This window comes from Dipteris shenzhenensis, chromosome 10 (genome assembly GCF_047967505.1).
Source record: "Dipteris shenzhenensis isolate YYH24624 ecotype China chromosome 10, Dip_SZ_1.0, whole genome shotgun sequence".
In the NCBI taxonomy this organism is placed as follows: domain Eukaryota; kingdom Viridiplantae; phylum Streptophyta; class Polypodiopsida; order Gleicheniales; family Dipteridaceae; genus Dipteris; species Dipteris shenzhenensis.
The window spans coordinates 6,067,798-6,139,886 of NC_141605.1; the positions used below are offsets into that span (position 1 = coordinate 6,067,798).

General features: G+C 41.9%; 1 protein-coding gene and 1 pseudogene across 2 annotated transcripts; both read right to left on the reverse strand.

Moving 5' to 3' along the window:
* Window positions 1-14,052: 14,052 nt before the first annotated feature.
* On the reverse strand, window positions 14,053-44,865 carry LOC147897322 (ferrochelatase-2, chloroplastic-like). Of its 2 annotated transcripts, none has more exons than XM_087380374.1 (11): window positions 44,606-44,865; window positions 44,257-44,371; window positions 43,721-43,982; window positions 43,391-43,534; window positions 38,618-38,719; window positions 30,529-30,632; window positions 30,324-30,450; window positions 15,601-15,753; window positions 15,382-15,482; window positions 15,073-15,274; window positions 14,053-14,799 (listed from the first exon to the last, which is right to left on the reverse strand). In XM_087380374.1, the coding sequence occupies exons 1-11, from the start codon at window positions 44,628-44,630 to the stop codon at window positions 14,575-14,577; spliced, it is 1,560 nt and encodes a 519-aa protein (XP_087236500.1). In that variant the 5' UTR covers window positions 44,631-44,865; the 3' UTR covers window positions 14,053-14,574. The 2 variants fall into 2 exon arrangements, with proteins under 2 accessions (XP_087236500.1, XP_087236501.1); XM_087380375.1 differs by lacking the exon at window positions 44,606-44,865 and adding an exon at window positions 44,488-44,575.
* Window positions 44,866-70,162: 25,297 nt separating this feature from the next.
* LOC147897323 (putative polyamine transporter At1g31830 pseudogene) overlaps window positions 70,163-72,089 on the reverse strand; it is a 2,327-nt pseudogene continuing 400 nt past the window's right edge.

Genomic DNA, 72,089 nt, shown 5'->3' on the forward strand with positions numbered 1-72,089 from the left:
TGCCCACATCCGCTGCCCTGCCCCTCGCAAATTTGCTAGGGCATCAAGCCTCGCCTTTGTCTCCATAGGCAGTCTGCTCCAACAACCAAAAGACCCTGCAGTAGTCTAATCTCACTCTGGGACCGCACGGGTGGACGGAGCCATCATCTATACTACATCAGTATTGAAGGAAAATTTTGTTCCTCTCCAGTTTGCTGTGTACTCTCTATTCTTTGTTCAATTTATGTTCCGCTGCTATGTGTAATTTAACAGTCATCATAACCAACACCTTCTAGGATATCTTCTAGATTGCTAGCAACATGGACATTTTTGTTGGCCTCCTCAACCTCAGGGATGAGCATTTTTTGAGCAAAATCTTCCGAGCGTCTGAGCAAAGAAAAAAGAAAATCTTTCAACTATGTAAAAATATGGCAAAATTGGATCAAAACAGAACATAGTTTCACTTAGAAATATGCAAAGTATTATTGGGTAATGCCTATTTTTGTACACAAATCCTTACATGAATCTTTGGGAATGGTAAGTAGCATAATGGGGTGGCTTTTGAAGAAAAATTTTGAGTGCCATGTACTCACATGGCAAACGAATTGAAGTCAATGAACAAAACGAGACTATTAAGAGGCTCTAAAGGGGCCTAGACTATTAGGATGATGGATCCTATAGTTAAAGTCCTTGTATGCATGGGAGTGTGTGCTCTAAGGGCTAGGCCACATGTGAGTTTCACATGTTGTGTAAGCTCTATATTGAGCTCGAGGAGAAATACCCTAGATGTGCCACTATCTAGGCTAAAGGATCCTAAGTGCTTTGAAAGGAACACTAAGTGGAGGGTCGCAAAGTGGACTCTAAAGGAGTTGAAATACTGGCCAAAGACCAGATTTTCAAAGGTATATGGGAAGACAGTTGATTGCACAATGCGAAGGATGAATGAGGGTGGTCTTCCCTCCTTGATTAATGACAAATTCGCTCGACGATGGCTAAACATAGGCAAGGGGTGGGGAGGAAATAGAAGCAAAGGGGGGAGCAAGCAGTTAGGAGGTAGGGCTGCGAGCAAATAGATGGCAAGGGAAGGAAAAGGGAAAGTGGCACACAGGAACAATGGAGGAGCAACACATGGCGTGAAGAAGCAAGGAGGGCAATAGAAGAGGATGAGTAGAAGACATGCCCCTCATATTGTGCCACATCTCCTTTGTGCTTATTCAACTTAAGCTCATTCTGCTCCCCCCCCCCCTTCTGCACCAATAAAAAAATAAAACTATTGTTGATGTCAAACTAGAATTTGTTTGATTAGGCACACGTCTTAAATTCAAAAGTTCCATTGAAACATAAGATACATTGTCAATGCTTTGGAGGTTCAAGTAAAGAATGTGTACAAAATTTAATTCATGACATTGGATTGCCCACATGGCATACAAAAATGAGACATTTGGAAAAGACGCAAAGAGATAGCCCTCAAGCTGCATAAGAAAGAGGCCTTCTAAGCGAAGGTCTAGCTAAAATTAAATATGCATCAAGTCTTTTTGACATGTGAGCATTGTGTGCATGCATGCGCATTGGTTTCTTCTTCTTCTTTTTGTTTTGGGTGGAGGGGAGAGAGAGAGAGAGAGAGAGAGAGAGAGAGAGAGAGAGAGGTTGGATTTAGGTTTTTTGAATTTGGTTAAGTTCTATATACCCACTTGTCTCAACAGCCAAGCAAGCATCTTTTTATTAGCAGCAAACATCTATTTGAAAATGAAATGCTCACAAAATTCAATAACAATTTGAAATTAATGAGTTCGGTGTCCCCATACTAGGACCCACGTCCCCTGTAGAGATTTCTGGTCCTTACATGTGTAAATTAAAATATGGCTTGTTTGAAGGTAGAAACTTTTAGACCTCATATGAAGTTGGTCATCCCGATATGACCGCATGTCCCCTATGAAGATTCTTGGTCCATTATTTTGTATATTATAATATGGCTTGTTTGTAGTCGAAAACTTTGAACTCATGACTTGGTTACTTCCAAAATTAAAATTATGCAATAGTACAAGTAACTCTGTTGTAATATGTATGTATATGATAATGTGTTGAAGCTCCCTTTCCACTCTCTTGTTCCTATTCCTCTAGCATTCAGACTCAATGTTCAAAGGCCCTTGTTATAGCTATGATTTCATTAGCCACTCCAAGGCTTTTATTAGTTCTTGCTCGAGCCAGGAATTCATGATTGCTAATCATCCTCCCTGATGCTTGCATTAAGCTTTAGGATTATAGCTACCTATATCCCCACGTGATATGATCAATCTGATTAGTAAAAGGTTATATTGATTCAAACCATAGTCTTTTATTTCCATTATTACCTCTTGTCAATTCCCTCGAGCTCCTAGAGGGACTTTTTAAAATAGCAAAGGGAGTTGTTCTCACCTACCAAAAATAGAAGTAATAAAATATTATCTAGCCCCTAATGACATGCAGAACAAAATACTTCTCATGGGACTCTGGGAGATGAATTTAATCCATACCTATAGCCCAATGAACAATTTAGAAATCGGTAGGATTCCAAAATATTTTATATAGATATACCTTTGTAAGACTAGAATAATTCCAATCATACAAATTTAGATTTTTTGTTGTTCTAAAGATCAAAAGTCTACACAGAAAAGAAAAGAGAAAATGAAAGAGAAGAACAAAGAGGTAAACAAAAACTTTTATGCAAAACAAAAGGAAGACATACTTAGCAACCAAAGCAACACTTATGTCATCATCAGTGCCCAAGCATAAGCAGCTATACTGGGTTTCTAAAGACTCGCACGGAATCTCTTGAGCAAACCCAATGCTTACTAAAATACGTCAAATGAACAAAAGAGAAAGAAAACAAGAAATAAAGAAGAAAGGAAGCAGGTGACTAAGCAAAAAAAAACAAGCAAGTCAAGAAACAAAATCTTTCAAAACTTTAGAAAATCTCTCTCTCTCTCTCTCTCTCTCTCTCTCTCTCTCTCTCTCTCTCTCTCTCTCTCTCTCTCTCTCTCTCTCTCTCTCTCTCTCTCTCTCTCTCTCTTTTTCACTCTCACTCTCACTCTCACTCTTATTTAAAACCAAAAAACTAAATGGCCCTTTACACTTATGTATCGTTTCTTACAAGGAGGCAAAAATACATTAGAAAGCACAAGCATACTCAAACAAACTCTCTATTGAAACTAAAAGAAAAATGGGCTATTCATCTCTCCGCTTTTTGTTTTCAGCTTATGTTCAATCATTCTCAACATACCTAAGGCCGATACACCACATATAAAAGACTCCATATCTAAGATTGTGCGTACTTTTTTCATTATTTTCCTTGGATTATACCTCTTATGTAATAGTAAAGTGATCAAATTACTACATTAAGTGATAAAAGACTCCTTAGTTGTACAAAGGCAGAAAAATCTATGGAATTGGGAAGAAATGACTCCATATTTTCCCAAATCAGAAATGTTTGAGTCAATGTGAGGCATTTTTATAATGTGTAAACCACTATATTCAGGTTGTTCACGTTTATCGCATATATCAACCTCTAATCCTATGGTAGATTGAGAAAGTCTAAGATCTAAGAAAACACAAGAATCCCCTCTTGAAGTGTAGTTCAATTCACAAGAGTCACAAGGATAGATTCCTTCTCCAAAAGCACTAGCATCTTTGTACATAAAGTCTTGAAAGTTAGGAACATCTGGTACAAATAAATCATCTATAAAATGCCTAACTTGGCTAAGCTTATGTAAAATGATAGGGCGAGTATTAATAGAAATAAGACGTTGCATAAACTCAAATTCATAAGTGAAAAGATAAAAGTTTGCTAAAAAGACGACACAATTAGTGCCCATGGGATTCTTATAATTTGTTGAAACAAAGAATCACCTATTGTGATGTAAAGATTATCTAAAAGAATATCTATCCAAGAGCAAACATCTTCCACACTTACTACCTTTGTGTATCTTTTCTTTTTAGAACCTATGTCATGATCTGTATTTTTTAGCCACAAAAAGTCAAAGCATAAGGTTGTTTTCTCAACTTTTAGCACTTTGCATCTATCTTTGTCAAATCTCAGCTTGAAAACTTCAGCCACTAGCTTTTTTATTCTAAACTTCAGGTCTTCCAGGTCGATCTTTGTGTAAAGCGTGGTAAAATCATAGGTTTGAAGGAGAATAGGAGACTCTTTTTCTTGAATGCTTTGAGAGGAATTAAAAAATTTTACAATAGGAATCACGCCTACATAATCATTTAAAATCCAACTTGAGTGTGAGGGGACATCTTCCTCTTTTAATAAGTCCCTCCAAATTTCATGGACACTAGGCAACATGGCTTTGAAGCAGTAGCTTATCCATTTAGAGACATCCGTCAAAGTAGTCTCACAAGCAGCTGCAATAAGTCTTGGCTTTTTTGGAGTTTTGTGAAACTTCCAAGCAGCACAAAGAAAGGGTATACTTGGATTGCAAACAAACCCAGAAGACTTGCAAAAACTCTAATGTTTTCAAATCCTTTTGAGAAACTAAGGCAGGGGCGTAAGTTTTGGCAGACGAGTTCACTTCCACAAAAAGTCAAAGCATAAGGTTGTTTTCTCAACTTTTAGCACTTTGCATCTACCTTTGTCAAATCTCAGCTTGAAAACTTTAGCCACTAGCTTTTTTATTCTAAACTTCAGGTCTTCCAGCTCGATCTTTGTGTAAAGTGTGGTAAAATCATAGGTTTGAAGGAGAATAGGAGACTCCTTTTCCTGAATGCTTTGAGAAGAATTAAAAAATTTTACAACAGGAATCACTCCTACAGAATCATTTAAAATTCAGCTTGAGTGCGAGGGGACATCTTTCTCTTTAAATAAGTCCCTCCAAATTTCATGGACACTAGGCAACATGGCTTTGAAGCAGTAGCTTAGCCATTTAGAGACATCCGTCAAAGTAGTCTCACAAGCAGCTGCAATAAATCTTGGCTTTTTTGGAGTTTTGTGAAACTTCCAAGTAGCACAAAGAAAGGGTATACTTGGATTGCAAACAAACCCAGAAGACTTGCAAAAACTCTGATGTTTTGAGATCAAATTCTTTTGAGAAACTAAGGCAGGGGCATAAGTTTTGGCAGACGAGTTCACTTTCACAAAAAGTCCAAGCATAAGGTTGTTTTCTCAACTTTTAGCACTTTGCATCTATCTTTGTCAAATCTCAGCTTGAAAACTTCAGCCACTAGCTTTTTTATTCTAAACTTCAAGTCTTCCAGCTCGATCTTTGTGTCAAGTGTGGTAAATGTAAGAAAATAGTACGCAGCGGAAGATAACAACAAAACGCAAGTACACGATGGAAAGCTGGAGAGAATACAAAAATTCTGATATACCAAACTGCTGATACAACTGATGGTTGGCTGTCCACCCGTGCGCTCTACAGACTGAGCTTCGATGGTGATCTAGACAGATGCTGGATGGAGGACTATGAGCGTGAAGAACTGGTGATCTGATGATAGGGGGTGGCCACTTATATAGTGTAAGTGGTTGACGGTCGGCCCTGTAATAGGCAGTCGGCCTAATAGACAGTCGGCCTGGAAGACCAGCCGACCCTTCAGAAAACATGCCGGCGGGCAGATGAAGAATCGCGCATAGGTCATACCGTCACCGGGGGGCTTTGCCCCCAGACCCCCACCGGGGGCCTGCGCCCCCCGGACCCCCTGCTATCGGGGGGGCTATCGCCCCCCCGAACCCCCCCTTTTTGCAGACGGGTATCTACTCTTGGCTCCTAAGCCGTCTCATAACCATCTGGTCTACTCTAAGACCCCTTCCAGTGTCTAAACTGGGGATCCCTCCCAATATCCGATACCCATCATGGCTTCTCCTCATATGGGGGCCTTACAACATTGGGTACACAGAATATTGGTGGGTTACATGAGAGGTGGACATTTGAGCTAACTCTAACACCCCCCCTCAATGTCCGAAGATGAACTACGTGTTCGGACCAATGCCGAGTCGATGTAGATGCCGCAACAATAAATCACTCCCAAGAGCCTTCGTGAAGATGTCTGCGCAATTGTCCTCTGTGGGACAATACTCCAGCTCTATGACTCCATCCTCGATGAGCTCTCGTACGTAGTGATACTGGATCTCTATGTGCTTTGTACGAGCATGGAACACAGGATTCTTTGCAATGGCCATGCAACTCTGATTGTCGCATTTTAGAACCGTCGCATCTTCGATTGGAACTCCTATGTCTTGCAGGATCCTCCTTAGCCAAACTGCTTCACAAGCAGCAATGCATGCTGCCTTGTACTCAGCTTCTTCCGTCGAAGATAGTGCCACTGTTGGTTGCTTCTTGCTAATCCAAGAGAACACTCCTGAACCAAGTGAGAAACAATATCCAGAAACTGACTTTCTAGAATCACAATCTCCCGCCCAATCTGAGTCACAGTAACCCGCCAAGGTCTTCCCTGCTCTGTAGGTAATGCCATACTCTAGTGTGCCTTTCACGTACTTTAGCACACGCATCCCTGCTTTCCAATGGTTCTCTCGAGGTTGATTTGAGAACCTACTAAGTACACCAACTGCAAAGCTGATATCAGGTCTAGTGTTGCACAGAAAAATGAGACTCCCCACAAGTTTCCTAATCTCCTTGATGTCGACAAGTGGTGATGCATCCTCCACTGAGAGCTTACCATTCACCTCCATGGGAGAGACCACGTCCTTACACTCGGTCATATCGAATGCCTTCAAGATCTCGCGAGCATATCTCTGCTGAGAGATGAAAATCCTGCCAGGTTTTTGCCAAACCTCAATGCCGAGGCAAAAGTGCATGAGCCCCAAATCTGTCATCTCAAACTCGGAACTCAACGACTCCCTCAACTGTTGCAGCATCTTCTCATGATCTCTTGTGATGATCAAGTCATCCACGTAAAGGACTATTACCACATACTTGCCATCCTGCTTACAAACATACAGGTTAGCATCAGAAGCACTTTTTGAGAAACCAATAGATATGAGAAAGCTATCAATCCGTTGGTACCATGCCCTTGGGGCCTGTTTCAGCCCGTACAATGCCTTCTTTAGTCTGCAAACCTTGTTCTCTGAATTGGGCACCTCAAATCCTGGTGGCTGGAACACATATACCTCCTCCTTGAGATGTCCATTCAAGAACGCAGATTTCACATCCATTTGAAACACCGGCCACTGCTTATGAGCAGCCAAGGCAAGTACCACCCGAATAGTTGTCATCCTTGCTGTAGGAGCAAAGGAATCCTCAAAATCAAAGCCTTCAACTTGAGAGTATCCTTGTGCAACAAGCCTAGCCTTGTACTTTTCCAAAGATCCATCAGATTTGTACTTGGCCTTCCATACCCATTTGGTACCAATGATCTTCCTTTTTACTGGACGATCAACCAAGTCCCAAGTCTAATTCTTCATGATGCTGTCATACTCCTCTTGCATGGCAGCTTTCCAATTTGGATCGTCCATTGCCTCATCCAAATTCGTAGGCTCTTGAACTTTCATAATCTCAGCCATCAAGGCCATATTGACTATGTGTTCAGAAGCCCTTTTCTGCTCCTCTATCCTCTTTGATCGTCGAAGTCCATCTGCAGATGACTCCGCCAAGTCTGGAACCGGATTCTTCTCATCAAAGAGCTGCCTTGCCCACTTTGGAAGTGGCTTACCTTGTGGAGCCAAGGCATGTTGTGGTGTTGGTGGAGTCTGTTCCTCGAAGTACTCCTCCTCATTCTGCAACTCTGCTTTAGATACGGGCACAAGGTGAGTTACTTTTACGGCTGATGATAAAGTGGAAGGGCATACCTCCTCCTCCACTGTATGTGGCTGCTCCCAAAACACCACATCACGACTGACCACGATCTTCTTTGCCTCTGGATCATATAGCCGGTACGCCTTTGACTCCTGGCTATAGCCCATGAAGATACACTTTCTGCTCTTTGGATCTAATTTCTTTCTGGTGCTATCTGGAACATGAACAAAGCACTCACATCCAAATGTTCTGAAATGAGAAGCGGAAGGCTTTTTACCTGAGTAAGCCTCCAAAGGTGTTTTGCCCATCAAGGCCTTTGTGAAGCTTCGATTGAGGATGTAGACTGCTGTATTGACTGCCTCAGCCCAAAAATGTGCAGTCGTGAGTTGGCGCTTAATGCCATTCTCGTGCAAGTATGTGTCGAACTCTTTTGACAGGAACTCTCCTCCTCGATCCGTGCGAAGCTTCTTTACCTTCAGCTCGCTTTCGTTTTCCACCATCTTTTGCCACTGTTTGAATTTTCCAAGAGCTTCAGCCTTATCTCGTAGAAAATACACCCACATGTATCTACTGTAGTCGTCGACGATAAGCATATAGTAGTTACATCCCCCCAAAGCTTGAGTCGGAGCTTTCCCACTGAGATCAGCATGAACCAATTGTAGAGGAGCCTTTGCCCGATAGCCGCTCTCATGTGGAAAAGCCTTCCTTTGTTGCTTGCCCATCATACAAGCTTCACAAGGTTCCTGCACCTTTGAGAGTGCAGGCAAGTGTGCAACCATCCCTGTTTTCTGCATTTCCAAAAGAATAGGATAACTAAGATGACCAAATCTTTCATGCCATACCTTACTGATGCCCACTCCTGAAGAGACTGTTAGTGCCGTCAGCTCGTAGAGATTGTTCTTCCTTACTGCCTTGCCGACCACCTTGCCCGCTGCATTAAGGATTTCTGCTCCGGTCCTCTTGAAACGCACCTCCAAGTTGCGATCAGTTATCGCAGCAACCGAAAGCAAGTTCTTCTTTAGCTGAGGAACTAGTAATACATCAGAAAGCTCTTTAGTTTCACCCTCTTGAATGGAAAGAGAGATAGTACCTGTACCTTCCACAGGGCATTTTGCATTATTACCGACCGTCACGTTCATGGGCTCTTGTAGAGGCTTGAAAGAGCTATACCAGTCCTTCTTTCTGGTCATGTGACGGGACGCTCCACTATCAAGGAGCCACGAATCATTCGTTGTTGAAACTTCTGTTGAGGAGCATAATTCTTCAATTGCAACCCATAGCTCCAACTCAGTTTCAACTGTGTTGGCAGATTCCTTGCCTTTCGAAGAAGACTGTGTAGTGCCATTCTTTTCGTCCTGCTGCTTCTTTCTGCAATCCTTGATCATGTGACCGCTTTTGTTGCAGTAGTGGCACTTACCTGAAAACTTCTTCTTCTTACCATTCTTCTTCTCTCCACCCTTCCCTTTGGATGTGGTTGAGAATGCTGCATCACTTCCGCCATCGCGGGTCTTCATTCGCATCTCCTCCTCTAGAAGCATCGCGCTGAACTCTTCAAAAGTGAGGGGTGGATTTCTTACCTGCGTGTTGAGTGTCGTGACCAATGCATCGTACTTTTGTGGAAGGATCCGAATGCACCTTCTGGCCAACTCTTCGCTAGTCTTTGTAATCCCAACCGCCGCCATCTGATCACGTAGATTCTTGATCCGTGTGATGAATGTCTCAGCTGATTCTCCATCAGAGCACCTCTCTGCAGCAAGCATATTCTCCAGATTTTGAATTCTGGTCTGATTCCGCGTTTCATACTGACCTTTCAGTATGTTCCAAGCCTCACTTGCCTTGTCTGTATGCTGAATCAGAGTCAAAACAGAATCACTTGAACTGGTAACAAGAGCGCAGAGTGCATCTGCGTTCCTTCGTTTCCATGCCCGAAGAAGATCTGCATTCGGTGGCGTTATGACGTTGGGGTTGTTTGGATTCGGTGATCCAACCGGTTCTGGATCCAATCTTAGAACAGTATCCAGAAGCTCATATGAATCCAAGATCGCGCTGATCTTGAATTTCCACAAAGTATAATTCGTCCCATCAAGCTTGCCTTCATTGAAGGCAGGTGGACGAATTCGCAATGGGGTTGGTGCAGCCATCACTCCTAGTAGCCTTTGCTAACAAAGCTCGTTGAACTTGCAATAAAGTCGTTACTCAGATAGCCTGAGCTCTGATACCATGTAAGAAAATAGTACGCAGCGGAAGATAACAACAAAACGCAAGTACACGATGGAAAGCTGGAGAGAATACAAAAATTCTGATATACCAAACTGCTGATACAACTGATGGTTGGCTGTCCACCCGTGCGCTCTACAGACTGAGCTTCGATGGTGATCTAGACAGATGCTGGACGAAGGACTATGAGCGTGAAGAACTGGTGATCTGATGATAGGGGGTGGCCACTTATATAGTGTAAGTGGTTGACGGTCGGCCCTGTAATAGGCAGTCGGCCTAATAGACAGTCGGCCTGGAAGACCAGCCGACCCTTCAGAAAACATGCCGGCGGGCAGATGAAGGATCGCGCAGCCGACCCTTCAGAAAACATGCCCCCGGACCTTGCCGCTGGGGGCTTTGCCCCCAGACCCCCACCGAGGGCCTGCGCCCCCCGGACCCCCTGCTATCGGGGGGGCTATCGCCCCCCCGAACCCCCCCTTTTTGCAGACAGGTATCTACTCTTGGCTCCTAAGCCGTCTCATAACCATCTGGTCTACTCTAAGACCCCTTCCAGTGTCTAAACTGGGGATCCCTCCCAATATCCGATACCCATCATGGCTTCTCCTCATATGGGGGCCTTACAACATTGGGTACACAGAATATTGGTGGGTTACATGAGAGGTGGACATTTGAGCTAACTCTAACAGTAAAATCATAGGTTTGAAGGAGAATAGGAGACTCTTTTTCCTGAATGCTGAGAGGAATTAAAAAATTTTGCAACAGGATTCACTCCTACAGAATCATTTAAAATCCAGCTTGAGTGCGAGGGGACATCTTCCTCTTTTAATAAGTCCCTCCAAATTTCATGGACACTAGGCAACATGGCTTTGAAGCAGTAGCTTAGCCATTTAGAGACATCCATCAAAGTAGTCTCACAAGCAGCTGCAATAAATCTTGGCCTTTTCGGAGTTTTGTGAAACTTCCAAGCAGCACAAAGAAAGGGTATACTTGGATTGCAAACAAACCCAGAAGACTTGCAAAAACTATGATGTTTTGAGATCAAATCCTTTTGAGAAACTAAGCCAGGGGCAAAAGTTTTGGCAGACGAGTTCACTTGTCTCAAAAGACATTCTAAGTAAAACTTTTTGCAAATAAAAACAAAGTTATTGGAACATTTGTCCATATAAGAAATGACAATTCCTATGGAATTTTCGAAGAAGCTTCTTTAGAAAGATGGTTATTTTGCTTTGAGCAATTAACCGAAGGGACTTCTTCTAGTTTCAAAGCAACTTTCTTCAAAATCTTTTCTTTCCATTCTAATAAGATACTTTAAACTCCTAAACATTCTTCTAATTGCAAAACAAACTTTAAGATTCCCTTATCGATAGCTTTTAAAAGGCAAGACTCTTTAAAAGAGTATAATCGAAATTTCGTGCCTTTCATAAAAAGGTTTCTTAAGTTACTAGAAAGAAAAATTGAGGTATCAGTTGTGACTACATGTCCTAAATCAACATCAATAAAGCTTTGGAATCTCTTACTTTTACAACACAGTATAATCGAAATTTCGTGCCTTTCATGAAAAGGTCTCTTAAGTTACTAGTAGCCAAATTGAGGTATCAGTTGTGACTACATGTCCTAAATCAGCATCAATAAAGCTTTGGAATCTCTTACTTTTACAATAACAAGGTTCTCTACGGATAGAAGATTTTGAATGCTCTGAAAGCCTTCTACCTATCTCTCCATAGTTGAAAGCCTTTTGTCCTAGAGTTTTTACATACTTTCAAGCTATTACTGGATGCTTCCAAATTCTTCTCACAAAATGAGGGAGAGAATCCATTACTTCAGGAGACTTCAAAATTGAGTTTAAGCCTATGTTGTAAAGTGAGGGAGAAGTAAAAATACAAATCAAGAGTTCCTTATTTAGATAGACTTCTTTACTTTGAAAGGAAGCTTTTACTTTTAAGAGCTTATTTAGATTCAAATCCTCAAAAGAGAAGTTTCCAAGGTATATTGAAGTTTAAAAAGAACTTTGACATTATATTTTTCAAAAACTTACATTAAACATTAGAGTAGTCTTCTTTTATAGTCTCGAGAAGCAAAACCTCTTGGATACGAGGTTATCCTAGCTCTCTTGCAATCTCACATGTTGTTAGTTGCCTCCCTCACTTCCTCTTCCTCCACTAATGAGGAATGTCAAAGGGTTTGATATGAGTTCTCCACATCAAAGGGTTCTTTTTAAAAGTTCTTTTATTTTTACGAAGAGTTGATTTTCCTTCCAAATTAAAACCTCTTGGAAAGAAAGTGTGTAAAGTTCTCATCCAAAACAATTCACGAGGACGAGCAGCCTTGTAAAATTCCTTGGCACTATTAAAATGGCCCTCTATATGCTCATTGGAAAAGCAACAAAAAGATTCGAAACCAAACTTTGCCATTGCCGCATATAAGGGTTTTGAATTCTCAATTAAAGAATTCTTCCAATGAACTTTTCTAGCTTCCCTAACATGTTCTTGAAAACGAATAAAATCTTTCCTATAGGTTTGTCCTACATAAAGCATATTACTACTATGTATGTTATAAACATAAATTACTTGTGTGGCATGAATAGGACTAAGAGAAACAAAAGTCTTAAAGGTGCTTGTTTCTAAGACGTCTTAGTTTATTAAGAATTCTTATGTTATTAGTATCATGAGTGCTAACTAATAAAGCCTGAAAGTTAGCCCAACTAATGTTACCTTCCCCAAAATCATGAAGATTATTCATGTTTGAAAGCTAAAAAGTCAAACCTTTCTCTATATATGTTTCTTCTTTCTTTTTTGTTTTGATTTACCGAGCTAGACCCAACTAAATCACCTACCAAAGAGACAAGACCATCACTAGTGTTTCCAATGTTATTCAATGAGGTCAAACGATCCAGCATTGGGGAACTTGCTTGCACTCTCCCTACCCATCCCAAGGCAGTTTCTCCCTTTCTATATCCCCTAACTCTAGCAAGAGTGAGACTAGTATTTAGGGAGGGGCTTGCTTGCACAGTCGTTACTCGTCCCAAGGTAACTCCTCCCTTACTACTACAAGGGAATGTCACATGAGCCACATGACATCCCAAGAGATCACCCTGTTGGTTTCCAAAAGGTAAATTCATCATAGCATGTATCGCTAAGCCAATATACCCCCAAACTCGCAATCACAGTTAGGGTTAGCCAAGGCCCCAAGGCCACTGTAAGAGCTTAATCAACCTAGAAGCACCAAAGAAAGAGAGAGAAAAGAAAAGTTACCAATAATTTAAAAAATAAAAATAAATAAATAAAATAAAATAAAAACTAAAGCGATCTTACAGTGAAATAAACCAAGGAGAGCAACTAAAACAAAATGCAAAAGCACACTTTTAAAGAAATAAAAATAAAAAATAAAATTAACAAAATGAGAATTACAAATAATAAATAAAAATAAATTATTAAACAAAAAGAACAAAATTAAAATAATAATAAGAATAAATGAGAAGAAGTTTGGCTGTTGAGGCTTTTGCACCCGCGTAAGATCAAACGATGTAGTTGACCAACTAGTTGACAAACTGATCACCACTTTGACAAAAATTCAAAGAATTTGCATGTCCGCTAAGGTGATAGAAAAATATACCTTTGTAAGACTAGAATAGTCCAATCATACAAATTTAGATTTTTCGTTGTTCTAAAGATCAAAAATCTACACTGAACAGAAAAGAGAAAATGAAAGAAGAAAAAAGAGGTGAACAAAACCTTTTATGAAAAACAAAAGGAAGACTTACTTAGCAAGCAAAGCAACACTTATGTCGTCATCAATGCCCAAGCATAAGCAATTCTAAAGACTTGCAGAGTCTCTTGGGCAAACCCAGTGCTTACTAAAATACGTCAAATAAACAAAAGAGAAAGAAAACAAGAAATAAAGAAGAAAGGAAGCATGACTAAGCAAAAATAAACACGCAAGTCAAGAAACAAGATCTTCCAAAAATTTGGAAAATCGCTCTCTCTCACTCACTCTCACTCTTATTTAAAACCAAAAAACTAAATGGCCCTTTACACTTATGTATCGTTTCCTACAAAGAGGCAAAAATACATTTCTAACTTAGAAAGCACAAGCATACTCAAACAAACTCTCTTTTAAAACTAAAATATTTGACTAATTAAATAAAACCTGCGGACTCTCTCAGAAGGTTACGGTTGAATTGAGACAACAGAATGCCATCTTGGACAATGACTATGAAAAGCGTTGTGTACTCAATGTTACAGTTGAACCAGGCATGGTGTCGCTAACTCATGCTGTGCTCCTTATACACTCAACAGGATCTTCTTCAGAAGAAATCCCTTCATATTACGTCTACCAGGCATACTGTAGGTTGATGACAGCAGCTACCAAAAGCAGGTGCAATAAGATGCTCAATAATTGCAACAAACCAGGCTACTGAAGCCCAATCTTGACAAGCCCACCATTAGAATGAATTCGATGCATAAGGCCATTCTTCACTGCTGTAAGCTCCTCAGATATCAAAACCCCTGCCAGCTTCAAACGCTAAAAGAGGAATGGCTCCAGTAATGGAAAATTCCCAGGAGGTCCTCTCTCCAGAAAACATCACATGGCTCCGAACTGTACCAAATGAGGCTATGCTTTTGCATATAACATCAATGATACACTTATTTCAACGGAAAAGTGGCAGGATGCCCATTTGGTGTAAAACACCTTGTCCAGTACTAACCTCTAGCAGCAGGAGGGCAAGAACAGCCAACATTGCTGCTCTCCCATTCCATGTCTCTGCGCTTTTGGTCCAGCCCCACTCCCAAACAGAAACAAGTGGAGGGAGCTCTCGCCGCTGTGCATCATACGTGGCAAGCAACTCCTCCACACTACCCAGTGGTATTAATGACTGCGTAACAAGAAAAAGTAGTCAAAACATCTTCCTACTAAGTACCAGCAGGTTCTAGGCAACATCCAGCAATATATTAGTGGCAATCAACTAGGCTTTCAGCATATTTGATTTACATTCAAGTAATATCTCCCTCGTGTCAAACTGTAACCATACTTATCACAACCTTGCTCCATCTTCGATGTTTTAATGAGTGCATGCATTTGCCTCAAAGACATTCCATTCTCTCCCCATAAGACCAAAAAAATGCCACTTTTGGGAGGTAAACCATACCTGGCGTGCTTCGATATTGGACACAGCCATTGCTCCCACATAAGGAAGAGCCTCGATTACTGCATCTGCAAGGTCTGTTATAAAAGTCTGTTCACAGCCTAACGCAGGCACACGGCCCCAATTTTTGATTCCAGACTGCAGTGCAAGCTCGCGGTACTCAACATCAATTTCCTCTAATGTCTCTATGTGTTCACTGACAAAGCTACAGACAAAAACACAGAGAAAATGATTGCCAATTGTCTAACTCCACCCAGTCCATACCCAAGCATGAAAATTGGCAATGCAATAAATGACAACCAAACTACTCACCTTATAGGAACAGCAAGAAGACTTTTCACCCCTCTTTGACCCAACTCTTGGATTGTGTCATCCGTGTATGGCTTTAACCACTCTACAGGTCCAACTCTACTCTGTCTCAAGCAAACGATAAGCCAAATAAGCATAGGCCCAAAGGCCCAACTTTGCAGTCACCCACATGAGTTGACATTGCCCTGATTCTAATTGAATCCATCTTCAAAAATTTCCTACCTGATAGGCTAGAGTGTGCTGATTCAATATCCCTCGCATCCTTAGTTCAGCCATAATGAGTCTTACACAGTGTTCCATCTCATCTTTGTAAGGATCACCAGCCTCCTCCACATAGGTACGAGGTACACCATGTGCACTGAAAAAAATCATAACCTGAAAGGTAGTGCATGCAAATATGAAGCGTAGGCAACAACTACATCAATAAAGAAACATGCAAATATTTATAAACTGAAGCTTGATGCACTCCTGTGACAATGTAGCTAAGCTAGCCTAGAGCATGCTAGTTTAATCTTATTTCCACAATTTATGTAATCAGAAATGACAGTAGACAATAGTAGATGTGTAGAACAGCATGAAAACAATGGAATTCATGTGCTAAATCATCAGTACCTGGCATCTTAGGTAGAAACCATGGCTTGTGAGGGGCTGCACAAGCTACGACTAGGAAGGTCATTCCTAGGCCAGGAGTCAAATCCTAGTTAAGTTCAGCTCAGTTTCAGCCACGAGCATGGATGCTCAGCTTGAGTTGAATGTTTATTTTCATTGCCAATCATGAATGAATGCATGGACAACATGAATTATGGATAGCCATCCTAGGATGCCACGTGGCAACATTTGGCTTCCCTACTAAAGTACTACTCAATTACAAAGCCATTTAAAACCCTACTAAGCCAAAAATGACTAAGAAAAATTCACCTTTTTACAGTCCTCCCTGCCGAAAAGGAAATTTGCCCTCAAATTGTGTAACAAAGGAATACAATCAAAGTATGGAGAGTAAACTCATATCTGGTCACAGCTTATGTGAAGTAGTGAGTGAACATTGCTACAGCTGTCTAAAGTCCTCCAATAATGCCTGTTGATCTGCAGTCAGGATAGTGATGGAGCAGTAGGGAGAATAGACCAAGTCTCAACAACTCCAAATAACTAGAAATGATCAAATCTGGTTCCAAATATCAGCTGAGCAAGTTGGGGTACTAATCCACGGCTGCCATGAGGATTCATCAACTGGTAATCCCCTCCATTCGATGCAGTACTCAATGTATGACTTATTTCTGAGGATGTGATCCCTAAATCCAATGACCCTCTCAAGTATATATTGAATATGTCCCTCCTCATCCATGGGAGGCAGCTCTTTCATAACTTGGTCTGTCGGGCCCAAATACTTCTTCAAAAGAGATACATGGAACACATCATCGATCCGGTTAGAAGAGGGTAGCTCCACCGTATAGGCAATCTCACCAATTCTCTGCAACACCTTGTAGGGACCATAGTATCTGTGGGCCAGCTTCGCGTTAGCGTTCCCTTTCAATGATGCATATCAGACCGTGAAGCATGAGGAAGACATAATCTTATTCTTCAAAAACAAGCTCCCTCCTATGATAATCCTGTTAGAATCTCACTGTGCCCACCTGTGAGCCCCCGATTTGAGGGGACAAGGGGCAGTCAGAGGTAGGAGGGCTGGGGAGAGACCCAGGCCGGCATCAGAGGGAGGAGCGCATGGCAAAGATAGGCGACCAGCACACGGGCTGGTCGCAGCCTGCAACAGCAGGTATGAGGGGGCTCTAGGCCTCACATGGAGGCACCTGCAGCAGTGCATACTGGCTGCCCAGGGCACCCTTATATAGGGGCCTGTGGCTGGCCAAGTCGGCCCAACCAGGGCCACCGACCAGGGCCAACCCTGGTCGGTTTATAGGGCCCTATGGTCGGCCACCAGACAGGGTAACTGACCCTGCTGGTCAGTCATCTGAAGGGGCCTGGGCAGAGCCTATAAAAGGCCCACTCCTACATTCAGCCCAGCATCCAGTGCAGTACAGAAAGCCCTTCTCCAAGGCTGTGTTTAGCACTCAGATCTGGTATAGTTTTGAAGAGAGAGTTCCTCAGTTTTCTCCAGCACCCTGCTGAGATTTGTATTGCTCCCTTGGAGCCATTTTCTGCCCACCATCTGGTGGATAAATATACTTTCGCTCTCCATCTATATTTGCTGTTATATCTGAGTGTGTTTTTACTTGCATCTGTGATCATCTATCTAAGTTGAGTGTGTAAGAGTTGGAGAGATTTTGGGTGGAGGATTGAGCGATTCATTACCTCCTCATTTCTAACATGCTTTAATGCGGGCTTGGTCTTTAACCATATGGTCCTTGCATTGTAGACTGTGGAGCATGAGGAAGACATCATCTCCTTCTTCAAAAGCAAGCTCCCTCCTATGATAATCCGCATATGCTTTCATGTGGGGTTGCGCTTTAACCATATGGCCCTTGCATTGCTGAAGTAAAGCTGCCATGTGTGCCAAATCATCAATGGCTTGCTGGTTAATCATGGCTGCATCCACAACCATAGACGAAACATGAACCTTGTAACCATACATGGCCTCAAATGGGCTCATCCCTATGGAGGTGTGCTTGGTATTGTTATAACAAAACTCAGCTGAGTGTAGCCATTTGTCCCAAATATTCCACCTCATTTGCCATGAAGGTGCAGCTGCTTGGCTTAGCACGGAGCTGGTGGGTTCTCAAAACCTCTAAAATAATCTTCACATGAGAGAGATGGTCTTCCTTTCACTTGCTATAGATGAGAATGTCATCAAAGAATACCAAAGCAAACTTATAAGGCAAGGCTGTAAAACCTTGCTCATGAGGGCCTGAAAAGTGACTGGGGCATTGGTGGGACCAAAGGCCATGAACTTGAATTGATATAGGCTCTTTCTGTTCTGAAGGATGTCTTAGGTTCATCCTCCTCCCTCATCCTAATCTGATGGTAGCCTAATCTTAGATCAATCTTAGAGAAAAACTTGGCTCCCTTCACAACTCATCCAAGAGATCCTCAACTCTAGGGATAGGAAACCTGTTCTTTATAGTTATCTTGTTGAGAATCAATACACATCCTGAAGGATCCATATTTCCTTTTCACCAAGAGGACAGGTGAGGCAAAGGGGGATTGGCTGTGAGAGATGAAGTCTCTATTCAGCAGCTCTTTGACCTGCCTAGCTACCTCCTCTCCCTCCACTTTTGACAACCTGTAGGGAGCTTTATTGACTGGTTTAGAACCTGGTTCAAGAGTGGTCAATGTCCCTTTGAGGTGGGAGATGATGGGGCAGATCAGCGAACACATCTGCATATTGTTGTAACAGCCCCTGCATGTCATGATCTTCAACCCACACATCCTTTGTGCCTTAAGATTTAGAAAGGTGAAGAGCATAGACTGCACAAACATTTTTGAGGTCCCTAGAAGAAATAACAGTCAACTTAGGTGTTTCATAACCCTTCAAAAGTGCCTCCTTAGCTATGTGGGAGTACCTCATAAACCTGTGATTGGAATCCATAGTAATCTCTCCAAGAGCTCTCAGCCATTCACAGCCAAGTACAATGTCTATTGGCCCCATATCCAAAGCAAACAAGTCTCCTTGGAAGGTTATAATGTGGGGACATCTGAATTTGGGTGGCCTGACAGCAACATCTACTGATGGAGTGCTCCCCATTGGCCATTTGAACTTGCAAGCCATGCTCAATCTGTGTAGGGTGTAGTCTAACTGATTGGAAAGACTTAGAATTAATGAAACTGTGGGTGCTCCCACTGTCAACCAATATGTGAACTGGTCTGCCATTGATGGCCCCTTTCAGCCTGAGTGTTTGGGCGCTTTGGGAACCCATAAATGCCTCCGGAGAAATGCTATATATCTCAAATTGGATGTCCCAGGACAGATTATCATCATCCACGCAAGGGTTGCATTCAGGTTCTCTATCATTCTCCATGTGATCATCAAGAATTTCCACATTCCATGATTGATATGCTCTTGGGCAATTAGGCTGGCAGTCACCACTTATCTGGATGTTTCCCAAGGTAGAACCACCTAGGTCAAATGGGAAAGAAGTCTCCTTTTTGCACTCATGAGTATTCGCATCATCATCCTAGACATCATAAGTACAATCATGAAATTCAGAATCTGTTGCTAGAATATCAGAAGATATATCATCATCAATCTCATCAGTTTATCCCCCGTTTTTGCTTTGCATACACTCCTATGTTCCGGGGTCCACTTCTCCCCACACAAATAGCACAAATTTTTCTTCTTTCTGTCTTCAATGATGACAAGTGATAACATCCTTCTTGTCTTTTGGATCATCCTTGGGTCTGGGCTTATTTGGAAGCTTTGCCCTCAGCCTTGAAAGGCTTGAGGGTAGAAACCATTGGAGGGCTACCCTTGTTCACGGGTTTGCTGTCCATGTGTCCAATGCCCACTCCCTTCTTCTTCATGTTGTACTTAGTTCATAGATCTCAGCCAATCTCATGGCCTCCATTAAAATGCTAAGATTTTGGACTGACACATCAGCTGCTATACTTGATGGAGTCCATGAATGATCCTAAGCAGCCTGCTGCTGTCATCAATCCCGGAAACAAAAAAGGATAGCTTCCAAAACATTTTAATATAATTCCTTATTGATACCGGCTGAGTTAGTTCACACCATTCATATACCAATTTATCTCTAGCCAGGGGAGATACAAAGGTTTGGAACATTTGCTCTTTAAAATCCTCCCAAGTGTGGATAAGAATTCCCTCTTGTTGGAGGTGCCACCACCAAGTATGGGCGTAGTCCTCCAAGTGAAGTACAGCAAACCTTACCTTCTTGAGTCACTCTTTGGGTACAATATAAAATAGTCCTCCATTTTACTCAACCGTTCCTCTAACTCATTAGGGGTACAAGTGTCTCCCTTGAACTTAGATAAAACAACCTTATCTTTGACATCCTTGTCTTGATGATTGGATACCTTAGGTTCAGCTGAAATGGCAAGACTGACCTGAGTTCAGCTGGTAAAGCCTTGTATTCATTAAACCTTTGACTGACAACATCTGCCTCAGGGCTAGTACCCTTGGAAGCATTACTCCTTGTTGACTCCTTACTCTTATGAACCGTTCTCCCATTAACATGATAGGCCTTCCTTGTTGAAGACATGAATCCATGAGGATCTCCATTAGTTCAGCAATGGTGTCGGTTTCAGAATCTGAGTCATCCTCCATGGCTTGCTCCATGGGCCTTTTTCCTTCATGTACATGGCTCCTTTTGAGCTGGTCTAATTTCCTGTTCATAGTGGCAAAAGAATTCTACATCCTTAGTCCATTTTCTTTTTATCTCCAGTGTCATCTCCTTAGGCACCTGCAAATATAGGATCCAAATAACCAAAATTATTCTGTTCGAGGTGCTCTCTGTCGTCCCCTGTTTGCTGCTGCCAGGGACATCATTACAGTCCATGCCATCATTTTGGGCTCCTTCATTGGAGCCATTACCGATTCCGGTTGACTCCATTAATGCTTCATTCTCTGGAATGGGGTCCACGTCCCCCAACTGATGCTTCTTGCTGAAGTTACTAGGCCTCCTTGCAGGCATGATGGGCAGCCAATCAATCTCAGTATTAAAAAAACTATGTTTAGAACTCTAATGAACAGTGATTTACTGCCAAAAACACTGTCAACACTGTGGAAGGTCAGAAACACTATTTGAACAGAATTTATTGTCTGATCCTCTTTAGAAACATTGCCTGTTTGAATCAGAAAGCGTCACTGATTAGGGCAGCAGATTCCCTGCCACGTGTCAATCTCTGACTGGACAGTTCGAGATTGACCAATTGACGGCTCAATTCTCCATCCAAATTTTCAGATTAAGTAGAGATGGAATAGATAGGGCAGATTAACATCCCCAAATTTTTGAGAAACCATAACTGCTGTTAGCCAAAATTGTACCTGCTGGAACCAATTTTGAAGTAGACATTAGGGCAAATGGCATCTGATCAACCTCAAATTTGGTATGGATGTAGAATCAGCTGGGGCGAAATTGAATATGCAGGAAAAACCAGACTTGAAACTGTAATTTGCTAGATAGATGCAGATTCCCAATTCTGCATGCGCCACTTGATTTAGAAAATTTCTAGATCAATTCTTGGAATTTCAATGAGATGATTGAGGGCTTAGGATCTCCCGACCAGCCTGATCACAACGATATGAAAATTGTACAATTCTGAGCAGTCTGGAATTTTGAGGGTCTTGGAGGATGACACGTGTCATCTGATGATTGGAGCAACTTTCGGTGATGAATTTTTGCAAGGAGGTAGGCCCATGGCTCAAGATGCCATGCTCCAAATTTCAAAACGAAATAATATGTTTTTCCCAAGAAAATCCCTAAAAATGGCTCTGATACCAACGTAGCTAAGCTAGCGTACAACATGCTAGTTTAACTTCATTTCCACAATTTATGTAATCAGAAATGATAGTAGACAATAGTAGATTGTAGAACAGCATGAAAACAATGGAATTAGTGCTAAATCATCAAAGTACTTGGCATCTTAGGTAGAAACCATGGCTTGTGAGGGGCTGCACAAGCTACAGACTAGGAAGGTCATTCCTAGGCTAGGAGTCAAGTCCTAGTTGAGTTCAGCTCAGTTTCAGCCAAGAGCATGGATGCTCACCTTGAGTTGAGATTGTCAATCATGAATGAATGCATGACAGCAAGACACCCCCCATTTTACAGTGCCACGTGGCAACATTTGGCTTCCCTACTAAAGAACCACTCAATTACAAAGCCATTTAATACCTTACTAAGCTAAAAATGACTAAGTAACATTCACCTTTGTTACAGACAAAATCTTGCATGACCACCCAAACGCAAGCCCTAAAGGATTCAGAGAGCCGCATGAAAAAGAGCCTAAAATGGAATTGTCTGAACAAAATGGCTTGTTGCAAAGGATTTGAAGACAGCACATCTGGATACACAGTCATACTGAAAACTAAAGAGACTGAGAGATCTAATCACTGGCAAATTAAAACATGCTGCTTGAACAAAGTAATACATCGACCATCTTCGCAAACCCTAACACTGGAGAGTAGCTTTCTTAAGTAAAGTCCTCCCCAACAGTACGATAACAATGTTGAGCTTATGGAAAACTTTTATAGACTGCTTCAGACCACCGAAAGCAAGAGGCTTGAGAACTGCCACCAGAGAAAGAATGACAACTTGTTAACCCACCAAACGAGAATCCCAAACTGCATACCAAGGGAAAACAATGGAGAAAGAAATAACCCCTGTAAAGTCTCCAAAATCAACCAAAGGAGCTGTAAAGGCATTAGCTGCACAAGCTGAAAGGGAGGGATCACCCTCTGAAAGAAGGGCGAAGCCTGAGAAGAAGAGGCAAGCAAGTTCGGGTGAAGTAAAAGTTTGTGCCTTGGTAGGAGTACCAGTAGGCCTATCACTTGGAGCGAAAGTCAATGGAGTTCCTCCACCTAAAGGAAGCACCTATTGTGCTTAGGGAAAGATAGGATGACTATAATAGGTTAGAATGAAGGGGATCTTGGCATATCAATAAGAATCTTGGAATCAAGGAGGTCTTGATATAACTAGTTAGAATCAAGGGGATCGGCAGGTTTTATTCCTCCACCTTCATCACCACTTTGGGCTAAGTGGTTCTTTGACAAGGTCTCGTGTATTTTCAAAGAGACATGTTATTACATACTCTCAACTAACTATTGATAATCACGGGAGCTAGCACCATAACTTTCCACCCAGCTAACCTTGCTGGAGCGTGAGAGTACACACAGAGAAAATCAAAATCTGAAACATACGTGAAGGTCAGTTGTCATTCTCTCACTAACTCCAACAAGCCCCATCTCCCTAGATGGATCTAGATGCCACATGCCATCATTATAGGGCCTTTCCTAATGCATCTTTTTTTTTACCCCTCTCTTGGGATACTTTGAAATCCTTTGCCCCTAGGCACATTTCTTGCATTAGGCCCTTAGCCTTAAATCCACCTAGTCTGGTGCTATCAGCCCTCACCTAGGACCTTGACATTAATTCCCTCCCGATCATTTACATGAAGCGCAAACAAATATATTACAAACGTAGATTCTTAAGGGAAATGTCGACTGATTCTTCCGAGGTCATGCCACCTCAGCTAGAGCGTAACATTCCTTCCCTCTTCAGACATCAGCGTCCTCGATGATAAAGTCTGGGAACTCCGCAACTGGTATACGGATTCCCAGGTAGCTTTTGATAGAGGCTGACCATGCCATGCAACCAACACCGTGGGTATCTTCCGATTTCGCACTTGCATTGTTCCTCGGTCCAAGATTCTTGTTGGTTTGCGTCTTGCATTGTCCTCTATCTCCTGAAACAAAACCACACCTTCAATTAGTGAGTCACCAGCATGCAAAAATTTCTTTAAACAAGAAACATGAAACACTGGGTGCACCTTGCAACCCTGTGGCAATTCTAATTTATAGGCTTCCTTACCTATTCTCTTTAGAATTAACCACGGCCCACAATATCGAGGTGATAACTTAGCACACTCTCCTGAAGTTAACGACTTCGAGTACGAAGGAACTCTGAGAAAAACTTTTTCTCCTTCCTTAAATTCTCTTATAGACCTGTTTTCATCCACATACGCCTTGGCTCTATCCATAGCCTAACGGATATTAGCTCTCGCAAGTGCTAGCATCTTCCGCATCTGAACCACAAAGTTCACGGCACTAGGCACTTTCTGAGGTACTCCAACTATAGTTAGATTCGCTGGTCTATAACCATAGTTCAGTTCAAACGGACTGAACCCTGTAGAGGAATGTTTTCTATCATTGTAGGCAAACTCCAACAATGGCAACCACTTGTCTCGTGTATGTTGCCTCAATGACACATATGCTCTAAGCATATCCACTAAAATTTGGTTGATTCTTTCTGTCTGATCATCCGTTTCTGGATGATCCCCACTACTCATTCCCAACTTAGTCCTTAGTGTCTCAAATACCACAGTCCAAAAATGACCGGTAAATTTGACATCTCTATCTAACACTATGGATCTGGGTAATCCATGCAGACGAAATATATGTCTAATAAACAAATCCGCCACTTGCGGGGCACTAACTGACTCCCTAGTTGGAATGAAGTGAGCCATCTTGGTAAGACGATCAACCACCACAAGGATAGAATCATATCCACCTTGTGTCGTAGGCAGACCTACAATAAAGTCCATGGAAATGCTCTCCCACTTACTTAGTGGTATCTCCAAGGGCTGTAAAAGTCCGGGTGGCTTCACCCGCTCAGCCTTATTTACATGACACGAAAAACAACGTGTCACATAGTCATGAATATGCTTTTTTATCTTTGGCCAAAAGAAATCTCGCTTCATGAGATCATATGTCTTCTCGACTCCTGGATGTCCCGCACATGGGCTATCATGGCACTGTCGAATGACTCTCTTCCTAAGATCATTCTGATTAGGTACTACTACCTTGCCATTTCTTTTCAGCATACCATCCCTTATGGTATATCTTGCATAAGTTTGCCTTTTCTGGATGCCGAGTCATCCTTTTCGTTTTCCCCGGGTTTTAACACATGAGCCTTAGGCCAAAGACTCTGGACAAACTCGTCCACCTTTTCAGTTTCTCTAATCTCGATCATTAGAGCACTCTCTAATACCGTGAAACTCATGTTATGCATAATGCGTGACAACGCATCAGCAACTTTATTATCTTTTCCTCTTCAGTACCGAATCGTCAAATTAAACTCCTGCATGAGCTCTACCACCTAGCTTGGCGGCCTCTCAAGTCAGGTTGTTTACAAAAATGTTTTAGAGTATCATGATCAACATCCACATAAAACTCTGATCCATGCAAATAATGTCGCCATGTTTTCAAAGCATGGACAACAGCATACAACTCTAGTTCATGAGTTGGTCAATTCCTTTGAGAGACAGAAAGCTTCTTGCTTTCAAAGGCTACTCGCCTTCCCTCTTGAAGGAGAACTGCTCCTACCGCAATGCCACTTGTATCGGTTTCCAGGAACAACGATTTCTGGGGATCAACTATTTTTAACGCCGGTCCTGTGACCACAGCTTGTTTTATGGTGTTAAAACTTTCTTGTTGATTCTATCCCCATATAAAAGGTACTTTATCTCAGGTCAGATCAGTCAATGGCGATACTATTTCGAAATATCCTTTGATATGCCTTCTATAAAATTGGAAGCGGTCAGACTCTGAGGGATTGGGCAAGTTAGTATCGCAGCCACTTTCTTTGGATCCATTTCTACCCCCTCTGGAGTAATTATGAATCCTAAATATTCAAGTCTAACCATACACAGTATAGTTTTCTTTTTATTTACATAAAGACTGGCTTTCCTCAAAGTACTGAACACTATTCTTAAGTGTTCGCGATGCTCGGTAATACTTTTACTGAATATCAGAATATCGTCAATAAAATGTACTACAAACTTTCCGATATACGAACGTAATAAATCGTTCATAAGCATGACAAATGTAGCTGGAGCATTGGTAAGTCCAAAGGGCATTACCAAAAACTCATAATGACCCAACCTGCTTCTAAAAGCGGTTTTAAGATCTATCTTGCTGAAAATTACGGCCCCATGCAATGCATCTAGCAAATCATCGATCCGAGCCATCGAATACCTGTGCTTAACAGTAATATTATTTAATGCTCTGTAATCTATACAGAAGCGAAAAGTATCACCTCTTTAATATCACTGCGGAAGCAAAAGGTGAAAAACTGGGTTGAATCTGTTCCAACTTGAGGTATTCTTCCAGTTGTCTTCGCACCTCAGCTTCTTCTGTAAAGCTTAATCTATAGGGAGGTCTATTTACAAGTTCTGCCCCTTGGATAAGGTCAATTTTATGTTGAACATTCCGCTCTGGAGGTAACCCATAAGGTAGCTCATCCCTAAAACAGTAAGAGAACTCCTCTGCTGTAAGATCAGCCAACTTGGCCATTTCACCACTTTGCGCAACATTAGTGCTAGCCAAAGAATCATCAACCGGCTCTACCGATACTGTACAAAGGAATAAAAACTCTTCTTGAGCTTTTCGGATTTCCATCACGGAAACCAACGGTCCATGAGATACATCTTTCTCACCTCGTAAGACATACAGCACATCATTCATCTTGAATTGATATACGTGCTTTTTCCAATCAATGGTTGGATTCTTCCTAGAATGCCACGCCTTACCCAGGGCTATATCTGCATAAGCAAGCTTAGTCATTTCAAAATCAAGCTTCTCAGCATAGTCCTGAATAAGAAGCTCCAACTGAGTAACCCTTTGGTCCCATACTTCAGTTGAACTTCCATCTGCCATCCTCACTGTATACGCATAGTCAGATGGGCTAGTCTTTAACTTCAGCCTCTTCACAAGCTTGGAGTTAATTACATTGGGAGTTGACGCCGAGTCAAACAACACAATGACATCATGATTGGTCACTTGCCCTTTCATCTTAATTAACGCCGTATCATTAAAGGCTGTATACCCCGTTGCTGCCAGCTTAGATAGGATGTTATCAGGTGCACTCGTTACTAGCTTAGCAACAGACACACATAACAAACAAGGTACTAACCTTTAAGAAGATCTCGCTAGCTGAATCTACATCTCTTCCGCTCTGAGACTTCCCTCCATTTCCACATCGCATTCTGAGATTACAATCTCAGCCATCCGACGATCCTTATTTCGTGGACAATCTTTCCACTGATGAGGTTGAAGGCAACCAAAACACAAGCCTTCTCTCCTCACTTTTTCTCTTTGCTCTGGGTTTAAGAGAGACTTTGACCAAGCCCGGACTGCCATTGGTGTTACTTTCCTCTTCACTCCAATGGTGGTACTTGATTTAGGAGTTTCAGTTGGTTTCGCCTGCTTGGCTTGACCACTCGGCTGAGAACCACTCCCTTTACTAATCCACTTCTTCTTAAACCCAGATTTCTTTTGGTACCCATACTGGGTTCCGACCTGCGCAAACCCACTTGGCCTGCTGTCCTTAGCATCTTCATAGTTCAGGGCTATGGCTATTGCATCATCCAACGTGTTCGTATACTTAGCCCGAACTTCCATTTTAATCCAATCATTCAATCCAAATATGAAATCTTTCACTTGGATTGATTGAGGTAGGGGTTCATCAACCTTCATTACGCTCTCTCGAAACTTATCAATGTATTCTGCCACTGACAAATTTCTATGACGAAGGTTTCTATACTGATCCCAAGCTCGGGATGCTGCGTCGGGAGGTAAGAAGTGTTTCCTAAATTTCCTTTTAAACCCCTCCCAGGTAGTGGATACCATCTTTCTGTTGTTTAATCCACCACCGATCTGCTGCCTCACTAGACATGTGGATGGCCTCGCAGATTTTCTTGATATCATTTCTGATTTCACAAATGGCGAACGCCTCGTCCCATTTGTGTAACCAGGTCCCAATGACATCAAAACTACGGTCATCCATCCAACCAGAATACTTTTCCGGCCTATAATTGGCAATATTAGGTACTTTAGCCCTCCTAGGCTCGACCATATGGACACTAGACTCCGGTTCCATCGGAGCCTTTCTTTCTCATCTCGAGAAGGTCTGGCAGACATACTGTGTATCACTCTTCTAAGTTCAGACTGCCCTGCATTTGCCTGTAACTGTTGCGGTAATATCTGCTGCAAGGCATCCTCAAGTAATGCAATCCTGCCAAATAAGGTGTGAACTACTAGGCACGACACCTGCTGGGTCGGCCGGACTCCTGACCCTACAGGATCCATCCTGGAAGCTTTCTTCTGCTTCCATTCAAGTCAATGGGTGTTTTGCTTCTTTTCTTTTTTTTTTAATAAATAAACACCGCTAGAACATTGTATTTACAAACTGACACAATTCCATATACTAGGGAATACCTGCAATCTGACAACTACATTGACATTCCCTATACTAGGAAATACCTGCAATCTGACAACTATACTGACTAGGTAATTGACACATGCATATATACAAATACCGCCTTTCCCTATACTAGGGAAATTCCTGCAAACAAACTGGCTTTATCACAAAGGCATATGCACAAGCATAACCTCCCAGATTGCCCACAAGAATTTGAAGAAGTCAAAAGAATCCCAAGTCTGCTATGTACCCTGCTATGGCATCCAACCTTCATGCAGACTAAATATTCCACGAGAGCCTCTTCATGCAAGCGGAGCATCAAAAAGACTAAGGTCGGGAAAAAAAACACAGAATTGACAAATGCCAAAGAAAGCTCCCTGGTTGATTCGCCTCTGTACACAGCTCACACTGGCTATCAGGATTTTGATGCGCCTACCGTCACCGAGATCTAATCACCGACGCGGGAGGACCACCGAATATCGATTCGTCACCAAATGACACGATCGCTTCAGATTACGCTGCCATCAACTAGCAACCTGTGCTCTACATATGCCTTGGATACGGGCCTCCCGCACATATGTGCGTCAATTGCATGCAGTCACGTCGTCACATCGTGCACGAGCTTCACGTCACGTCAGATGCTCTGCTCACCGATACCAAGATCACGACGCTGCTGGCTATTGCTCGACTCTCGTCAACCATCCTGTGACTCAGTTCGTATGTCGACGCTCACAACCCGTCACGCTGGCTACCGTGAAGCCTCACGCTATCACTTCCCAAGCTCGCCTCCCCGAGCTCTGACACCAAATATTACATACTCTCAACTAACTACTGATAATCACGGGAGCTAGCACCATAACTTTCCACCCAGCTAACCTTGCTGGAGCGTGAGAGTACACACAGAGAAAATCAAAATCTGAAACATACGTGAAGGTCCCTTCTCATTCTCTCACTAACTCCAACAAGCCCCATCTCCCTAGATGGATCTAGATGCCACATGCCATCATTATAGGGCCTTTTCTAATGCATCTTTTTTTTTACCCCTCTCTTGGGATACTTTGAAATCCTTTGCCCCTAGGCACATTTCTTGCATTAGGCCCTTAGCCTTAAATCCACCTAATCTAGTGCTATCAGCCCTCACCTGGGACCTTGACATTAATTCCCTCCCGATCATTTACATGAAGCGCAAACAAATATATTACAAACGTAGATCCTTAAGGGAAATGTCGACTGATTCTTCCGAGGTCATGCCACCTCAGCTAGAGCGTAACACATGTCTCTTCTTGGGCTTTCACGGTTTGGCAACATCTTGTAGATGCTCTCTACTTGACATTGTCTCTGCCTCCTTGGCGCAATGCAGCCGGTGAATGCAAATGTGTTATAGGAATTGTTTACAACATCTTTCAAGTGGCAACATATGCAAGTTGATGCTCAGCCTTCAAAAAGCAAAAGAACAAAGTACACGTGAAACTTCTTGGATGGAACTTTGTGTATAAGATGAGTGGCTAGAAAGGTGCTCAATATACTAGCATTTTGTCGGTTCAACACAGTATGCTAAAGGCTTGCTGGAAAATTTTTCACATGCAGGACACGAACCCAATTTCCACTCGCATGGAGACAAAATTGAAACTGGATGTGGATGCCAGTTTGTACTAGTCAACTTGATTCACCTTATAACCACTAGGCTTGACATTTCATATGCATTGAGTGTAGTAGTCAATACATGGACATCCTAAAGCCAGCAATTGGTGGGCAGCCAAAAACATTCGCAGGAACATCAAAGACACTCCACATTTGGGGATTTTTAATGGGGCAGCGCTAAACTGTACAACTGAAAGGGTTTTGTGAGAGTGATTGAGTAGGTGACAAATATACAAATCTATGACAGGCTACACTTTTGCACTCAGCTGCGCGGCACTAGCAGTAAACCAAGGCACATCAAACAAATAGTCTTAAAAACCAAGCAATTACAATTCAACTAGGTGATAGCATCAAGGTCCAATCAGCTTGTGAATAAAATTGTACATATAATGCGTGAACTTTTGAACTGCCATGTACCTCTTGGGGGTGGTCAAAAGTCTTCAGCTCTTTATCTATCAAGGTTGCCATGGCTTTTACATATCCTTCCCTTTGATACCAAGAAGGTATTACTGTGTGCTGCATATTTACAAGATATTCATCCTCCCTGCCAAACACCAAATTAATTGTTACTTTCGAAACCCAACATTCTACACCAATTGTACTGCAAGGCCAAAGATATCACCTGAAAATTTCTTCCAAAAGACGAAGACTTGAGCCACTCGTAGATATCGAGAATTGTGGATATAAGGGTAAGACAACAAGTCTTGAGATTCGGTCTTTTTTAATCTGGAACAACACCAAACTTGGCTTGTTAAAAACTTGCACTGGAGTATAGTCCATACTTCTAAGGCAGAATATACAAAAATAAACTAAAACCAAAAAACTCAAATGCTTGAACACATCTTCTAGGACTTGACAAAAGTTTGAAAAGAGTCAAGATGGAATATGCCCAAGGATAAAGATAGCAAAAAATTTATACGGTATCCAATTACATAGGCAAGCAGATCCGTGTGAGTCATTCAGTTCAAAGATGCATGTCTGGCAGAGTTCTGATTAAGCTCAGTTAAGCTGTTAGGATAAAAGAGAGATGGGGTTCAAAGAGTCTATGTGCATTGAACTGCACTTATTCCACACACTAATTGACTCACAGGACGGTTCAATAGTGGCAGAGGTGCAACCCCTACGTCATGTGCCACAGAACATGTAACCCACCAAAACTGACAGGAAGGCTTATACTTGGATGAATCCAGGAACCTTCCCAAACTCATCCTCTAAAAACACAACATAGTGCAGTTTCAATCTCACGATACCATTGTTGGAACCAACAGCTCCTTTGTCTTTGGTGATGAACAGTTCACTTGTTTCTTTTCAAGATCATTGAAAACCATAAACTCCATCACACATAGCAAGGACTAGCTACTATGACATCCCCACTGACATAATCAATGCCCAACAGTGGGTGTAGACCATAGTATAAAAATATGCTCTTACACATACAAATCCACACACCCACACATACTTGAGCATCCATATCTTTGTACTGAGATTATGTCGGCACTCCGGAGGTGAAGGGCAAACTCAACCATGATGAAGGCTAGCACTAAGGAGAAGGCTAATCAAAAAATAGTCCAGAATCTCTTCATTCAAGCTACAACTGCTTGTGAAGTCTAAACGATTTCAATTTAGTCTCTCACATGAAGGCTTAATTGGAGTGATTGCCTAAGGTCAAGTGCAGATGAACATATTTTCCCAACACAACCCTAGACATAAGCTCTGCACTACTTGAACCAAGGAATGATTTGAAGCATGTAAGCCATAGACAGAACTGATTGTTTGTTGGACTGGAATTGGCCAAAATATGCATAATATGAATTATAACATGTGGCATCCTTTCACAATTGATGAGCATCCACATATGCAGGTCACATCACAAAAACGTCATATACCTAGATGAATCCAAGAACATTCCCAAACTCATCCTCTAAAAACACAACATTGTTAGAATTATAGATATAATTCAGCAGTGACCAATGTAATTTAATAAGCTAGTTAGGGGCACTTTTCCCTCTTTAAGAGGTTTTTGCCCCTAACCGCAGTTAGTTCACTAACTATGGTTAGTGACTACTAAGGTTTTGTCACTAGGACAAAACCTTATCTCTCACTCTTTCAGTTGTACTCTCACACTCTTCTATTGCAACTAAGCTTTCAAGCTTTCAGCTCTCAGCTCCCTCTCTCTTGCTCTCTCTCTCTCCCCAATACTCACATTTGGTATTAGAGCCTCGTTGGGCTCTTGCCTCCAGCCCACGCTCCTGCTGCCACTCCTGTTGCTACATCCCGTCCGTACAGCTCGAAGCAATCCAAAGACTGTCCGTACAATCCGTACGACTAAGAAATTTGTACCTACACGTACCTTCCGCTGGCAATTTGTTCGTACCTGCCGTACTCTGTACATTTCGCTAGCTGTAGCGCCATTCTGCTCGCACCTGACCGTACAGCAAGTCTAGCATGCACGTACCTGTGTTGACGATCGTACGATTTCCATGCTATACCTGCTGCGTCATCGCCGTACGTACCAACACACCTGCAATCAGTTCGTCGTACTACTTATACCTGCCGTACCTACCCGTACTGTACCTGCAACAGCGCCGTACTAGCCTCACTACTTGTACCTGCCCTACCTACCCGTATTGTACCTGTAGCAACGCCGTACCAGCCTTACCTACGCTGCCCGTACCAGCATCCGTACCAACCTTACCTGCGCTACGTTGAGTGTCCGTACACCATCGACCGTACAGCTGTACGGTTCCTACTCCAAGTGTGTGTACCTGGCCATACAAGTTGTACTTGCGCACAAGCTCTTCCTTGCATGTGAAACTTGGCAGGCACATTTTGCAGACAGCCATTGTTTGGCTTAGTTTTTGGGAGCACATTTGGGGCATCCTGTTTGTTGCAGACATTCAATCAATTTGTAGTTGTTGAAGAAATTTGGGGTTGCACTTAGAGCAAACATTGCAGATTTGATCTCAAATTTGGGGCTTTTGCAGAGCGCAATTCTTGCAACATTTGGGGCTTTTGATCAATTTCCCCCTTTCTGGTTGCAATTTCGGGCCTATTTTGGGGCTTTTGTGTTAGGAGAGCAATTTTGGACATTTCAGTTCATACTGCCTTTCTTGAAGTGTTTTGCAGCACTTTTGGCAGATTCTGGAGAGTTTTTGATGCTTGGTGGACAGATTTCTGACAGTGCAAGTGCAGGAATCTGAGTTGCATTTACAGCCAGTGCTTGGCTGTGTTTTTTGGGAGTTGTGCATTTCATTCCCAGTAAGGAATTCAGTCTTGTATCTGCTAAAATCTCTTTCTCAGATATGGCCCAGCAAAATCAGAATGATTTCCAGTTCGGTGGTCTTTCACAAGAAGACAAGTTGGACGGTACCAACTACTCCCTCTAGAGTTTTATGGTACGCAATATTCTGATTTCTCGCAATTTATGGGATTATGTGAATGGGAGTGAGATCCGACCAGCAGGTATGGCACCTAATACCCCTCCTCAGCAAGGAGGTGGAAAAGGTCGTGCATAGGGTGCAGCTGCAGAACAAGTTGTTGGTGCAGCTATAGCCACTACTCCAGAGCAAAAGAGATGGGATTCATGGGATGCCTTAGCTTTGTCATGCATCTCTCTTTCAGTGAAAAGATTTATCATTCCGCATATCCGGTCGTGTAAGACCTCAAAGGCAGCGTGGGATATCTTAGAAAGCATGTATACAGCCCGGAATGATGCAAGGGTATCTTTCTTGAAAAGAGAGTTAAGTAATATACATATGGAAGAGGGTGACTCCATGTCAGTCCACCTCACAAAGCTACAGGATCTCGGAGAGAAATTATTGAACATAGATGAGATTATTCCTGATTCAGAGATGATTACCACCACTCTGAATTCTCTTCCTGAGTCTTATCTCAGCTTTCATACCTCGCTGAACTTATCATTGAGGAGGGGTGCAAATCCTCTCACTTTTCATGAGTTGATAGGACTTCTGCTTCACGAAGAGCAGACCAGGAAAAACTTGGCTTCACGTGCAGGTGAACAAGCTATGCTCTCAAAGTTCAAGTCAAAAACAAAGGGACAGGCAAAGACATCAGTAAATCAGCCTTCCAGTGGGTCAGGACAGCCTTCACAAAAGGCTAAAAATGATGCAAGTAAGCCCAAGTAGAAGGGTTTTTGTCATTACTGCAAAAAGCCAGGTCATCACATTGCAGAATGCAGGAAAAGGCTTGCAAAAGAGAAGAAAAACAGCTCCAGTATGGCTGTTTCAGATTCAGCTCCTCATGCATCTGACAGTGGGGATGCTGCAGCCAACTTTGTTGGACAGGATTATGCCTTTTTATCTTGCATTTCAGATTCTAGGCCGGCTGCTACAGATGCTCGGGATAGTACAGCCACTTGTAATGATGATACATATGCCTTTTTGACTTGCAGTTATGACTCTTCTACGGATGCATCTGCTTTCAGTGTCAATGAAACACTGAACACTTGGTATTTTGACAGCGGTGCATGCAAGCATATCACTTCTAGGAAGTGTCTTTTTACTTCCTTGCATCCACCTCCCGTTGGTAAGAAAGTCACTTGTGCCAATAACTCGTCATATTCAGTACATGGCATAGGAGAAGTTGTGCTTACGGCCATTGATGGCTCAGTTTTCAGACTTTCAGATGTCTTATATGTGCCTGGTATCACCAAGAATCTTCTTTCAGTGTCCACTCTTAACAGAGCTGGATTTCAGGTCATCTTTGAGGATGACAAATGTGCTGTCCGAGACAGGGAAAATGATTATGCCTTGAGATTATCTAATACTCTGCTGAGTGGGCTTTTTCAGCTTGATCTTTTTGAGAAAAGAGTAGCCCATGCTCTTGCAGTTTCTACCCCTACTGCTGCCATGCAGAATGCAGAATTATGGCATGCCCGATATGGCCACATGCATTACAACAGCTTGATGACACTTCAGAAGCACTCTATGGTTGATGCATTGCCACCTCTTGAGATACCTCCTCCACATGCCTGTGAAGGGTGCATTTTAGGCAAAATGCATAGATTTCACTTCAAAAAGGATGGTTCAGTTAAAGCTGTCCAGAAATTACAGCTTATACACAGTGATGTCTGTGATCCCATGAGGACTCCATCATTGGGTGGTCATCTCTACTTTGTTACTTTTATTGATGATTACTCCAATTTCACTTGGGTCTTTGGGCTGAAGCGCAAATCAGAAGTGTTCATGGTGTTTAAACACTTTTTAGCCATGGTTGAAAATGAAACTGGACTCAAGATACAGACATTGCGCACAGATAGAGGTGGGGAATACTTGTCTGCAGATTTTGATGCTTTTCTGAAAGGCAAGGGTATTGTGCATCAACTCACAGTGAGGCTGACCCCTCAACAAAATGGCAAAGCTGAGAGGAAAAATAGAACTCTTCTGGAGATGGATAGATTATGCCGACAAGCAAACACATGCCTCACAAATTCTGGCTTGAAGGTATGATGTGTGCCAACTACATTTTAAATCGGGCTCCCGCTAAGGCTTTGAAAACAAAAACTCCCTATGAGGTCTGGAATGGGAGAAAGCCTTTAGTGGATCATTTCCGAGTCTTTGGATGCCTTGCATATGCTCATGTGCCAATTGAATTTCGGCATAAGTTGTCAGATAAGGCAATAAAGTGCATATTTGTTGGGTACAGTGCAGAAAGCAAGGGGTCTCTACAATCCTGCTACACGCAAGATCATTGTCAATAGAGATGTGATATTTGCAGAAAATTCAGCTCACACTCAGGCTGAATTTCATATGCCTTCTTCTTCAGAGGATGTTTTTGAGGGGTTACTACCCATTGCTTTGGGTTCCCCTGCTGATATTTCTGATGCAAATCAGAATTTACAGCCACCTCCCGATGCTCCAGTTCAGCCACAAGATGTCTTGCCACCTCCACAAGCAGTGGAATAGGTAGTTCAGCAAGAAATTGCAGACATACATGCAGCAAAAACAGTCCCAAACTGGCTGTTACAGACTCTGAAGGAGAGTAAGATTGATGCTCCATTACCTGGCAGGACTCGCAGTGCAGCAAGGCACATGGAAGGTGCTAATTCAGTGGAATCAACATATGCAGGTACTCTTCTCGATGAGGAGGAGCCTGCAACATTCGAAGAAGCAAAGGACAATGTGCATTGGATGAATGCCATGCACGATGAGTTGCAGTCCATTAAGAAAAATCAGACTTGGGATGTTGTAGACTTGCCACCAGGTAAACATGCCATTGGCACACGATGGGTTTTCAAGGTGAAACGGAAGCCAGATGGCTCCATTGACAGATACAAGGCAAGGCTGGTTGCTAAAGGCTATGCTCAGAAAAAGGACATAGATTATGAGGAGACTTTTGCTCCTACATCCCGAAAAAGGACATAGATTATGAGGAGACTTTTGCTCCTACATCCCGGATGACCACCATCCGATCTGTTATTGCAATGGCTGCACATTTTGAGTGGAATGTTCATCAGTTGGACATAAAAACAACCTTCTTAAATGGAGACTTGCTGGAAGAGGTTTATGTCAAACAACCTCCAGGCTTTGAAATTATAGCAAATGCACTTCAGGTATGCAAGCTAAACAAAGCTTTGTATGGGCTGAAACAGGCCCCTCGTGCATGGTATGCCAAGATTCATGCCTTTTTGACCAGCAAGGGGCTACACGATAGTCCTACTGAGAGCACCCTCTACATCAAGATGGATGGGGGGGAAATTTTAGTCATCCTTCTTTATGTCGATGACTTACTGCTCACAGGGTCCAATGAAGATAATATTGCAGATTTCAAAGCTGATTTGCAGACCACCTTTGACATGTCAGATTTGGGGCTTCACTTTTATTTGGGGATCCAGTTCTCTCAAGAGAGACGTGGCACTGTTATGTCTCAGTCCAAGTATGTGAAGAAACTCTTGGACAGATTTAACATGCATGATTGTAAGCCCATAGCCACTCCCATGGAGCCGGGCTGAAACTCAAAATGCATGATGCAGGAGAATCAATTGATGCCACATCTTACAGTCAAGCTGTTGGATGCCTCATGTATCTCTGAGGCACTAGACCTGATATTCAGTTTGCAGTATCTCAGGTGAGCAGGTATATGCACAGCCCAAAAACTATACATTGGCAGGCAGTTAAGCGCATCTTCCGTTATTTGCAGGGCACGAAGTCTTTTGGCTTGTTATTTCCCAGGGGGGGTGACTTGCAGATGCATGCCTACAGTGATTCAGATTGGGCTAGTGATTATGACACTAGGCAGTCCACTAGTGGCAATTGTTTCTTTTTGGGTAAATCTTGCATTTCTTGGCTGAGCAAGAAACAATCTACAGTGGCTACCTCATCATGTGAAGCTGAGTACAGGGCAGCTTTCATAGCAACAGTTGAATGTGTCTGGCTGCGACGTCTATTTGCTGATCTTCATCTGTCTTTGGAGGGTCCTTCTCCAATTCTCACTGATAGTCAAAGTGCCATTGCAGTGGCAAAGAATCCAATGTTTCATGCTCGCACGAAGCACATTGAGGTTCACTATCACTACGTCAGAGAGAAGTTGCATGCTGGAGAGATCAGTATGATCTTTGTGTCCACACATGACAACGTTGCAGATATTTTCACCAAAGCACTACCACGTGAAAAGTTTGAGGCATTTCGCAGTGCCCTGAACTTATATCCGTTTGGTGATTGATCAGCCTTGTACATGACATTGGCACTGCAGGGGGGTGTTAGAATTATAGATATAATTCAGCAGTGACCAATGTAATTTAATAAGCTAGTTAGGGGCACTTTTCCCTCTTGAAGAGGTTTTTTCCCCTAACCGCAGTTAGTTCACTAACTATGGTTAGTGACTACTAAGGTTTTGTCACTAGGACAAAACCTTATCTCTCACTCTTTCAGTTGTACTCTCACACTCTTCTATTGCAACTAAGCTTTCAAGCTTTCAGCTCTCAGCTCCCTCTCTCTTGCTCTCTCTCTCTCCCCAATACTCACAAACATAGTGCAGTTTCAATCTCACAATAGTCACTCATAAGATTGAAAACCATAAACTCCATCACGCATAGCAGGGACTAGCTACTATGACATCCCCACTGACGCCATCAGCGCCCAACAGTGGGTGTAGACCATAGTATAAAAATATGCTCTCACACATACAAATCCACACACCCACACATACTTGAGCATCCATTTATACAAAGTCTTTGTACCGAGTTTCTGTCGGCACTCCAGAGGTGAAGGGCAGACTCAGCCATGACTAAGGCTAGCACTAAAGGAGAAGGCTAATCAAAAAGTAGTCCAAAATCTCTTCATTCAAGCTACAACTGCTTGTGAAGTCTAAACGATTTCATTTTAGTCTCTCCCAAACGAGCATCTCAATCTAGCTGATAGGGCAACGCACCATTTAAGATAGAAAGAATTATCGCAATACCAGCAGGCCGCAACTTGATGTTCACAAAAACGTCACATTCAAATAGCATACAGAAATAAAAAATGATGTTCTAGCAGTACACCACAGAATAAATAACAGACTTATTCATCAAAAAGGCTTGCAGTGGCCATTTGCATTCAAATGCAATTGTTGTGGAGTTGGAAAGTTAAATTCGACCCCATTTTTCTGTCAAGCTTGCAATCCCAAGCTTTGAACAAATGAAGTAAAACACTCAGTCAAACATTCATATGCACTCAGAAACTTGAGGTGCGTGTTCACTTTGCAGCATGTACCTTCCTGATAGCTTCCTCAGTAAAGGGATGCCAGTATCTCATGCCAACATACACCTTTGCTGGCAGATTCTTTTCTTCTAACGCAATTCGCAATGCATTGCCCTGCAAAAAAAGTCCAAAGGCTATATCAAAATCGTGAAATTTAAATCAGACTGAACAGCTCTGTATAGTCAATGGCTAATCTGAGCAGGCAATTAGACCAGATGGCAGAAACATCAACAATATTTGAAAACCTGTAATCGTGTTCCCCTTTATCATGTGATGGATCAAATAGCTAACTTTGAGGGAGAATGTCCACAAGCTTGCAACCAGAAGAACAAGTTTAACATGCACTAAAAATTAAAGCAGTCATTCCATATGGTGCTAAAGCCAAAAGCCATCCGTTTACCTCCTTCTAGATGTGACAATGCAGTGATGAGCCACATCTGCTCACAATGATACAGAAATGGGAGGGCAACAAACAAAGGAAACTCTCAGAGGAACCATGTACAAGGCAATTGAAAAGACCCCAAAGGACACACACAGCTTATTCAAGAAATCTTTCAACACGATGCCTAGAGAAAATCTCTGGTTTAACAAGGCTGGAAATTCACCAAGTAATGAGGGAAGCTACATTCAGGCTAAATTAGAGGGGGGGTTTGCTGAACAAGCAAGGTTGCAAGTAGACTGTTAGACTAAATAATGAAGCCAATATACGGTGTTAAAAGTGGTGCCCTCTCTTGGAAGTTCTGTCACCGACCTGCTCCGACTGCTGACGCTCTCCCACAACCCCATTTTCACGGTTCAGGCTACTCCCATTTCACTCGCTGCTACTTTGGGAACTGCTCTTCTTCCAAAGGAAAAGTGAGAATTGCTTGAAAGTTCGACAAAAATTTCAACTGGGGAACAACAAAGAACTGGGATAGAGGGGGGAGGGTCAGACCTTCCCCCAACGTAGGTTCATACTGAAAAGTTCTTTTGGTATGCCTATAAAAGTCTCTGGCCCAGCCTCCTTTTGCTGGGTCCTGCCCTAGCTACTATCCTGCGTATATACCCGACCTGACCGACAGACTGCCGAACCAGCCGGTGCTACTGCTGACGGCCGACTTGCTGCATGCTCTGACTGCTGTCTGCAGTCCAGCAAGATCTGCTATAGGTGCCTTTTTCTGCCAGCCTGCTTGCTCTGTTGCCGCCCTGCTCCAAGTGCTTTTCCAGACTGCTGCTGCACACCCATAGTGATGCAAAGGTTGTCCAACACATTGCCTGGCCCAAGGCAGCCTTCCATGAACCCCCTGATTGCATTTTTCTGCCCACATGTCAGCCTGCTCTGTGTTAATTGTGCAGCCTTTCTGCCAACGTGGCCTCTCTGTCTACCTCCCCCATATCCTCCCCATAGGCATTATCTATATGGTTCAGAGTTTTATGTGGATGTAGATCATGATACTCTGAAACATTTTTGTAAACAACCTGACTTGAGGGGCCGCCAAGCTAGGTGGGCAGAGCTCATGCAGGAGTTTAATCTAACGATTCGGTACCGAAGAGGAAAAGACAATAAGGTTGCTGATGCGTTGTCTCGCATTATGCACAACCTGAGTTTCACGGTATTAGAGAGTGCTCTAATGACCGAGATCAGAGAAACTCAGAAGGTGGACGAGTTTGTCCAGAGCTTATGGCCTAAGGCTCATGTGTTAAAACCCGGGGAAAATGAAAAGGATGACCTGGCATCCAGAGAAGGCCAAACTTATGCAAGATATACCATAAGGGATGGTATGCTAGTTAGGAATGGCAAGGTTGTAGTACCTGGTCAAAATGATCTCAGGCAGAGAGTCATTCGACAATGCCATGATAGCCCGTGTGCGGGACGGGAGAGCATTTCCATGGATTATATTGTAGGACTACCTGCAACACAAGGAGGGTATAATTCTATCCTTGTGGTGGTTGATCGTCTAACCAAGATGGCTCACTTCATTCCGACTAGAGAGTCTATTAGTGCCCCGCAAGTAGCGGATTTGTTTATTAGACATATATTTCGTCTGCATGGATTGCCTAGATCCATAGTGTCAGACAGAGATGTCAAGTTTACCGGTCACTTTTGGACAGCGGTATTTGAGACACTAAGGACTGAGTTGGGAATGAGTAGTGGGGATCATCCTGAGACGGATAGTCAGACGGAGAGAGTCAACCAGACTTTAGAGGATATGCTGAGGGCATATGTGTCATTGAGGCAACATACATGGGACAAGTGGTTGAGTTTGCCTACAATGATAGGAAACATTCATCTACTGGGTTCAGTCCGTTTGAGCTGAACTATGGTTATAGACCAGCCAATCCAACTATAGTTGGAGTACCTCAGAAAGTGCCTAGTGCCGTGAACTTTGTAGTTCAGATGCGGGAGATGCTAGCACTTGCGAGAGCTAATATCCGCCAGGCTATGGATAGAGCCAAGGTGTATGCGGATGAAAATCGGTCTATAAGAGTATTTGAAGAAGGAGAAAAAGTTTTTCTCAGAATTCCTTCGCACTCGAAGTCGTTGACTTCAGGAGAGTGTGCTAAGTTATCACCTCGATACTGTGGGCCATGGTTAATTCTAAAGAGAATAGGCAGTGTAGCCTATAAATTAGAATTGCCACAGGGGTGTAAGGTGCACCCGGTTTTTCATGTTTCGCGCTTAAAGAAATTTTTGCATACAGGTGACTCACTAATCGAAGGTGTGGTTTTGTTTCAGGAGATAGAGGATATTGCAAGACGCAAACCAACAAGGATCCTGGACCGAGGAACAATGCAGATACGAAATCGGAAGATACCCACGGTGTTGGTTGCATGGCATGGTCAGCCTCTATCGGAAGCTACCTGGGAATCCGTATACCAGTTACGGAGGGCATTCCCAGATTTCATCATCGAGGACGCTGATGCTTGAAGAGGGAAGGAATGTTATGCTCTAGCCGAGATAGCATGACCTCGGATAGATCGGTGGGCATTTTCTCTTAGATGACCAACTTTTGTAATAGTTAATGTGCGTAATTAAATGGTCAAGAGAAGTAACTGCCAAGGTCCTAGGTGAGGGCGTAATGGCATTGACTAGGTAGTTCTAATAGGGCTAGGGCCTAGGTGCATCTAAATGTGCAAATTGCCAAGGGGCAATTGTTTTTTTAAAGGAACTCCAAGAGAGGGGTGAAAAAGGATGCATCTAAGTAAGGGCCTAAAATGAAGACATGTGGCCAGGAACTATCTAGGGAATTGTGGGTCTCAGGAATTTTGGAGTGCCATCGCCCGTGACTGTACTAACGCAAGAGAAGAACTTCAAGGGTGTGACAAGGCCCCCTCAGTTTTGCCCACCTACCACAAGGCTAACCAAGTTATCCGAGAGGATCTCATACAACTACACACATTCAAGACCTAGTTAGCTTCTAGCGAGCTTTTTGTGATGCTCAGCTTCTTAAAAGATCATTGCTTACAGCTGTTAGAGACACCAACTACCCATTAAGACTGGACGCTCTGAGGGCATACCTAGAGAGGGTCACATTTGCACTTTGTGATCTACAAGAGATTGAGTAAGAGGAGCACATTTGCTTTCAGATGCCCACTCATTACACCAATGAATTCTGACCCCTCTCCAGCCTCCTGTCACACCCGGATCGAAGATGTTTGGCAACTTCCATTCATGAGGCTGTATAACACAGAGACCAACTGCTCAAGGCACATCGACAAGATCAGGGTACTCAGCCCGACCCCGCACAACATGTGATCAATGAGTTTTCCAGCCCAGATAGCAAAGACCAGCAAGCCCCAGGGAGACGTCATAGCCAAGGCACAAAGCAAGAGATGCAACAGCCCCATTAGTGTGTTAACGCACAAATTAGACTTGGGAATCTTTCCTCCATGTAATCTAGACTGCTCTCCTTTGGGTCTTCGCCATACAAATATAAATCATCATTAGGAAGCACCCTCTCAAATTTCATATCCGCCGCTCGTTAAGTCTATCAACTACACTACCAGTAAATTCTAGTTCTTTACTATTCATTATAGGATGATGGAGCCTACCAAACCATAAAGAAATCATTTGAACGTTTAGCTTATTCCCTGAGACACATTAAAATTATCAACAAGCCTTCGAGATGATAATGGCATCCATACCATAAACCTTCACCTACATACAGCCATGACATAAACCTCAATTCGCAAAAATGCAGGTCTCGTTTAAAAAGGACACCAGCCAGTAAGAAAGTCATGTTAACGTTGCCTTATTCCTCAAGACACATTAAAATTACCAAACAGCTTGCAGCAGCAGCCAATTCTAGCATTATCCATTCTGCTCTCATTGATAATAAAGATCTTCAATCAGTAGAATCGAAAAATGTTAAGTTGAGCAATACAATATACAAACCAACAAGCAACACACCCACACAAGCAAAACACGTACACGGACACATGCAGGCAGACGCCCAACAGATACACATTCATAAGACTAGAATATTTCCAACCTCACAAATTATGATTTTTATAGAACAAGCAAAGGATCAAAGGAAAGAAGGGAGTTTGTAAGCGATTTTAGACATAATTATGCAGGCAGATGCCCAACAGACCTTTTAAACATTTAAAACAGGCTTTGTTTCATGTAAGAGGGGAGAGGGGAAGGGGGGGCACACATACACAGCATGAAACCGATAGCTCCATTGGGGTAAAAAAGTGGTCAATTGCCTGATCGTTCTAGGAGTGGGATAGTCTATACCAATGTTCATTTCAACTTCGACAATGTGACGGCAAGTTACATGCCTTATTAGGTTACAATCTCACCTGTTCTTCGGTTATCCTGCGCAAGGGTGAGCCTCCACCGATGGCAGCATAGCCTTCTTTACTTCTTGGAGCTCTCATCATGGATATGAATTGAGCCAAAGGTTTCTGGAGAAATCTCAGCAGCCTTGGTAACCGAATTATGTCCTGCATAAGCATATCCATAAAGCTCTTCTTCATACCTCTTATGACTTTCTTTGCGACCCCTTTATCTTTCCAGCCTTAAATTTGCCCCAAACTATAGAATGCCGCTTTAATACATACAGATATATATATATACATTTGTGCAAAACCTATACTTCAACCAATGCATCTACAAGTTAGACTCCTTACTGGATCTGCAAAGAGGTTGTAAAGGAACGGTTGCACATCCTCTAGAGTCTCTGGGCCCCCCAAGTTAAGTAGGAGAACTCCAACCTTCTCCTCCTGGTATTTAGACAGTTGTACTATCTCCTCAAGTTCCTTGTCTGGAGAAATTGCTTTAATAGCGAACACTTGGAGCCTATTTATATTGACGCATTTCCTCCGACAGCTCTTTGAATTCTCATTCGACCAGCCAGTGGCCTCAGGTGGAACTTTGTCCACAATTTTGAACCTGAAAGCACAAGAATTTACAGCCATTATGCAACGAAACAGGCATACAAATATCTATATTCAAACACTCAGTACAAAGAGCAAGACGTGGTAAAGATATTGGAGACAAACCCAAAGAACGGAATATAAAACGATTTGCTTCATGCAAGGGGCAAGATGGGGTCGGGGAGCACAGTAAAAAATATGCGTATGTGTCAATAAAAGAAAGACGTACAACAACAGGTGTGTCAATTGACATATTACAGCGATGCACACTTTTAACAGAAGCAGCGTACCGACACGAAGAGTGAGTTTTTTGAAGGAGATTTGCTCCACGGGCTAAAGTTGCAAAATAACAAACCCGACCCGTATCTATTTGCATGTTGTGCGTGTTCAAGCACAAATTACTCTCTGCAAGAAACGAGCGATTGGAGAATCAAATATAGACAAACTAATCGTCCGAGCGGTCGGCATTGACAACTTGGGCCGAAACACTGAAAAGGGACACGAGTTTTGGAGAGGGCTACATCATCAATTCTTGGACGAATGGAATACAACATTTGATGTTCCTAATAGAGGAGACATTAGCCGTCCGCAAATAAAGAGGTGCAACGGCTCCCTGATGAAAATGCGTTGGCGACTCACGTGGAGAAGGGGAATGGGCGAGCATGGCGGGGCGGAGCAAGGAGAGAGCCGGAAGGGGGGAGCTACAAGGCAGAAAGAATGCGAAGAAGGAATGAGGGAGCAAGGAGAGGTGAGATGCAAGGGAGGGAGGAGGAGCATGGCGAGGGCAGGGGAATGGGTATGGAAGAAGAAGGAAGCATGAGCTCCGAGGAAGAGACAGAGAGAGAGAGCAAGAGAGTACTCCAACAAGAGAGATTAATAGAGCCCTAGAATTTGGTTGGTCAGTTTTCAAACAATGCCTCTTTCTTTCTTTGTTTGCCCCGACACCCCATTTCCCTTCCCCTTTGTCCACCATAGCTTGCTCGACACTTGGCACCTCCTCACATATGTGGATTGGTCTACAAAAGTGCTTCCTTCTCAGAGTCCACCCCTCTCTCGGCATGGCCACGCAACCGTTGATTTGCACGATTTGCACCATGGCCGCTCATAGTTGCCTCCTAACACACCACCCTCGGTCATGCAACACCCTCACACAGCCTCTCTGTCAATTCCCTCCATGCCTCACCCATAACGATGCGCCTTCAGTTTTAGAGAAGGGCGATTTGGCAAGATCATTGATAGCAAGGATCCTTTTCCTAGGGGAGCTTTCCTTGAGGATCTAACCTATATTCTACTTCGTCAAGTTTTGCACATCAAGGAGCCATTGCTACAATAAATAACATGGGCAAACACCACTACCTCATAGAGCAAGAGCCAACTTATTCAAAATCAAAACAGCCAACCAACATCCATTATAAGTTCTACGAGTTGTGGACAAGTAATTTAACTTAGATTTGAGATGACTATAGTTTCTGACTAAATTATTTGATATAGCAAGATTGCCTCCCCACGGCCTAGATGCATTCAATTCACCATGGGCAAGCATGGGTGCCCATAGTCTATTACAACCCCCACACAATCTCTATCACCTCCCTCCATACCTCACCCATAATGATAGGCAATCGATGATGGCGAGAGGATATCCTTTCCCAAAACAAATCAATTTCCTAAGGGAGCTTTCCTTTAGGATCTAACCTACATTGCAAGTTTTTCCCATCGAGGAGCAACACGATACCATCATGGGTATCCACTAGCACTTTCCCTTGTCGTGATGCAAAGAAAACTATGAAGGCCATAATGTGCTTTCAAGAAGGTAAACACTAGAGCAAGGGCCAACTTATTCAAATTGAAATGGCCATCAACATCCATTATAAATTCTCTGAGTTGTGGATAGGTTGCTAAATATTTACTTAAATTGAGATAACTTACTACTTGTGACTAAATTACATGTCCCATAATTCAAGTTTGTTGCATGTAATGAAGGTCTATAGAATAAGATCATCACCCAAGGGTAGATCAAAGATAACTAACAAAGTTACCACGATCATCAATCACCTAACCTATTGCATCGATGCCAATCACCATCCCTACACCCAAGAATTCAAGTGATAAAAATGATATTAATGTCATTCATGCAGACTCTGATAAGCCAAAGTTTTTTTTATTAGATCATTAAGGGGGAGTTGATCATCGATAATCGACATGAAGTAATCAATTTGTAAAAGGTTGGTGAAGAGGTCTAGGTGAACTGGGTAGGTGAAGAGGTTGGGTGAAGAGGGTGGTGTTTAGGGAACATCCATCAAGGTGCAATGTTAGTGCAAAGTTTGTGCTTAGACTTGATGTTGCCTGCTTACAAAGGTGTAATCTACATTTTGATATCCATTTATTTGTTTTTTTTTGTCTCAATTCCCCCCCTCACATCCAACATTGATATGCTAGTACTTGGCACCTTGAGTGCAATACCACAAGTTAAGGACACTTGACCCCTTTCCTAATAAATAGGGATTAGTTATCTAGAGGTACGCTTAATTGACGTCCCAAGCTGAAAGAAGACTTAAACCGATTTTCAATCAAAAAACAAAAAGTGCATACTTGAGGCTAAACCAAATCTCAATTTCACATCCCTTGAGGCTAAATCAAATCTCAAAGTTCACATATGGCCAAAACTCTAAAGTAGTATTTTCAAGCATTCTAATAAATCAACCCTTTTGAGCACTCGTAGCTTCTTCATTTTTATTGTAAGGGGGTGGGCCATCAAGTATCAAGACTATAGAACTAATAGAGAAGTAGAAATGGAGAAGAAGAATATAGAAGAACAAGAAACCTGAAAAACTACGAGATAACTAAGTGAATCATGCCAGCACACAAGCATCACACAATACAAGGTGAGCCTACTGAGGTTTTAAGTGAGAATAAAGCCCGAAAGTCTTTGAAGACATGCATGGACCGAAATGTGGATACGGAGATGACATGCAACCTCGGTTCATATGCGGACGTGGCCAAAACACCCTTTTAAGGCATTATCCAATCGACTTCATTTGTTTAGAGAATGATCTTTAGAAGATTAACATACGAAAGAGACAATCAATGCAAGGATGTGATGCTAATTCCAAGAAGACTTTGCGGGTACATGTTTATATCACTCCTTAATAGTAGTGTAAGGAGTACAATTCGATCCAAGATAGTGGCTTCTTTATGTTCTTTTTGGGGAGAGTGCCTCAAGAGGATGAATTTGAACAATGGTTTAATTGCACCTATCAGAATAAGTGTAGTTTGTTTGACTACCGATTCATTGGAAAGGGCTTTTTCCAAGCTACTGTCCGAAATGTGCGAGAAAGAGACTAGTTGGTGGTGTCGAGTTTGGTTGGTTACTGGGGAAATTTGGTTTGTGTTATTCGATGAGTGTTGATTTCACCCCTAAGGAGGTCTTGTAGTATGAGTTCCTAGTATGGGTACAATTTCCTAACATTAGTGCACTACTGGTGTTTGAGCTAGAGAAAATTGTGTCGTTCCTTGGAAGGGTGCTCTATATACCTCCTCTTCATAATAAGAGGTCATTTCCCTGGGTGTGTTTGTTGTGGGATACGAGGAAGGGACCTTAGGAAGGCTTGAAGCTTATGCTTTTGAATCGGTGGAATGCTTTCATTGAGGTTAAGATTGGAAACTTCCCTAATGCTTGCTCTTTATGCATGCAGATCATCCGACCATTTTGACAAAGAATGTCCAACGTGACATGCAGAGGTATTTGAGCATTTACCAGGTCTTAAGGATGCCCACATGTAGCAGAGGCAAAAGATTTGTGACATGCATGTTGAAAAAGTTGACGTTTCAAAGGACTTTGTCATTCGGAAGGTTACTACACAAGAAATGCAAAGTGTTGAAATACAGAAGTCCTTGCATGAGCAGAGTTTGCTCCAAAAGGATGCCAAAGAAAATCCTAAGAGTGATAAAGTTTCTGGGAACAAAGGAAAGGATGCATTACTTTCATGAGGAGAAGGTCGATAAGGAGTTGGGGGATTGACTTAACAAGGAGTCCAAAAAACGGGAATCAGTGTGGGTGGCTAAAGGCAAAGCAAGGAGAGGAAAATCCATTAATCTTTTTTCTCCATTGGTGAAAGGGATGGATGGAGATTCTAACACTTAATAGGCATGTGATGAAGAGCAAGAGTCTTCCCATAGTCGCCATTACCTGGAACATTAGAGCCATCTGTTTGGCATGGAAAAAAGCTAAAGTTAAGAGGCTCATGATGAAGAAGAAGCTGCCCTTTGGGGTCTTGCAAGAACTTAAAACAGGTAGTAAACTTGACTTGAAGCTCTTGAGATATTAGGTGATTTGCAATTGTCCATTTATTGGGAAGGGTGGTACTATAATTTTGTTTAATTCACATTACACAACTATTTCAATGCATGAGGATGAAGAAGGTGAATTTTTAGTGTTGTACAAGGAAATAGTGTGTTTATTGTCTCAGTGTATGCTCCAAATAAATAAATGCGGAGGGCTTTTTTGTGGTAAAGATTGAGGGTTGTTTTGGTGGGCAAACAAGTGGTTTGTTTGGGAGACTAGAACAATGTATGTGATTGGACAAATAGATCACATGAGGGAACTGCTATGCTGAGACAAGAGAAGATCGACTAGGATATTTTTATTTCTTCTTGTAAACTTGTTGATTGGGTGGATTTTGAGTCGGTTAGTGCCTGCAGAATGTTTGTGTGGCATAATAGGCATGCTGACTTGAGCTGGAGAGCTATATGCTTAGACAAAATCTACTTTACCGAAGGTGGTTGGTGGTTGCAAACATAGTAGTTGGTGAAGTGATGGCTGAAGTAGTGTCTTCTGACCATTTTCCCCTAGTAGCAAGATTTGATTAGTCTCTGTTGGATGTATGGATAGAGGTCCTATTCCTTTCAAGTTAAACACATCGTTTCTAGGTGTACAAAGTAGGTGGAGAGAGGAAACAAGCTCAAGGTCCAATCCTGCTGCTCGGTGGAATTTGTGTTTGAAAGCTATAACTCAAGTGGTCAAAGACTTTAGTTAGAATAAGGTGAATTTTTTGAGAAGGTAGGAAAAGGAGGCAATGTGGGCGAGAACAATTGCCGAGATGCCTTCAAATGATACTTTGCCCCCTTTACTTAGCTCTGTGGAAATGTTCCTAAGATAAATTGAGCATAATAGATAAGTTATAGCCAGGATCCAATCAGGCCTGAAGTGATTGCAAGATGGAGATCGGCCTGTTGCATTTTTCTTTTAGGCTTATAAGGAGAAAAGGCTTAGAGAAACTATTTCCACAGTGATTAATGAAGAAGGCGACAAAGTGTTCGAGGAAGCTAAGATTGCTCAGGTGTCTTGTGAAATATTGCAGGTTTTGAGCCTCCTATAGTACTCAACTACAAGATGAGATTAGAAGTCTTTTTAAGTAATGTACAAAGATGTGTGTTGCCTTGCGCTTTGACGTTGCTCAATTGCAGAGACCATTCTTTAATGAAGAGATTAAGTTTACATTTTTTACAATGGCTAAAGGAAAGCCCCCTAGACTTGATGGGATCCCTATTGAATTCTACCAACACTTTTGGGATTGCTGTTGTTCTGATATGATAGTGTTGATTAATTGGTGTGCTGCCAAGGGATTTATGCCTACAAGCTTGAATGTGGGTGTATAGAAACTAATTCCCAGGAATCCAAATAAATCTTTACCTAGGCGTTTGATGCCGCTTACCATGCTTAATTGCATTTACAAGGTCATGGCTAAAGCCTGGGCCACCAACTCGATATGTAATATGTTACTACCCTCGTCCAAAATCTAGGGTATGGGGGGACAAGGTCCATATATAATATGCATGGATTTTCTTTAAAAATTTCAAATATGCAGGGGAACATGTCCCCCCTCCCACAAAATATAACTTATAAGGTATTTACCTTGGAAAATGTGCAAGATTTTAAGATTTGTACATATGTTTCAAAATATGTGAGGCCCAAGGGGGGGACTTTTGGATGAGGGGGGGTAAAACAAAAAATACACTAAATGAAAACCTATCTCCTTTCAAATTAATGTAACTTTTTCATGTGTTACCCAAATTTCAAGGTGTAAAGACATATTTGAAGCTCTTTAAGTGCAGAACACAACCATGTTAATTTGAATGATTTCTACTCATGGCATATTGTTAAATTCATCTCATACTCAAGATTTTGATAGGTTTTCTTACTAAAGGGAGTTGGTGCCCCAAAGGCTAAAGCAATGGTGAACATGGCAAATTCATTTTAAGCATAATCATCCATGCTAGGCAATATGGGTTTATTCATGGGACGAGCATCCAAGATGCAGTGCTTAATGTTCTATTAGGTATTCATCCTAGAAAGAGAAATTCATTGTGCTAAATTTAGATCTAGCGAAGGCTTATGATAGAATAAGCTGGGATTTCATTCTAGCTGCTATGGAGAGATTGGGCTTTGAATATGATTTCTATGCCACGACGAGAGTTCTATCCTTAAATGCCTTTGCAAGATGGTCCTTGAATGGATATCTAAGGCAGTCATTTGCTTTGAAGAGGTCCATAAGGCAGGGATGCTCATTAGCCCCTTGATTGTTTGCCATTGCCACTCAACCTTTGCTATGGCAATTGGATTATTTTCATAGTTTGGGTCACAACAGAGGTTTATAAATGCCAAATGATGCTTCATTTTGTACACAGTTCTTCGCAAACAATAACATGAGTATGCTTACTAGCAGCTAGGATAATATAAAGAATTTTCTTTTGGTGTTTGAAGAGTTTGCGGTTATTTGAAGAGGAAACTGATGTGCTAGGTGAAGAGAAGATTGATTGGGACGTTTTTATTTCTTCTTGTAAGCTTGTTGATTGGGTGGATTTTGAGTCGGTTAGTGCCTGCAAAATGTTTGTGTGGCATAGCAGGCATGCTGACTTGACCTAGAGAGCTGCACACTTAGACAAAATCTACTTTACTGAAGGTGGTTGATGGCTGAAAGCAAACGTAGCTAGTGAAGTGATGACTGAAGGAGTGTCTTCTGACCATTTTCCTCTAGTAGCAAGATTTAATTTAGTCTCTATTGGATGTATGGATAGAGGTCCTATTTGTTTCAAGTTACACACATGAATTTGCGTTTGAAAACTATAACTCAAGTGGTCAAAGACTTTAGTTAGAATAAGGTGAATTTTTTGAGAAGGTAGGAAAAGGAGGCAATGTGGGTGAGAACATGTTTGCTTACTGCTATTACTAAGATGTCTTTGGATGATACTTTTCCTCCTTTACTTAGCTCTGTGGAATTGTTCCTAAGAGCAATTGAGCATGATATATAAGCTACAGCCAATCGGCCTGAAGTGATTGCAAGATGGAGATCAGCCTGTTGCATTTTCCTTCTAGGTTGTTAAGGAAAAAAGGCATAGAGAAAATATTTCCACAGTAATTAATGAGGAAGGTGACAGAGTGTTCGAGGAAGCTAGGATTGCTGAGGTGTTCTTGCACTATTAGAAGTCTTTTTAAGTAATGTACGAAGATGTGTGTTGCCTTGCCCTTTAATGCTGCTCAATTGCAGAGACCATTCTCTAGTGAAGAGATTAACTTTACATTTTTTACAATGGCTAAAGGAAAGCCCACTAGACTTGATAGGATCCCTATTGAATTCTACCAACACTTTTGGGATTGCTATTGTTTTGATATAATAGTGTTGATTAATTGGTGCATTGCTAAGGGATTTATACCTATAAGCTTGAATGTGGGTGTAGTGAAGCTAATTTCCAAGAATCCAAATAAATCTTTACCTAGGTGTTCGAGGTTGCTTACCATGCTTAGCTAGCAGGGGATAGGCAAGGCTTGGCCTTGAGAGTATGAACTAGAAATGCAAGAGACTTTGTTCCAACTTTTTTTTAGGATGAACTGCAACCAGCCTTGGGCTGAGGCGCTAGATTTTGTAGTGATGGTCCACTGGGTGCTTCTGGTCCAGCTTGACTCAATTCTACTAGCCTATGAACTATAAATTAGAGTAGAACTAACATGGGATATAGCTCGTCAATCTGTATTTAAGTCCTATATACGAAGTCTTTGGACTCGTACTCAGGTGGTTGAGCTATGCCACCATTCTAACTCATTCCTTCAAACTCATTGAAACGCTATTTATGATTGGCTTGTTGACATTCCAATCCTTTAGCCTTCCCTAAGACCTCGGAAATGCACCGCCTGGCTATTCAAACTGGCAAAATCTCACTTCTACTCTCCTACGTGGTCTTGATCCAAGATCGCCTTGCTTGAGTCACAACTTGACCCGAGCTATTATGTTAACTAGGGATTAATAGAACCATTTCCTCTTAATTTTCTAGAACTCCATCGTTGCCTTCATCCCTTGTTGTGTCAAAGCTACCACGAGTCACACCATGCCCACCAAAAGATCCACATGCAAGGCAATCTTTGTTTTAGCCCAACTCGAATCTAATCTCTAGAACTCATTGGTGAGAGAAGATAATAGAAAATTGCCCTAGTGGATGTCTTGGCCTTGCTCTAATACACAAATATACCCCATGATTTGCTTGGATACATAGGTCATGGCATGCTTTAATTGAGAAACTTGTTCACAAAATGGACCTGACCCAATGATAGGGACCAACCATCTAGCTGACCATGAATTCACTGTGCTGGGAGAGCGGGCAGCAAATAACACCTCCTTCTCAGCATCAATCAAAGGGGAACACTTCATAAGGTGAGTCAAAGAGATGGGAAGATGGAAAATCATAGCAATGCACTCCATTGTGAAGGGAATCTCTTTCACCTTATTCATGAATTGACCTAAGCCTTGTACATGTCAGCACAACCCACACCTCATAAATGTCCACTTTAAACCACCATGGAAACTTGGAAAACCTTAAAAGTTTGATACATTTGATTGGTATGAATTGTAAGATTGAACATCAAGGAAGGGCTCCAAAGCATCAAACTCGAGTGCCATCAAAAAGCACACATATAATAGAGGGAATGACTAGGGTGAGGCTAAAGTGATAGAGAACAAGGAAATAAGGGCATATCAACCAAAACGCATAGAAGACAACGGAGGGGAAAACACAAATCATCAATTGATAATTTATGTAGGGGTATGTGAACAAAAGGAACTCTAAGAACTTCCATATGTAATAAAGATAGGCATTACCAATGTGATTGATTGATGAAAGCAGAGATAAATTTCTATGCGGGGCCTTAACTTGCCATAAAGCTCCTTGTACCCTGATGAGAAGTATGCTTTTGAATGATATTGAGACTACAAAACACAAGTGTGCATCCACATGGCAAGTGCCCCCAATGGTAATGCATAAATAAAACCAAAGCATGGCTTCAAACAGAACCTATTGATTATCTTCAATAGCTTCACATCAAAATTGATTTTGCCAACAATCCAGTAGCCATCACCCGAGATGTGATCCTATGCACAAATTAAACACTAGTACTACATAATCAAGCTCAAACATCCAAAACTTTGTATTTTTTGGTCAACCCAAATCTTGCATCTGCATTGAATTACTTTAGTTGTCCATAGATCATGCAGCCCTGATCTCCTATAAAGCCAACCAATAGTGAAGGGCTCCTCCTACGGACTCAACCATTCCCCCATTGCAATACAAAGATGGGGAACCACAAAATCCTTTGGAACAATAGCCTCCAGGCACTACAAACTCCATTGGAGCTACAGCCTCCAAGCCATGCATTAAAGAAAACATATTTTGACCGATCCTTTTTTAACTACTAGTAAAAAACTAATTTAACTACTAATAAAAAACTAATTTAATGACTAGAAAAGACAGCAATTTCAACCATCGCTGATCATCAATTATTTTGGTTGCAAAATATATTTCTATTTATTTCTATTCAACCACACTAGTTTAGGACAATCACATGACCTGTGTTTGATCTGAAACAACTCGGTGATATATTGCATAATGTTCCAACCATTGAGCTAGTTTAAGACAATCACATTGAGTCAAAGCCATCTTGGTTCAGAAATTAATTGGTATATGATCCGACCAACTTGTAAATTAAACTTAAATAATTTAGCTACTAGAAAACACAACAATTTCAACCACTAGGCCGGTCATCAATTATTTCTATGCAAAAAATATTTTTGTTCATTTTTCTTCAACCACATGACGATAATGACTCTGGCCATCAAATATTAGAACAAAGAAAGGTAGATGACCATAGCTCCAACCATCAATGATCTGAACTTGAGGAAGAGTCACATGATGATTCACATAAGAGCCACAAATGTGAAAGGTGTCAAAAGATTCAATATGATGTAATGGCACCTACCTGCTTCTCATGGGTAGTTGTGGATGGTTGCAAAGGTGAATGGTAGTACCCTCCAGAATATTAGATGGGTCATGTATGTAAATTCCTAGAGTCTCGAGAGTTTGGGTATTTCTTACTAGCAAGGCAACTCGTGTGACCTCTGAGCCGTTTGAATAGAATTGAGAATTCCAGCTAAGTAATAGAAGGAACCAATTTCCAAATTGTGTGCATACAAATATATTCTCTTTGTTTACAAATTTCTTTCCTAGTTGTGCATTCCCCCTTGCTCCCCATGCTATGTATCCATTGCAAACTGCAATTTGCACTTGTTCACTAAGAGGAAAACAACCCATTGGCTACGTATTCACTACACCATAATTTGCACTCAGTTGCTAAGAGGTGACCACTCTGTTAGCTATCTAGGAAAGGTGATTGCCCCATAAATGAGAGAAAAGCCAAAAGCCAAAGCAAAGCAATAATAGTTACACCATCTGCTTCAAATCCTAGTCAATTGATACAAATGGTGGATTATTTATACCAAATAGCACATAAACCAACTATGCCAATGTACTTGTCTAAAAAACTTTCACAACAACTATTGTGCAAATCCTAGGGTTGTCACAACTCATTGACCTTGATCTTGTTTTACTCATTTGTGATTTTGGATTCCAAAACCATGCGGCCCAATAGGATTCCGCTTTTAACTACAAAGGCACATTTTGGTGGATTCAAGCACAATCCATATTGATGACATTCTATCAAGCACTTGGTTAATCATCCAACTGTCCCCACTTTGTTTTGAACACATTGAAATCATCTATGAAGACTAGCAGAAGGAAACCAAGGCAATAGAGAGCATTCTTTAGTGCAAACACCATGACATTGATGATAAAACGAAGATGAGAGTGAGAGAGAGAGAGGAGTGCACAAGATAGGCTAACTGTACACTAACTGTATTCCGAGGAAAATAGGAATATATACATGGACCCCTTAGGGTCAGGGTTAGGGTTTGTCCCATAACCCTTACGGTGCAATTTACACACACCATTCTCAACACCACCTCGTAAATTGCACTGCATAAGAAGAGGGTGCTTTACAAAAGACAATTTTTGGATTTTTTGAATGTTGCATAAATGCAACATAAATAAAGGTCAGAAAAGATGCACAAGAGTGCGAAAAGAGCATAGCGGAAAAAGTATGTACAAAGGTGTACAACTTAGTGTCCACTTCCCCCTCTTACATTACAATTGGTGAAGACCAAGCTGATGTCGAAAGTGTGCAAACTTATCGATGGAAAGTGGCTTCGTGAAAATATATGCGACTTGTTCTTGTGTCAGACAATGTAGCAAGTCGATCTCTTCACTAAGAACTTTCTCACGAACGAAGTGATAATGCACTTCAATATGTTTTTGTTCAGGCATGGAACAGTGGGTTCTTTGCCAGTTGAATGTTGCTCATATTATCTAAATAGAGCACAGTAGGGCCTCCAAAAAGTATCTCAATCTCTGAAAGAAGCCTTCTGAACCAAATTGCTTCACATGTTGCATTGGTGGATCCTCTATACTTTGCTTCGGTGGAAGACAATGCCATTGTTGGTTGCTTCTTGCTTTGCCATGACAAAGCTGCAGAGCCAAGACTAAAGTAGTATCCACTGGTGGATCTTTTGTCATTTACACTTCTTGCCCAATCAGCATCTATGTAACCATGGAAGTGTAAGTCGGATGACCTAGCATAATGTAGTCCATGATCCCATGTACCATGAAGGTATTTGAGTACTCTCTTCACTGCAAGGAGATGAGTCTTCTTGGGATTCTGCATGAACTGGCTGAGCACACCAACTAGATAGGATATGTCTGGCATGGTGATAGTCAAATAGATCAAGCTGCTAATGAGTTGTCTATACTGTAGAGGATCTGAAGCTGGAGAAGTGTCAAGTGGTGACAACTTGATATTGCATTCCATAGGGGTAGGGAGCTTTCCTTCCATCATCTTCTTCCTCACTTAGCGCATATGTTATCTTCATAGTTATGGAGAGAAGAGAGCACATCCATCACCAGAGGAGAAGGAGAACCTCTTGTGTATCACCTCCACATCATATTGAGAATTTCTTCAGCAATATCCTCATAGGAATGCTACAAGCAAGTCACCTACTGAAGTTTGCCAGTCTTCCGTGGTGGAAAGATGTTTGGGATGAAGAGATGGAAGAGGAGATTTTGGATTCATATGATGAGGAAGACCACAGCCTCATCATCAATGACATGCACGTCAAGATTAGTTTTAGGCTACTCAAGAAGGCCTTTAAGCTGAAGCAGCATTCCAGCCCTTCATAGTTTGCATATGCCAAGAGGTGTGATGCCTACTTCACGGGCAACAACTATTGGGATGGGTGCCTTGGCTCAATGAATTATCTCTACCAGGTGGAGTAGGAACATTAGGGTCCAAAAATGATGAACACCTGGGGGTGAACCAGTAGGCAGTAGCAAAGGGTTGGAAGAGCAGGGTCAGGATGGAGGGAAAGGGCTGAGTGACCAGGAAGATAAAGAGCAGGACAAATGCATCAAGTAGAAGGCCCAAGAGCAAGAGAAGACTGACTAGGGAGCCAAGTAGAACAAGGGGCAAGATAAGGGCGAGAAAGGGGCCCTAGATAAAGGGCCATAGGCAAACAACAATGAAGGCACACATTTGAGCAACAACAATAGGACAATTTAGAGGGGAACAGTGTCAAGGGCACCTCCGAGGAGCCAAAAGAGGAAAGTTCAAAGGGGAACAACCAAAAGGGGACCTTCGATGTGGAGAAGGAAACTGCTAAGGGGATAGAAGGTAGTGAGACACCTGAGCAGCGAGAAGAGGAAGCCACGTCTAAGGACCAGAGGAAGGCCAGAGAGGATAAAGGTGATGCTGAGCCCACATAGAATGCCAATCAACAAAGGGATGGTACCACCTTGGCCACCATCACTTTGCCTCCTCCCCCCCTCTTGTACAGAGCCTACTACCCCATGCAGAACCATTCCCCTTAGACCCCCTACTGACAGAGAACAATCATCAGGATCGTTCTGCCACCAAGAGCTAGTGGCAAGTGCTAAGGGAGAATATGGTGCACATAGGATAGGCATTGTATTTCTTGGCAAACCACTGGCTCCGTCACATACTCGAGCACAATCTCTTTCTTCAAAATCAGTATTGGGAGGAGATGTCCATATTTTTTGAAGAGCAAATCGCAAGCCTGGCCGAGGCAAATCTGTCCATAGAGTGCAAGTCCCTCAAGTCTTGGTTTCATAGCTAGAGATGCATCAATTGCAATGATGGACCTGTTGGGAGCTTATTTAAATAGGAAACATCCATCAACCAAACTTCCACTAGCAGTAACCAAGTGAGGAAGGGGTAGTTGAAAGAGGATCCATTTAGGCAATTGACGTAGAGCCCAATTTTTTGATCAAATAGTTGTAAACTACTAAGGTCGAATCACAAGAAGCCGATTAAGTGATCAACCTCAACAAATAGCCCAAGATCAAACCTAGAGATAAATATTAGAATAGAAAACATATCAAAGACTAGAACATAGAGAGAAATGATCTATATTGCAAAATAGCAAATGATCAATACTAGAACATGCACAGGAACTTTGAGGTGGAGAAACACAGATGTGGGAGTTGCTCAATGAATGTAGTAGTCCACCCACAACAAGAATTTGAGCCAAGTACTATAACATTCTTGAAGTCTCTTGAGCGAAGTACAATAAAATTCTTGAAGTCTCATGAAAATAACTTGGATTACTTCTTCACATTTCATTGTCTCACCCACTAGCAAGGTGTGTGGTGATGTTTTTGAGTCTTATTATATATACATGTCCAGATTCATTGCTATGTAAAAGGTTTGATTGACTTGAAAGTAATATAACATTCATCAAGTCTCTTGAGAATAACTTGGATTTCTTCTTCATATTTCATTGTCTCATCCACTGACAAGGTGTGTGGTAATGTCTTTGACTCTTAGTATATATGCATGTCCAGACTTATTGTTATTCAAAATGTTTGATTGATTTGGTACCATAGTGTCAAAGTGCTAGAGGTGTTCCTTGATTCATACAAAGATGCAAATATATCCCAAGCTTCTCTTGATATTTTTTCTATATTTAATTGACTAATCATAAAATCATGTACATTTTGTTCTATCAAGTCATAGGCATACTGGTCTTTCTTATCCCATTAAAGATGACCTTTGGCAATGTCATGATATTTGTCATTGGATCACCATGTATTCTAGGTAGGGAACCATTTGCATATTCCCATATACATATCTTCATAATGCCATTCAAATGATCTTGGCAATGATGTTTGGTAGTGATAGGATATTTGTTTTTGGATCATGGTGTGAACTAGGTAACGAACCATCCACATATTCCCATCTACAATTAGGGAATAAGTGAGAGCTTCAATGAGGAATAGAAGACAATGAAATTTTCTAAAGAAGACAAAGAAAATGAAAAACTTGATGAACCTAGAAGTGGCATCCAAGAAAATGAAGGTTAATCAAGCATTCAAAAAGTGATTGTAAAGATAGGGTTTCAGAGATTCCATGGAGGATGGTGATGGAGACAGTGATGGTGAACTGTGTCCTTCACAATCTAGGCTCCCTTTCCTTCCTCTTAGACCTGAATACAGTCCCTTCCTCTGACCTTTTTGTCTCACACAATGGTCACTTCACCACATGCGACACTCATAGAGAATCCCTCGTTCCTCATGCACGATGTGATAGTGGTGGCTGCGCCTTTTTGACCTTCTTTTGGAAGGGAATACTTCGGTCCTAACTTCACTGATCTCACATTCTTCCCTCCACTAGGGACAACTTTCCTGCTGCACCTCAGTAGAATGTCGGAGATGAAAGTAGAGAAATCTGGGCTTCTCTTCGTGGTTCCCAAGAAGGAACCCAAAGAGGAACCGTTGAACAAGGAAACACCTTCAACTTCTCAAGCTAGTAGGGAGGAAGTAGGTTGGGAAAGTCAACAGGTCGTGGTGCTTTCAACTCTGGAGCACTGGTTCCTAGCCACTCTAGATAAGCTATAGCACCCAACTCCTTGTACGTGGGGGCTACAAAGTAGAGGGCGCTTCTTCTCAGCTCCCTTCAAAAGGAAAAACCTTTTGGTAGCTCTCGGACAAGCAGGAGTACAAGAAGCAAAACACTAGACCCAGACCTCAATTGCTGCGAAGCCATTGCAAGAAGATGGTCCGTTGTCCTCCAAGAACTCCCACAGAGACAAAGCTGACACCGCCTCTATCGATGGCACAGAGTCAGGAAGCCGAGCACCTGAAGATCCACGAGACTTTCAAAAGCCAAGATCAAGCCTTCCAGGAGAGAGGACGTCTATTGGACTAGGTAAAGTTGTCGTTGCACAGGTTGATGAAGATCTACTTGAAGAATCTGTCAAATGGCTTGACTTACATGCACTCATCGGGTATCTGCATGGTCCGTGTTCCCCAGCTACATTTCTTGAGAACTGGTTTAGAACCAATAGGAGTAGGAGAGGAAACTTAGTCACCAATTTTCGCTTCCTAAGATGAGAATACTTCATTTTTCTCTTTGAAAAAGCCGAACATGCTTTGAAAGTACTTCTTCATGGCCTCTGGACCGTGCACAACTAGCCTCTGTATTTGGATAAGTGTTCTTTGTACTTCAGCTTAGATAGCCCACGTTCCACTATTCTCCCGATTTGGGTAGAACTTCTTGAGTTGCCTTTCTCGCTCTGTAATCAAGCTGCTTCAATTTGCAGTAGCCTACGAGAGGTAGTCAGTGTCGAAAGAGAGCAGTTTGGTAATCCCAGGGGCAATCCTCAGGTCTGTGTGCAGCTAGATTTAGCTGAAGAGCTACTTGAAACCATTGTAATCCTCAATTGTAGGGGTGGAGTGATCTTAGAACAACAACTTTTGTATAAAATCTTGAGATTTCCCTTGAAGCGATCCAAGCCCAAGGGGAATACTGATCCTCCTCAGGTTCTCAAGGAAAAATGGACTTCCAAATAGCTTGAAGCTCCCAAACAATTGGAAGCTCCTGTTCGTCTAATCAGCCCAGTTAAACCCAAAAAAGGACGGCACTCTGTTGCCCAAACCCAAGCTTACTCCTGACATCCCGATGAAGAATGCATTTGAGGTGTTATCAGAGAGGTGGTTGAACCCAACCTCCAGCTCATTCCCAAGCTTAAATAGGGAGAAGAATGGGCCAAGGACTTTGAGGATGAAGTCATTAAGAGCAATGATATGTTGACAAAAGATCTTGATGAATCGAAGGAATATGTTCCTCTTCCCCCTGAACCAGATAAAGATACGATGGTCAAAGGTAAACCTATAGCCACGGCTCACAGCAGTAAGACAAGACTGTCTACAGCCAAAGGTCCTACTGCGTATGCAAGTAGCCCAAACCCCAAGGCCAAAAAGGGGCAAAAAAAGCATGGTAAGCAAACCCATTTCTTTTCTATCCCTGAACATTCATGGTCTCATTGACCCCAACAGGGCAAGTTTCTTGGTTGAGAGATAATTCTCTTTCTTCAACTTTTTTGGCTCTACAAGAGGTTAAAACTATAGAAGAAATTCTAGACACAGGACTCAAGTGTATTGATAAGAGGAGGACTTGGTTTGCCATCTCCCTTGAAGAAGGTAGAGGAGGGTGTGCTATTGAGATTTTGTCACACTATTCCCAAAGCGTCTTGGATGTTGTGGTTGACACAGACAACGGATGGATTTTGTTGAAATGCCTTCTCAAAGGAATAAAGTTCTTGTTAGTGTCAGTGTATTCACCTACTACAAGCTATCATGAGAGATGTACTACTTGCTCACTACTTGGCAATCCTTATATGATCTAGGTGACGAGGTTGTTGATAGGAGACTTTAACATGGTTGAAAGAAGCTCTGACAGATGGCTGGGTAAAGGCACCACATTAAGAGGTTTTGAGCTTCAGTCATGGAGCGACCTTATAGATTCTCTTCAGTGATTGACATGATCTATGCAAGGGACTTCACTTGGTCCAATAGGTACATAGGGGAGTCAAGCAGAGAAGTAAGACTTGACAGAGCCTATCTTTCTGAGACTCTCCTCCAAATCACCTCTAGCTACAAAAGTACTGTCTACTCCACGTTTTCAATCTCTGATCATAAACCACTTTTAATTCAGTGCGACGTTGGTTCAGGAACTAGAGCCTCATCTTGGTTTAAGGTTTTAACCCCAGCCTTTTCCAGCTAGGTACTGTACAATCCAAAGTGAAGGAGTTGTGGTTTGCCCCCAGACACAGTGATGAATCAGCAGGGCTAAATTTTGGCTACAGAACATCCTTAAAACATAGGAAATACTAAAGTAGGCTAGAAAGCTCAGGGACAAAGTCTGTCATAAGAGACCAGATGTTGTCCAAAAGAGTCTCAATACTCTTGAAGCTCACGTGCATAGCAGAGATACTCAAGTGCAAATTGACCTCCGCCTTGCCCTTGAAAGCATAAGTTATTCTTCAGCTAGATTATACACCAGAAGATGGGGGGCAGGCAAACTTGATAGACCCACCAAAGAAACATTCAAGCTCATTCGTAGGAAGAGAGCTTTAGAGGAAATTCCTTTCCTCGAAGTTAGTACAAACAGTTGGGCACATTCCGACACTAAAAACAGAGACTTCATATGTGAACATTTTAAGAACGTGCTATCAAATACTATACAATTAGATGATGGAGTGGTTCGAGCAAGAAATAGATGCCAGTCTGCACGAGGAGTAGTCTCACATGTCTGGATCATTAGAGTTTGGAGGCCCCTCTTATGCTGGGAGAACTCAAGGAAGCGATGCTAGTCATGAAAGATGACAAAACCCCGAGAGAGGATAGTCTACCGGTCGAGTTTTACAAGGACTTTTGGGATTGGATAGGCCCCAGACTCCTGGAGGGGTGGTAGGAAAGTATTTCTACTTCTTGTCTTCCTGAACACCTGAGCAGTGGAATAACAAGCTAATTCCAAAAGAATGAAGAAAGGATTTGATTAAAAACTGGAGACCACTGACTATGCTTAACTACAGCTACAAAATCTTTGCCAAAGCTTTAGCCCTAATAATTCAACACAAGATGGATAGATGGATTTTGTAGGAACAGAAGGGTTGCATAAAAGGGAGGCACCTCCTAGAGGCTATTGTAAATATTTGGGAAGGCTGTGAACATGCTAGGGAGTTGAGTCAAGATATTTGCTTCATCAAAATAGAATTTGATAAAGCTTATGATAGGCTTGACTGGGAATTCTTAACGCAATCCATGAAAGACATGGGACTTGGGCCGAATTTCATCTTCGCGGGCGGTCAAACTCCTCAACCAAGGTGTGCATTAATGGTGAGATGTCCTCACCTTTCCCATTGAGAAGATCCATTAGGCAAGGTTGCCCCATTTCCCCTCTCCTCTATGCCATAGCATCTGACACTTTGGGTTGGTTGCTCATTGACAAAACTTCTGAGGGAATAGCCAAAGGACAATTGCTTTTTGGAAAGCAACTGGTTATGCAATAATTCGTAGACGACACTAATCTTATGCCTAGAAACACCACTCGTGACATGAGTGAGGTTATGGAATGCGTGGAAATCTATCGTTTAGCCTCAGGCTCATCACTCATCAACCATAACAAAACGAGATATTGCACCCTCAATGGAAAGCCTCAAGTTGAGCTGGATTGCCTGGGGTGTCAACTGATCGAGAAAGGCACATTTTTCAGATTGCTTGGCATACCCATGGGCTTCAAAGTGTCCATGACAGAACGATGGGACTGGGTGCTAAACAAATTCAGTGCTAAGCTAGAAAAGTGGAGAGGATTTCAAGCCAATCTGGTGGGAACACGAATGGTCCTCGACCCTTGCCTTTATCCCATTACCATTTTCTACTTGTCTTGTTGGCACCCAAGTTAGGCGGGTCTGGACAAGCTTATCTCCAAGTGCAGATCTTTTATGTGGGGAGGATCTCACAGGATTGCCAAAGTTAGATGGAAATTTTACACCCGACCCAAGAGTGAAGGAGGACTAGGGGTGGTAGACATCAAACAGGCGGCTGCAAAGTTAGCTGCTATGTGGATTCTCAAAGTCCTCCTAAGCCATGAGCTTTTGATTAGGCTGCATTGCTAGTATAGAATTTCAAGCATATTCGACCTGTCAGAGCTAAGGGGTGGAAAAAATACCCAATCTTGTATGTTGTTTTTTGTCTTGAACCCTGCTCAACAAAGGGAAGTGACTTATGGAAATCTCTTTGGAAGGCACTCGAATCAACCAAAACCCAATTGCGTTTCTTCGAGAAAGGCTCCTTTATGAGGCTGGACTCCATATGGGCTTTCGCAATACATAGAAATGCTTTACTCAGCAACAATGATTTTCTTAGAGCTTGCTTCCTTTTCAACAAGGGCCTCCAATCTTGGGGTCAGCTGTGGCAAAGGGATCAATTCAAATGGAAAACTATGCTTGAAATGAGGAGGGAATTCAGACTTACCAATCAAGATGCGCTCTTTGTCACCACTAGACTAGCACTTTGGGAAGGAGACATATAGTGGAAGGAGGACTCAGTGCTTAACTACACCTTAGAGTTTAGTTGGATACTCTCCCCCCACTTGCTTCCTATGCCTACCACCTACGATGATATTGAAGGCATGATCCTTGTTCTAAATTCCCGTTGGAACACCTCCGACTCCGCGCATTGTTGGAAGTGGAGATTCCGCTTTATTTGGTCAAAAGTCATTACGAAGAAGATGTAAACCTAGCTCTAGCTCGTTATGTATAAGGTGGTTTGGACAAATGCAAGGGGGCTGAGGATTGGAAAAGGTGATGGCAAGTGCCGACGCTGTCTGGGATCTCAAGAAGATGTTTTTCATTTATTTGTGGAATGCCCTTCAGCTAGGAAAGTCTGAAAAAGAGTGCAGTTACAATTAGGAGATGGCAGTCAATTGGAAAGCAATACTTCTTGGGGATGCATCAAAAGTCAACCACACATGATGGGCACTCGTGCGGGCACAAGCTTTGTGGTTTGTTTGGTTTTCCAGAAATGAATTTCAATTCAATGCGAATATTACGGACGCATAATATCTGTTTTTTGAATGGTTAGCAGGCATCCCGAATCTATAACAGTGACCTCGAACTTTTCTTCGCAGAGATCAAGATCCATGAACAAGAGCACCTCAAGACCTTCAACCAAGAATGCCATTTCAAGGGATCCATTTACTATGAGACTTGATCTTGTTAACGATAATCAACTGGATGCTTTAGGTTATGTAGAGCTCTTGATATAATTGTAATTTTTCGGTCATGAATGTATATCTTCTGAACTGCTTATAATATAAACCTTTTTTCTCAAAAAAAAAGAGAGAAAGTGATTGTAAAATATTTTGAGACTTAAGAAGTTAAAAATAATGATTAATAGTTTCTTCCAATTATAAGATAGTAGGAGTGGTTTATAATGAAATATAAAAATGCTCCATAGGCTAGATATTAAATATTTACCTAAATAGGGCCAAGAAGGACACCCCATTCTCCCTTTTTATGCAAGAGATATTGACTAGTATGTTTTGGAAACATGGGGCTGGTAGAGGTGGAGAAAGAGGGACTTTGATGATTTGTAATGTGGGTACTCCATCACTTCAAGCATGCTATTGGTGCATAAAGAAAATTACCAAAGTAGATATTTTTATGGAAGTCATTTTATTGAGGAAAACAAATAGAGATTCAAGAGATCCATGGTGTCCAAAAGAGTTATCATGCCTTGTTGACCTTATTGACTTTGTTTGGGAGGATTCTTTGGATGACCTAGTCAAGAGGGTGAAGGTGTAGAGTGGAGAGTATATGTCACTGGTGCAGAGATCCCTCACACCATAAGACTATCAGGTGATGATGGCTTTTGTAAATGATAAATAAGGAAATGTAAAGCGTCAATTGATATGAAGTGGTTGATATCCATAACTTTTTTGGTATATTAATATCTTGGATGACAAAAGTAAGGAAAATATCCTACCTATGCCACACACATTCTAACTCAAGAGGAGCATGCCGTACATCAAAGGGATTATAGAGTCATTTGAGATCATAGTGTGTGATGTTGTGTGGAAGCCTTTTTTCAATTTGAGCTGAAGTTATTACTCCTAGCGGTGCTTTCACCTCTTGCCACTCTGGGTCCCACGGAGTTGGGTATTATAGAAGGATCTTTCTCAGAATTGAGTACTATAGGGATTAGCGACGGCTTAAAGGATTGTAACAGAGATGCTTGAAGGCTTGATAGCTCGCAGAAAACTGATAACGGTGGCCTAAAGGCTTAAAGGAATTGAGTACTATAAGGATTAGCAGCGACTTACAGGATTGTAGCAGAGATGCTTGAAGGCTTGATAGCTCGCAAAAAACTGATTACTTGAAGCTTCCCCTATTGCCACAAGGAGTATTATGTTGTAGATGTGTTTAGTGGTGGCATTGTGACCGAGTAGGCAATACTTTCAAAGTGGCATTGCATTTTTCTTATGGCCACATATGAAGAGGTGGATGCATTGGATGCAATGTGCATGATTGTGTCTGATAGAAATGTAAGTTGTAGGAATACATAGGCTTGAATGCAGATTCAACTAGAAGCAAAAAGCCTCCCAATTGGATGTTCCATAACTATAAGCACCCAAACATTAATTGTATAATCTAACCTAGCAATGTTCATTACTGGTGATAACATATACGCCATCATGAGAGAGCTAAGGGAAAGGCAAAAAACCTTTCTTCATTGGCTATAGCATTGGAAAGTGTGGATCCAAAATCAAATTGAAAGGATAAAAAGCCTCTTCATTAGCTAAAACAATGACAAAACAATGGTTTGTAAGGTATAATGCCATACATTAGGCTCATGTGGAGATGCCAATGGAGACAAGGATGGGGGAATCTTCAACCCTTAGTTTGTCGGTCACAACTCCTAAGGAGTGCATACAAGGATAAAATTGGGTTGTGCATATTCATAGCTCCTTCAGTAACATAGGACTAAGGTGAGTAGGTTAAAGAAGCAGATGGGGGTGTGTGTGAGAGAGAAGAGCACACACAAGATGTATTGTACACTACATATATCACAAAGAAAATGTGTGTGTGTAAAAAAAATTTGCACTTGGTTAAGAAACATTGGTTGAACTCTTTTGAACTAGGTTTGGGTCTTGAAGATGCAATCACATCCATGAAATATCTACTTACTTGTCGAAGCTGGTGTCATATGATACAAATGTGAGTTGATCACATATAAGTGTGTCAACATAGACTAGAGGATAAAATCTAGAGGATTTTCCACAAAGAATGCTTGATAAATACAATAAGCTAGAAAATATGATGTGCAAACTTGAAAGTCTTTTGTTGTGTATAGGAGATTGGGTTGTTGCCTTGAGCTACTTGATGTTCTTTGTCACATTGTGATGTGTGATGATGATGTATACTAGAAAACCTGATGTGAAACTTACTTGTCTAAGCTGGTGTCATATGATACGAATGTGAGTTGATCACATATAAGTGTGTCAACATAGACTAGAGGATAAAATCTAGAGGATTTTCCACAAAGAATGCTTGATAAATACAATAAGCTAGAAAATATGATGTGCAAACTTGAAAGTCTTTTGTTGTGTATAGGAGATTGGGTAGTTGCCTTGAGCTACTTGATGTTCTTTGTCACAAGATGATGTGTGATGATGATGTATATGCCAATTATACTAGAAACCTGATGTAAAACATATTAATGTAGCAAGATTTGTGTTGCTATTTTTGTCTAAGAGGGCTACATGTTGAAGTTATGAACTAATGCAACTGTTATTCATGATGTACATGGACCTGTTGGATGATTATCTCCATGAAATGTCGAAATGCTATTATTTTGAGACTAGCTTGTTACAATATCTAATGAATGATGGATGTTGGCAATGTGCAAGCACGATGACATTGATATAGGTTCAATGTTGGCTAGTGTTTCACCTTTGTTTGAATGAAACTACACAAAATAAAGACATGTCTTCAAAGGTCTTGAAGTTTGATGATGGCCTACTTTGCATAATATTAGTCCAAGTCCACTATAAGAGTTGTATGTTGATGATGGAAACTGAGGTCCATTTGTTACAAACTAAGTTCACCTTTTGCAAAGATTTTATTTCATAAATGGACACAAACTTTCCATACCTTGCGAATATTTGGCGTGATTTATTGAAAAGGCTTGATCAATGGATGAAAATGTACCATTGTTGGCTTCTAAATCTAAATCATCTTGAAATAGTGGATTGGTATAATTTGTGTTGGATTTCATGTTTAAGCTCTCACAATTTGAAGTTGGATTTGCGAAACCATCACATATTTGGCCAACTTTTGATTGAGTATTATAGACTTGATCTTGATCTCTCATTGCTTGTCTCATAGTACATCATGCTTTTATTCATCAACATCCTCATAGGTAGTCCTCCTAGATCGACCACATACTTAATTGGAGATTCATGCTCCTTGACAAGGGTTTCTAATAGCTACAACATCTCCAAAACAATCAATTTTTTGGAGAATCCATTTCAAATTGATCGCATGGTCAATTTGATGCTTGTTTAATGAGACCTACTCCCAAACATTGCACTAAACTTGTGTGCTTTTTTCCTTTTCATAAAGGGTATATGTATCAATTCACAATGTCACAAAGTGACAAGAGATATTGAGTATGTATGTCTAATCAAAGCATGGGAAAGCAAAAAAGTTTGGAGGTGCAACTCATCAATTATCACATACAATACTAGGTTGTTTTGCAAAATGCTTTGTTGTTGAATGATGATCCACCAAAATGCTTTGTTGAAGGAATGGTACATCAAATTCCATTCAACAAGGCGAAAATCTATAAATAGGGTATCAAGGCAGTAGAAAGGCAACATTTTGTGTGGATCGATGTGGGTCATGCTAGTTTTAACCGTTGGGGAATGGATGTAAATTTGATACATGTTGTGTGCCTTGCATCGAACTTCCATATCCAATTAAGGAAGAGGCTATGGGCACACTTATGTGGTGACACACATTCAATGTGGCCACTAATAGAGGAATAGAACAAGGCATCTACAATAGCTCTATTCATCAAGATTTATCTAAATACCTAGGTTTAAGCAATTGTAGTGTTTTCTTCGAAAACAAATGTGTGTGTGTGCGTGCACATGTGCACATGTGACAGAGATAGTTTGGGCAATTGCATTATTTGCTCTTCGGACACAACATGCATGTGCATGCATGTGTGTGTGTGTGTGTGTGTGTGTGTGTGAGAGAGAGAGAGAGAGAGAGAGAGAGAGAGAGTAAACTTGATGTGTTCATTTTCTTGGGATTTCATGCACAAGAGCAATGTTGGGTGAGGCATTTTTGTTATGAGCCAATCAATAATGAAGAACTAGGATATTATCTTAGAATAGCCATATTTTACACACTATTGCAAAGTGGATGAGAAGTAACCCCCAACATAATGGAGGATGAGGGTGGTCAAGTGCCCAATGCATCTTACATTTGCATATGGGAGTAAATTAGATTTCAATTCACAAGATGACACATTTGATGATGCTTTAGAATGTCTCACTTTTGAGTATGTCAATGATAGTGCTAGAAGTAGCAAAAAAACCTTACTGGATGGGTGTTTCATTGATAGATTTCGATGGGAACATTTCATCTAGAAATTATAAGAAAATGAGCATGCAATGTTGGGCTCCTACAAGTGAAAGGCAGGTGGTGCAGTGATGCAATGAGGTATAGAAAACGTTGGACCAGGCAATGAGGGAATTCGACTTGAAATGATGGGAACATATGGATACAATTGTGTGGAGATCCTATTGAGAACTACCAAGGATAATATACCACGAAGTGCTTATGAGAAAGCACAAGAAAATTGAGCATGCACTGTGCAGAATCTACGGCATGTGCCAGGCAGATATATATAGGAACATTCAATACCAAAAATATACATATTGATTTGAGTGAGCTTAAGCTGGGTCGACAGGGAACAATAAACAGAATACAAGTCAACAGCGCACACACAGTTTGACTTCTTGACAAGAAGGTTATGGTCCAGACACCATAAGTGACATCACACAGGTAAGGTCAAAGCTGTAGAACCTTCAGCCCCAAACAGTACTTCTAACTTATCAGCCCACCACCTCACAGCGCTTAACCCATTTTGACAAAATCACTCAAGCAAGAATGTCTCAAAAGTCTTTCAAATTTTGTATGCAGCCAGCCGCCAATGTCATATTTGATCCTCCTTTGGGTTATACAAAAATAGACTGAAAATGTAAGAATATATGACAGTTTGAAAAGGCAATGATACATCACAGATATAAACAGGCAACAATGTATTGACCATTGAAAAAGGCAACCAATACAGTATTGGGCAGTAGTCCTTGGATCAGGGCTACTGAAACAGGATTACTTTTATTTTATTGCCATGCTCTGAACATATCTGTTTTCACCTTGTGTCCGTCCCTCTCGTGCTCTCTCTCCATGTCCTATCTGTGTTCAGTTTTGCTCCTCCCCCTCTTTTGTTCCTCTTCCTAGGCTTCTCCCTTTTCTCTGTCTACCTCTCCTCTTTATCTTGGAACCCCAGTGTGGGCCCTTCAGTTAAACTTCAATCATTTTTCATCTTATTTGTGCCTCTCCTCCTCCTCCCTTTTTATTCTGTACCGTCTCCCTGCAGCTCGTCTCCCAAAGGAAAGGAGAAGAGTAGCAGTTAGACGATTGTGGTAAAAGCCAGGGAGACAAACAGAGAAATAGAAATATCCACAACAGCTAATAAGATAAGGATTGAATGTAGCTGTCAGAGACACATCAAGGAAAACAAAAGCAGCTTCAAAATATGCATGCTCTGGAGTCAAGTAATGCTATACATTTAAACAAAAAACATTAGTTAATAATTAAGGCACTAGAAACAGGAACAAATGAAGAATTGGTCCACAAAAGGCTACTCCATAGTGATATCAGAGTTGTAAAGAGAAGATTCATCTGCCTTCCTCACGGCATATTTCAAGATCTAATCATACGAGAAGACTCACTCCCGGAGTAGTGCTGCTTCTTCTCCCTCATAGTTTTGCACCAAGTATGCTGCTGCAGGAACCGCTTCAACTGGGTAGATCTCCAAGAACTTCATCCACTTCTTTTTCTTAGAGTAACACAGGAAAACATAAAAGAAAAGGCCAATAAGGGTGGCCACAAGACTGACTAAGATCACTTTCAATGACGAAAGAGTTATCACAAAAACAAGCAAAGCAGATGGAGGGAGACACATGAAAATGACTCCAATGGTGCCACCAGGAACTTGGAAAGGACGGGGATGGGAAGGGTCTTTGATTCTCAGCCAGACGAAGGCTGCAAATTCCAATAGCATTCCACAACTATAAAGAGCATTTGCAGCCTGTATTATCTCTTGAAATGACATGAAACAGAGAAGAATTGCCCCACACGCAGAAAGCAGGATTCCAATGGTTGGTGTGCCATACACTGACCGAGAGGAGAGTACAGAGGGCAAGATTCCCATTTCTGCCATTCCCAACACTTGAAAGGAACTGCTGCTCATTTGTGCAGCGAACAATCCTACACATGACACAGTTGATCCTATTTCCACCCACCACTGCAACCAAAGGCCACCAAGTCGCTCGGCAAGTACTGCAAAGTATCCATCGACCCATTCACTCCTTACTACCTCAAAGGCACCAGTGCCAGCGAGGAGAGGTATAAGATAGCAGGAACCCACCAGAGCACCTGCGCCCAGAAGAGCCCTTGGAAAAGTTTTCTGTGGCTCCTCCACTTCTCCTGCTAAAGTGCTTGCATTATCCCAGAAATTGAGGTTCCAGAAAAGTGTGTTCAAGTACTGTCTCCAATCCACATTATTCAAGTCAACACCCAACCATCTGGTTGGTTCTAATCTGGGAATCGCAAAACCAGCCATGACAATGTAGGGGAGAAGGCAACATATTCCCAAAATAACGGCTGACCAACCAACAATAGTCAAGCCTCTGTAGTTCAGATACGTCAGGAGACTTGTAAAAATGAAGATTCCTAAAACTCTAGGTAATCCAGCTCCCACTGGTGTAAATATGGATTCGAGATAATCAAGGCAGAGAATCGGATATGTAGCGTTGTTGATTACTCCACTTACCCATTTCCACCATCCTTGAAGGAAACCTAGAAATGGCCCGAATGCAGCGGTAGTCCAAAGTACATACCCTCCATTCTCAGGATAAGCTGTGGCCATCTCTGCTGTAATCAAAGCCTCAGGGATACTCCATACGAATGGAAAGAGTATAAAGCCAAGGAGAGCTAAAAGCGGCCCGCCAGCTCTTACTGATTCCTCTGTTCCAATAGGGCCTCCTGAAACCTCATAGAATATCAAGAAGATAAGGGGCAGAACAGAAAGCTTTGGCACTGAGGAAGGGCTGCTGGCACGATCTGTCGAACCGGCAACGTCCTCACCTTCAGGAGGCAAGCCGAGCTCGGCCATAATGCCTCGTGGACTAACCAAGGCCCCAAAGCTACAATTCTTAGTTCAGTCAGCCGTTTGCATGCCTAATCCATTCTTGGAGTCCATATCACCCGTGGAGGATATCTGTTTGACGTGCAGAGAGCACACTCGCTCGGCAGACAGGATCTTGAGTAAAGCTCTGGTTTTATAAATTCAAGGATTTTCACTGAGCATAGATTCGATTGACGGGAAATTCCACCGTGTTAAGATCAGAAATCTCACGATGATGAATGGAGTCATACGTTCGTAACTACTGCACAAAGCAACTAAGGTGAGACCGACCTGAAGATCCAAAAGATCTGAACGGATCGCAAGTTCTCCACTCAGAAAGGCGGGGGAT

Excerpts from the sequence above, each read along its gene's own strand:
- LOC147897322 (XM_087380374.1), bottom strand. The coding sequence starts at position 44,630 with ATGCTCGCCCATTCCCCTTCTCCAC. Across the intron at positions 44,372-44,605 it reads CGCCCATTCCCCTTCTCCAC|AGAGTAATTTGTGCTTGAAC; the intron begins GTGAGTCGCCAA and ends CGTTTCTTGCAG. Across the intron at positions 15,483-15,600 it reads AGCACACTCTAGCCTATCAG|AGTAGAGTTGGACCTGTAGA; the intron begins GTAGGAAATTTT and ends TGCTTGAGACAG.